The 72,089-nt window shown below is 45.4% G+C and overlaps 2 protein-coding genes across 3 annotated transcripts; both read right to left on the bottom strand.

Annotated features, from left to right (window-relative positions):
• Positions 1-18,538: 18,538 nt before the first annotated feature.
• On the bottom strand, positions 18,539-26,267 carry LOC138752435 (homeobox protein koza-like). 2 transcript variants are annotated; one of them, XM_069915286.1, is made up of 2 exons: positions 25,920-26,267; positions 18,539-19,137 (listed from the first exon to the last, which is right to left on the bottom strand). In XM_069915286.1, exons 1-2 carry the CDS (start codon positions 26,263-26,265, stop codon positions 18,746-18,748), a joined length of 738 nt encoding a protein of 245 aa, XP_069771387.1. In that variant the 5' UTR covers positions 26,266-26,267; the 3' UTR covers positions 18,539-18,745. The 2 variants fall into 2 exon arrangements, with proteins under 2 accessions (XP_069771387.1, XP_069771388.1); XM_069915287.1 differs by having other exon boundaries at positions 26,037-26,267.
• A 17,517-nt stretch (positions 26,268-43,784) lies between these two features.
• LOC138754122 (stanniocalcin-1-like) lies at positions 43,785-64,594 on the bottom strand. Its single transcript, XM_069917965.1, has 4 exons — positions 64,330-64,594; positions 58,217-58,359; positions 53,828-54,039; positions 43,785-48,804 (listed from the first exon to the last, which is right to left on the bottom strand). Exons 1-4 carry the CDS (start codon positions 64,472-64,474, stop codon positions 48,531-48,533), a joined length of 774 nt encoding a protein of 257 aa, XP_069774066.1. The 5' UTR covers positions 64,475-64,594; the 3' UTR covers positions 43,785-48,530.
• Between the last annotated feature and the right edge of the window lie 7,495 nt (positions 64,595-72,089).

The raw sequence follows: 72,089 nt of genomic DNA, 5'->3' as shown, positions 1-72,089 counted from the left end.
GCAATGGCCAGGTCCCAACCTGGTTTAAAGAGGGACAACCTGTACTACTCATTTTTTATTACATAACAATAAAGGAATCTTGAGCACACAGGATACTTTGATGAAGGACTCAAGCCCGAAACGTTGGTTATGTATCTTTATCTTAGCTATATAAAGAGCGCTATTTGACCTGCCGAGTTTCTCCAGCATTGTACTTGAATCTTTTTTTTTAAATTTTTTATTTTTCACACCATAAATCACATTAGCCATGATGTACACTTTTTCTTTTTCACACATATACAGTGACTTTTTCTCCCCCCCACCTCCCTCCTCCCAAGCCACCCCCCCACCCCCCCCCCTCATCCATTTTAGGTATACAATCTAGGTTGCATTAAACCCGTCAGACAATGTTGTCATTCAACAAAAATACACCAGAAATTCTACTGAGTCCATTCTTTTCTTTCCCTCTCCTTCCATCAACTTAGGTAATGTTTGTCCCCGGTAGGTTTTCGCTATTGTATTTAATGTAAGGCTCCCATACTTGTTCGAATATTTCAATATTATTTCTTAAACTATATGTTATTTTTTCTAATGGAATACATTTATTCATTTCTATATACCATTGTTGTATTTTCAAATTATCTTCCAATTTCCAGGTTGACATAATACATTTTTTTGCTACGGCTAGGGCTATCTTAACAAATCTTGAGAAATTAAATTTACTTGGCTTCTTCTGTATGCCTCTCCTACTGACTACAAAACAAACAGAGTAAAATGTTTTTGTTACATGAGATAACATAAATATAAATGTATTGTGACCCTCAGGGCTGCACTAGAAGCTGTCTACAGGGTTTGTACTTGCAACCCGATTGGGAGACCAAAGGCTGCAACACCTGAACCAGGTGGTTACTGAACCACCTGACTAAAATCCTATTCGCTCCCTTATCCTAAATATTCCTCCACTCTCATCCGTCTCCCTCGACTCGCTTGATCCCTGCTATTGTTCCTGGTTTAATCCCTACCTGACCTCGGTCCCCATATCTTTCTCTATTCCAGCCCATCTAATCTTCTGCTCCCTGCATCTGTTTTGTGACTTGCAATCTGCAGTCGATGGCTGTGAGTTCCACGTGTCCGAACTTGCTGTTGTCTGAGCTGAACCTTTCTTGAACTCGAGCAACCTGTTCAAAATGGATGTTGTCTTTGCCTGTCTGGTGCTGATGCAGTTGGCTGTGATCCCTCAATTCCAATCCCCTACTACGGACTAAAACCTGTCTGGAAGCAAGCATGAAGATCTGTGCTTAATTTTACCTGCAACTAAATTTAGACATACAGCACGGTAACACGCCCTATTGGCCAATTGTCCTACGACCCCTGGTACATTTTGGAGGGCGAGAGGAAACTGGAGCACCTGGAGGAAGCCCATGCAGACATGGGGAGAATGTGCAAACTCCTTACATACTGCACTGGGTTCAAATCCCAGTCGCTGGTGCTGTAACAGTGTTGCGCAAAATTAATTATTAAACTTTGCCTTTGGATTACAGAGGTCACAAACGGAGCTCTCAGTTGCTCTGAGAAGGTGATGGTGGGTCACCACCTTGAATCGCTGGCGTCCACATGGAGAAAGGGCTTGCCATTTCCTAGAGCTTCCCACATGCCACTAAATGTCCAGAATATCATGGCTACCCAAGATGTTGGTGGAATTTTGGGTTGTTTGCTCAGTGGCAATTGAGAAAGAGCAACCCCTTTCCAAGCCAAAGTGGTGTGAATCTTGGGCTCTGGCTTCCCTACCTTTGCAGAGTTAAGGGAGCAGGGTGATGGGAGAGCACACTAGGAGCTCAGGGCAAATTGAACGAGATGCTTCTTGTCCTGAATTGTCCCAGCTCCAGTTCAAACATTCTAAACGTTTAACAGATTGATCTTTCTTTTAAACCAGTTTTCAAACTTTTATTTCCACCTTAAGTATTCCCTATGCCATAGGTACTCTGTGATTAGTAAGGGATTACTTAAGGTGGTATGTGAGTGGAAAGAAAAAGATTGAAAACCACTGTTTGAATCGTACGTAATTGACTGGTTATGTGCACTGTTTCAAAGTGGATGGACCAATGACAATTTTTCTCAAACAAAATATTTCAGTCACAATTGGGTCTAGAGCAGTGGTTCTCAACCACTGTTTTAAACTTTTAAAAAGGTGTCCTCCCTTGATGCAGCCTTGTTGACATGGACACTGCAGGAGTTCACCAAAGAATAGATTCTGGAATACACAGGGATCCAATGACTTCCCTCCTGTGGTGGGGGGGGGGGGGTGGGAAAAATCCCAGACCCCTTCTTAACCCTTCAACTTATTCCCCCCCAACTTTAAACAGAAGGGGGACTGTTTCTTGCTATCTATCTATTCTTCTTAAGTTTCTTCAGTCTCTTCCATACCTAGTCTGACAAAATTTCTCTTCATAGTGGAAACTCAATATCCCAATAACTCTCTCTACCCTAGTGGTTCTCAACCTTTTTCTTTCCACTCACATACTATCTTAAGTAATCCCTATGCTATCAGTGCTCTGTGATTAGTAAGGGATTGCTTAAGGTGGTATGTGAGTGGGAAAGGAAGGTTGAGAACCACTGGTCTAGACCCAATTGTTACTGAAATATTTTGCTTTGTCATTGGTCCATTTCCTTTGGAGTTATTAAGTACAATTAAGTACAATTAAAACAGTGGGTTTCAAACATTTTTTCCCACCCACATACCACCTTAAGCAATCCCTTACTAATCACAGAGTACCGATGGCATAGGGATTACCTAAAGTGGTATGTGAGTGGAAAGAAAAAGGTTGAGAACTGCTGCTCTACCCTCTCCAGTACAATCATGTGCTTCCTTTAGTATGCTGGTTTGAACCACACTCTCATTGTGGGCTAACTAATGTTTTAGAAAGATGTGCGATTACCTCAACCTTCTCTCTGCTTCTATGCCTTCATAGCCCTGTGGGGTGGTCAACCCGGAACATTCTTCACTTTTGAACAATTCCCACTTGTCTTATGCAGACTTGCAAATCTTTTCCTGAATTCAAGAATTAATTTCCAGACACATTTAAGTTTAAATTTATAATTATTTGATTGAACACACACAACCAGATGGAACCGTGTTTCTCCTGATCTCCATGCACACCTCTACAAAGCACATAAAATACAGTAAAATCCCTGTTATCCAGAACTCAGGCAACCAGCAACCTCAAGCAATGGGCAAAAAAAAATGCGGAAGATAAGTGGGTAAAAAAAATGGAGGTTTAAAATTGGCTCTTCGTTCTCCATTCTCACAACATGCAATCTCAAGCAACTGGAAAACTCACTTAACTGGCATCTACCAATCCCTGTAGGGGCCGGATACAAGAGGTTTTACTGTATACATCAAGATATAATATAAAACTAAATATTTTGAAATAATTTACTTGGTTACAGGATGCTATTCATTTAGCCTGCAACCTATAAAAAAGCTATTTCCCAGCCTGGCAGTCCTGATTTTAATGTTCCAGTACTTCCTTATTGATGGTGGAAGGTCAAAGATGCTGTTTGATGGGCAGAAAGGACGCTCAATACTTTTTTGAGCCCTATTTAAGCAACGCTCCAGGTGAACGTTGTCAGTAGAGGAAAGAGAGACCCCAATATTTTTTTTTGAATATTAAGATTTTCATAGACTCTCAAAACTCAACAGACCGTTCAATCTTTCCAATGTTCCTGAATATATGCAGTCTGTAATTATCCCCACCCCTATACAATTTAACATACAGTCAAGTAACTTATGTTAATACAGACATCAATGGGCACATCGATCTCTACAAAAAACAACATAGAAAAAAAACCTAGGAATGATAATGACTAAGGAACAAAGATTAAAACATGGGGGGGAAAAAAATACTAAAAAATAAAACCCAGAAGAACTGAAAAGAAAAAAAGGCATGTTATCTGCGCTGTTTCACTACCTACTGGGGAGAGACCCCAGTAATCTTCTCAGCCGTTTTGATGATCCTCTGCATAGACTTCCAATCCGGCTCTCCCTTTCCATTGACTACCTCGAATCTTGCGGATTTCGAACTTGAATCTACCCTGCTGTCCGTTCCCCAGCCAAATTAGTCTTGTCCTCGTGAAACCAGAAAGTCCGCTGTCGCTTCCAATTGCAGTAAATGGACAAAGTTGCCAGAGGAGCCCAGCAGGTCCCACGGCATCCACAACATTTTGGGCCTGAGCCCTTCAACGAAGAAATGCAATCCTTTCCTGACAACAATGGTTAACGTCCCTGAAAGGGCATTGGACCTGTACAGGTTTCTCCATTATTAGAGACAATCCCAGGAATTCAGAAATCTGAAGACTTCCCTCCTGCAGAACCACTCAAGCCACAGATTCATCTGATCTATTCTCCTCCTCCTATACTTGATAGTGTGGGCCTCAAGAAAGGAACTGGCTCTTCTCTAACCCGTTGACCTGTGTCACACCTGCACATCCACAAAGACAAGGTCATCATTTTTAAAAGGCAATTCGTTCTAAATGAGGCAAGTTCTGGACTTGCCCTGGGCAGGGCAGAAAGGAGTGAACTGATGCCTTCATGTTGCATCTTAATCTGATTCAGGTTTTCCCGCCGGGAAGGATTTATCTTTCATTATTCTATACAACACCCTCTGCAGAAAAGCTACAGTAACAACTTAGCTGAGATAAGGTTTAAAGAAACAATGCGTTGCTCTGTGTTTCTGGAAAATCCGTGCCTGTTAAATGTTAAAAGAGATCTGAGATTATCCGATAGTGATGTGTAAACAAGTGATTCTGAGGGTCCCCGAGCTTCTGTGACAAATGCACTGACGACCAGGTTTTGGGGCTGCAACTCCCTCCCTTTTGTTCATCTTTTGGCGAGAGTTTCTGCTTTTATTTTGAAGAGGCGGAGGTTTATCAGTAAACTCTAGGCTTCCCGCATGCAATCAAGCTGAATTGGCCTCGGATGTTTCCCTCTGTTTATGCAGTGCATGGATGCTAGTAATTGAGTTTGTTTCAGCTTCATGCTGTTACACAACAACCACTGGGGGGGATGAGTTTACACCTGTCTTGGCTTCAATTGCAAATTGTCCCATCACAAGGCTGATTGAATAGGCTTTCCTCAGAGAGATTTCACAGGGTGAAACAGTGTCCTTTATATGGCAAAGGTAAAAATACATAACTGTGGTTTCGGGCTTGAGCCCTTCATCAAGATAAGGGAAAAATGTCGGCAGGCGTCCGAACGAAAGAGTCGGAGGGTGGGGGGGGGGGTAAGGGTGGTCGCAAAGGCAGGAAGTGATGCGTGAAGGAGGGAGGGAGGGGACAGCAGTGAGCAAGGGGAGGAGGGAGGGCTGGGTGAAGGGAGGGAGGATAACAGCAAGGGGGGGGAGGGGGAAGAGGAGAGCAGGTTAGCAGAAACTGGAAAAAGGGTGTCCAGACAGAAATTAAGGTGTTGTTTCTCCATTTTGCTGGTGGTCTTGGTGGGACAGACATGTTGAGTGTGGGAGTGTGACACAGAACTGAAATGGTTGGCTACTGGGAGGTCCCTGTCACTGGTACGGACAGACCGAAGGCGCTCAGTGAAGCAATCTCCAAATCTGCGTCAAGTCTTTCCGATGTAGCGAAGGTCACAAAGGGAGCAGCGGATACACAAGTGAAGTGTTGCTTCACTTGAAAGGCCTGTTAGAGGCCCCGGACTGTGCTGAGGGAGGAGCAGTAGTCAATGAAGAGCAGCCTGATGTATGTGTTGTTGTTGTCTAGGTGACCCAGGGCTTGTGACATTGCATCTGCTGTGGAGCGATTGTGGCAGTAGGTGAATTGAAGTGAGGCCAGATCTTTACTTAGGTTCGTTAATTCTGGCCATGACCTTTCTGTCAAAGCATTTCATCACAAGTTCTACTAGGCAATAGTCATTGAGGCAGATCACTCCGCTCTCTCTGTCTGCCTTATGATAATTTTGCATGTTCCTTACTAATACATTTTGAAGGTGCAATGATAAAGTTTGATTTGCAAACAGCTGGCTGCACATCTCATGCATGTAATAGATTGTGCAGGGTTACACAGAGAGGCCAATTGGTACAGACTAAGGCAACATAATGGTATGATTGTTTCTTCCATCCACCATCAGATTCCTCATCAACCCAAGTCAATCAGGGGCTCATTTAAGGGCTCTTACTTTTGCACTTAATTGATTTTTTTTCTCTTTCTGTATTGCACAGTTTGTTTACAGTGCTGTATTTGTTCACATGTGTACATTGTGCTCAGTTTTTATTTGCACGACCAATAAGTGGTAATTCTGCCTGGCCCACAGGAAAAAGAATCTCAGGGTGGTATGTGATGTCACGTATGTATTCTGACAATAAATTTGAATCTAAAATCTTCTGACTTCTGGTATATTTGGGTATTAGGGACAGGTAAATTGCCCCTTGGGTAGATGGATCAAATATCAAATTTGTTGTCAGAGTACATACATGACATCACATACACCCCTGAGTTTTTTTTTAGCACGAACGAGCATTTACATTTAACTGTAGACATACAGCATGGTAACAGGCCCTTTTGGCCCACAAGCCTGTGCTGCTCAATTGACCTACACCCCCTGAACATTTTTGAAACCAGAGCACGCGGAGGAAACCCACGCAGACACTGGGAGAATGTACAAAATCCTTACAGACAGCGGCGGATTCAAAACCTCCATCCCGACCGCTGGTGCTGCAACAGCAATGCGCTTACCGCTAAGCTAACCCATCTGCCTCAGTATGGGCTCAGAGGGCTGAAGGTCCTGGTTTCCGAGCTGTAGGATTCTGATTCTATTAGTTCTCATTGTAATTGGAAGAGGGTTAATATACTGCTGGTCATTTATTTGAACTTCTGGCTTATGGAATGGCTTAGCAGGCATTTCAGTGCCCTATGTCAGATTATAAATCGAAGTCCCATGCTTCGGGATAGAACATAAAGCTCTGGTGTACGACAGCACTGTACTGTCAGCAGAAGCTGGTGAACTCTCTTCCCATGGCACAGTTTCAAAAAGCGTGGGAGTTATCTTTGGGCAATATTTATCCTTCAATCAACTTATCTGAGAATATGATATATTACATCTTTGAGAGATTGCTGTGCGCACATAGGCTTTTGTGCTTCCTGCATTACTATCCTGCATAAGTACCTATTGGTTGTGATTCTCCCCGGCCAGATGGTAAAGGTCCTTTAGAACATAGAACAATGCAGCACAGTCCAGGCCCTTCAGCCCACAATGTTGTATTGACCTATATAAATCTACTCAATGATCTAAACCTTCCCTCCCTCACACCCATAACCCTCTGTTTTTCTTGCATCCACGTGTCTGTCTAAGAGTCTTTTAAATGCCCCTATGTTCCAGCCTCCACCACCATCCCTGGGAATACATTCCAGACACCCACCATTCTCTGTGTAAAACAAAACCTGACGTCTCCTCTAAACTTTCCTCTCCTCGCCTTACATCGATGTCCTATGGTATTTCTGGTGGTTATGCAAGGTTTCCTTCCTGTTCTAATGACTGCACCATGACCACGATGGACTCATTTTCAAAATAGTGCCTTTGAAATACTGAAACTGGTGGGCCACACGTAACCTGACAGGAATCTTCCCTTTTACCACAGATCAGATTCAGATTTATTGTTAATTTACATACATGGCATCATATAGAACCCTGATATTCTTTTTCCTGCAGGTGAGGTAGAATTACCACTTATTGGCAGTGCAAAAAAAAATCAGACTCATCCGTAAACAAATAAAGAAATGAAAACAAACTGAATAAAGAGAAAAGAAAAATCAATAAAGTGAGAGTCCTTAAATGAGTCCCTGATTGAGTTTGTCGTTGAGGAGTCTGATGGTGAGGGGAGGGGGAGCAGCTGCTCTTGAACCTGGTGGTGCGAGTCTTTGGCACCGATACCTCTTTCCTGATGGCAGCAGCGATAACAGAGCGAGTTCTGGGTGGTGCAGATCCTTGATGATTGCTGCTGCTCTCCGAGAGCAGCATTCCCTGTAGATGCTCTTGGTGGTGGGGAGGGTTTTTCCCTCCATCCTTTTTCAGACCATGCTTGTGGAGAGTAATGGGAGAATCCTTGAGGATTTTCAAATTGTTTCATAACTTCCTATTATAGCACCCAGGTGAGGAAGGTGTGAAGGGTTCCAGTTGGAGAATGAGGTTTGCAAGACTTATTTAAGAAATGCTGTGTTGAAATTCCCATCACTCATTCATCCTCTTCTCCCCTATAAAGTAAGTTTTCCTGCTCAGATCATCGATGCCATTTGTTGAGGGTAGAAATTGATCCATGCTATTGGAGACCAAAATTTTGTCTCTAAACACTGCTTATCATGGAGTGTCCATAGATTGGATTCGAGGGAAGGTTTGTGCATCTGCACCAGGTGGCTCCCTCCAAAGATCATACTACTGATATAGAAAACAATGACTAGCAGGGTTCAGAGCAAGTGGCTTGTCAGCTCTTGAAGGACCTTGGATGCATTAGGTATGGGGAGGGCCCTTTAGCTCTTAAACTTTATTCTCAGGCTACTTGGGAGATAGAACCCCTGGTAGACCCATTGGGTGGCCACACTGGCTTCAGTCCCAAGAGTTACGTGGGTGAAGACTGGGCCCTGAATCTGGTCCTGAGCTCGTCTTAAATTTTTTAACATTTAAATTTAGACATACAGCACAGTGACAGGCTCTTCCATCCAAATGACTCCAATGAACCCACAACACCACGTGCGTTTTGAAGGGTGGAAGAAAACTGGAGGAAACCCATGCAGACTCAAGGAGAACAGACAGCAAAGTCCTTACAGACAGCACCGGATTCAAACCCGAGCCGCTGGCGCTGGAATAGCGTTGCACTAACTGCTACGGTAACCGTGCCACCCTAAACGTAATCGATGAGCGGTGCAGGCATCCCGATCTCGCCTGCGTCGATGTGAGCCCCCCCTTTCATGTGCTAACTGAACTGATCTCTGTGGTGGCACATCAAAGGATGCAGGACAGGAATGAGCTCTCAGTGGTATCCTGTGGGAACCTCTGACCGGATTTGCCATTCCTCCACTTAATCGGGGAGGTGGAGGAGAATTACTTTACACAACAGAGTACATTGTGATCTAAGATAAACAGTTCAGGAGAGCTATCTGTTGATGCAAGCTGTGACTTTATAAGGGTAATCTGCCCAACATTTCACATTTGGAAAAGAAATAGAAGATAATGAGCCATCCTAAAGAAAGAGATTGTATCAAAAGCAGATACTGAGTTGAACATGCAAGGAACTGTCCAATCTAACTTCACCTGTGGAGAGTATGATAAACTCCTTTTAATTAAAGAAAGGTTTACATACACAAGAGATGCTTAAAGAGCAGATGGTGTTAGAAAACATAAACAAATTGGTAAGTTTACAGATTTTCCACACGTATGTATGCGAGGAACACTGAGCAGAAGCCAAAGTGACCCATTTGCAAAACCACTGAGCTGCCAGAGGAACTCCACAGGTCTTGCAGCATCCATATATCACCAGCATTTCGGGCCTGAGCCCTTCCTCAAGGTGTGAAAAGGGGGCTGAAAAGAGAAGGATGGGAGGGGGAGAAGTGTGACTTGTGACTTGCATGGGTTTGCCCTCGGATGTTCCTGTTTCCTCGCACCCTCCAAAAACCTTCATGGTTGTAGGTTAATTGGGCAGCACAGGTTTTAGTGGCTGGAAACGGCTTCAATTGTGTTGTGAATAAAACTTTGCAAATTTAAAAAAAAAGAAGACCTGTAGTGGGCAGAATAAGGCAGTCTGCATCGTTTGGAAATGTTTAGCTTGTTCTGTTACTTAAGACACCAGAGATAGACGCTGTTATAACAAACTTTTGGCCCGGAAGCCAGCGAGTACATCACCGGAAGTGGGCGGGCGAGTTCAAACCAGCAAAGTCATTCTTCGGTGCATCCTCGCGCTGTGTGGGCATCTCTTTACTCGGTAGCGCTGCCACAGCAGTCGCTACAGGCCCATGCATGCTTTCTGCTGGATAAGTAAGGACAATGATGCAGCGAGTAGAATTGCTGGCTCACAGTTCCAGGGACTCGGGTTCGAACCTGACGTTGTGGAGTTTGCATGCTCGCCCCATTACCATCTGCATGCTCAGATCTCCTCCGATGTCACAAAGGCACGCAGCGATGATGTGATTGTACCTTGTACAAGGCACCCATTGACTAGAACTGCAAAATAAAATAGACCCAGTCGCAAGAGGTAACCATGATCCTAAAAGTTATTAAATTTAAATGTTAAATTTTAATTTAGACATACGGCACCGAAACAAGCCCTTTCAGCCCGCGAGCCTGTGTCACCCAATTACACTCAATTGACCGTCAAACCCCCGGTACGTTTTTGAATGGTAGAAGGAAACTGGAGAAATCCACCCAGACACGGGGAGAATGTACAAACTCCTTACAGACAGCATGGGATTCTAACCCTGGTCCCGATTACTGGTGCTGTACCAGCGTTTCGCTAGTTGCTACACTAAATGTGTAGGCCATCTTGCAAGGGAATCCATGGCCAAGACCCATCCCAATGAGCAGTTTAATTGTCTATGCCCTGCTAACAATGGTGAAAACAACAAGTCAGGTGAGAGCTGCAGGGAGCGAGGTGGTGCCAGGTATAACTCTGCACAGGGAGATAGTGTCATTGCAAATGTATTCACGCTCTGAGGGGAAAGGTAAGGTTGGATTCTTCCAGTCCTGTTGCATAGCATACAAAGTAATGATAAAGGATATTTACATTGCATATGTAAAGAGACTAGCACACATGCCTGAGACCAAACAAGATCTTTTCATGAGCTGGTCATTGGCAGCGAGTAGACCATGTCAAATATTGGCATTGGTCTTGAAGTTCTTGCTCACAGGATGCCCATCCTCATCCACGCCATTGTTACCTTCCAGCAGAATTATCTTAACGTTCATCCAACTGGAACGTCACTATCTCTCCTGTTGCCGACGGGAAGGCAATGAAGTCAATGTTGTTCCATTGAGGGGAGAGCTATTCAATAGCACTCCTAAGTTTTCACTGGATGCACAATAAGGCTTGTCTGCACTACTGTAACACCACTTTGTTTTTTCTCTGCACTTTGCAAACTGTGAATATTTATGATCTATCTTTTGTATTTATTATTTCTTTTTCATTTAATGGATACTAATGTGGTTGTTCTTTTTTGCAAAGTAGCTGTTCAGCTGCATTGAGGAAGAATTTCGATGCGTGTGCACATTGTACAATCCGTATGACAATAAACTTTATTATCAGATTCTTTTTGGAATATGTTTTTTTTATTCTGTGTATTTCCTTTCTTATCACATATCTTTATTGCATCAATCTGCATTACAAAATACTCCAAGTATAAAACTACACACACACAACACACACACACACACACACACACACACACACACACACACACACACACACACACACACACACACACACACACACACACACACACACACACACACAGAAGAAAAGGGTATCTTTGTCCCAAAGTGGAGAATTGACTGGGGGTGGGGGGGGGGGGTGCTCCGAATACAGAACTAGAAGAATCAAGATAGAGGGACAGAAGGATAGGGAAAGAGAGAAAAGGGGTGGGAAGCTCAAAGAAAGGAGATATAAGAATGAGACAGGGGGAAGTAGGGTCTCACAGAAACTGGAGAAGTCTATGTTAATGCCATCTGGTTGGAGGGTGCACACAGACAGAAGATGAGATGTTGTTCCACTAACTTGTGGATGGTCTCAGTCTGGCAGTGCATGAGACCATGGACAGACACCAGCAGGGGAATGGGGCGGGGAATTGAAACTTCACCTCAGCGCCGCTGATGCAGACAGTGAGCTCCACCTCAAATCCAGAAGAGGACCAGGAATGATCACATCCCGATTTCCATGCGAGAGGTTCGGATCGGGATGCAACATGAAGATGCTGAACCAACCCCTGACTCCCAGTGCCCATGCCCATGCCCCATTACCCTGGTTAACATTTCTTGATGTATTTTCCCAATCGATTCCTGATAAAAGACTTAAGCACTAATGGCCCAATGTGGCAACTGCCTGTGCTCAAATTTGCCACAACCTGTGTTTGCTCTGGGATGCCATTTAACATAATTGGCCTTTAATGAGCAGAGCACAATGGTGTTTGTTTGGACAGACTTGGGAGATAACTTTCTGGCTCATTAAACAAGATTGAGAGCATGCTCTTAATAACGGGAAGGCAAGATGTGTGTATCCTGTACGAAGAGGCAGTCAATCATTTGCTGGATGTGCCTCCTGACATTTTCTTATCAGCATACCTGTGACAAGTGCACCCTGAATTGCTTCCAATGTCAATCCCTGCTCTTTCCACCCACCGAGCTATTCAACCTTTAGCTATTGGAGGTGAAGGTAGGATGTGACTCCACCAGGTACGGTGCAATTAGATAAATTACTCCCTGGAGCCCTGATAGCGCTGGATAAACATTGTGTCCAATCTACCTCGTAACATGCTGATCAAGTGAAAGTAGGCAGCCCACTTTAGCCGCAGCCAATTGCTTGGATAAGTGGTTCTCTGCCCCTTTGTTTATGCACCATCACCTTCATTATTCCTCTACTTAGTGCGGACCAGCTAAAGAGAGTCGTGGAGTTTTACAGCACGGAAACAGGCCATTTGGCCCAACTTGTCCTAAGTTGTATTCCCAAGCCAGTTTCAATTGCTGACGTTCATCCCATATCTCACTAAACCAGTGGTTCTCAACCTTTCTCGGTCTAAGGCCCACCTGGCTTCCGGCCTAGTATGCCAAGGGCCACTCATGGCAGTGACTGAGCAATATTTTCAAGTCAAAGGCAGCTCTGTAGAAACACATCTTTATCTCATTTAAAGAATTTTATTTGGCATTTTTTAAGACCCACATGAAAAAACACTGTGGCCCACCAGTTGAAAACCACTACTCCAAACCATTCCTATCCATGTACCTGTCCACATGGTACAATTGGAGATGCTCATCATCCGATAGCCTACAGGTCACCCTTGGGCAAGGTCTAGCCTCCCATTCAGGGTCCCGTGAAGCCATGGATTGCAGATGGTGGATGGTTTTTACAAGCAGATTCTACAGATTGGAATTTATGGTGGTAAAACTAAAAACCCTGGGCAGATGAATCTGCTGATCAATGGCCAGGGTTACCCATCCAGTACGGACACTGAAAATGAAGAAGGCAACGGGAAACAACTTCAGTATTTTCCCCTTGTATAATCATGAACTTAACATCGACTACGGTCTCAGCTCAAAGATGGATCCTCCACCGAAGGAGGACAGGGGAGGCAACAACAACAATTTGGAGGATCAGAGATCATGACGGATGGAGAGACACGATTGCCCACTCCGAATGGTAAGGCACCCAAATGATGATCGAAACACAAAGAAATCCAGGAAATAAACTGGCCCGTCAGCCATTTGACCCCTAACCATTCATTTACACTAATTCAGCACAAATTAATTTTTCTTTATATTCCTCGCTTAGTGGTTACAGCACCAGTGACCCAGGTTTGAATTCGCCGCTGTCTGTAAGGAGTTTGCACATTCTCCCCATATCTGCGTGGGTTTCCTCCAACCCTTCAAAACGCACGGGGGTTGTTGATTCATTGGTGTATTTGGTGAGCAGGGGCTCATGGGCTGGTAGGGCCTGTTACTGTGCTGTATGTTCAAATTAAAACAAAATCTGCCCTTCACCTGCTCACTAGAAGTAGTTTACAGTAACCAATTAACTTACTGACCCCCATGTCTGGGACGTGGGAGGAAATGGAGAACCTGGCAAAAACCTACATGGTCTCAGGGAGTTTAGCACAAAGAAGGCTTGCCTGTGCCTATACTTCATGAGGAATTTGAAGAGATTTACCAGGATCCTGTTCCCATTCTCCCTGACCCTCTCTTTGGGACCCCTTTTCCCATTCTTCCCGACCCACTCACCCGATCCCCTATTCCCATCATCCCTGATTCTCTCACCAGGACCCCTGTTCCCAAGGTCTCTGACCCTTTCACCATGACCCCTGTTCCCATACCCCCGATCCTCTTACCAGGATCCCTTTTCCCATGCTCCCCAACCCTCTCTTTGGGACCCCTTTTCCCATTCTTCCCGACCCACTCACCCGATCCCCTATTCCCATCATCCCTGATTCTCTCACCAGGACCCCTGTTCCCAAGGTCTCTGACCCTTTCACCATGACCCCTGTTCCCATACCCCCGATCCTCTTACCAGGATCCCTTTTCCCATGCTCCCCAACCCTCTCTTTGGGACCCCTTTTCCCATTCTTCCCGATTCCCTATTCCCATCATCCCTGATCCTCTCACCAGGACCCCAGATCCTATGGTCCCAAACCCTCTCACCAGGACTCCTGTTCCTATGGTCCACAACCCTCTCTCCAGGACCCCTGTTCCCATTCTTCCTGACCCACTCACCTGATCCCCTGTTCCCATGGTCCTCGACCCTCTCACTGGGACCCCTGTCATTCATTCCCTTTAAACTCACCTGGTTCTGCTGGCCAGTGTTTCCCTAAAATGTATCAGGTTCACAAAAATATTGCAGTGTAACATCTTTATAAAAAGTTAATTACAATTATGTTGGGGTTTTAACAAAATAATATCCTGATAGTCTGGAACATCTGAACTGACAATACATGCATGTTGGATGAATGGAGTTTCACTGCAGCTGGAATGGACACAATGAAGGAACATTAAATGAGAGAAGTATTGTTTGCTGAATAATTAGCCTCAGGATTAATAACTGTAAATTGTTGGATGCTGTTGCTAATGTCAGCCATTCAGTTGCCAACAAGGTTGTGGCAACTGAATGCTCATACAAATCCTCCGAGACTTTACTATTCATTAAATGAAATGTATTTATTTTCTATATATGTATGCACATTTGTATTGTTTGTCTGTATGTGTGCTATGTCTGGATGTGTGTCTGGGTTTTTTTGCACTGAGGACTGTAGAACCCTGTTTCGTCAGGTTGAACTTGTACATTTGGATGATAAAGTTTGAACTTGAACTTGGCACCACAGTGGTGTTTCTGGACAAGCCACTGCCTCACTGGGGCAGAGAACTCAGCTCAGTCTTCCTGCACGGAGTTTACACATTCTGACTAGGGTTTTTTTTTAGACAGACCATGAGTCCATGCCGCCCAATTTACACCCGATTGACCTACATTCCGCTCCCCCCACCCCCGGTATGTTTCAAACGGTGGGAGGAAACCGGATTCCCTGGGGAAAACCCACGCAGACTCGGGGAGAATGTACAAACTCCTTAAAGGCAGCCCGGGATTCGAACCCCCGGTCACGGTCGCTGTAATGGTGTTATGCTAACGGTGACACCAACCGTGATGCCCAGTGTGCAGGCTGCTGGGTTTAATTGGCTGCTGTGCTTTGTGTTTAGGTGAGCAGATAAGAAAATAAGAAATAGGAGCAGGAGTCGACCATCCAGCCCATCGAGCTTCCTCTGCCATTCAATGAGATCATGGCTGATCCAATGATAGACTCATCTCCTCCTACTTCCCTTTTCCCCATATCCCCTTCTTCGTAAAAATCTATCCTACCTTGTCTTAAATATTTTTGCAAATGTAACCTCCTCTATTTCAATAGGCAGCAAATTCCACACGTTCTCCACCCTCTGGAAAAGCAGTTCCTCCTCATCTCTGTCCTAAATCTACTACCCTGAATCTTGAGGCTATGTCCCCTAGTTCTGGTCTCCCCCACCAATGAAAACAACTTTCATACCTCTATCTTATCTGAGCCTTTCATAATTTAATACTTAGTAGGACATGAATTTCAGGATGGTCATTGTGGGCACACTGGAAGTGCCTTCTCTACATGGATAATGTAGAGAAACCTCCATCACGAGCGCAGTAGGCTGGGTTTGAAGTTGGGGCAGGTGAACATCTTCCTCAGCTGGAAGGGTTCTGCATGGATCACTCTGACACCCTCCCCACTACCCTTCCCCATCCCTTGTTCCTTTTCCTGCCACTACAGGAGGGCCAAGACTAATTGCTTTGGAATGCCCGAATCCTGTTGGTCTTCCAGCACATGGTGTCGGTGGGGGGGGGGGGGTGGGGGGGGGGGGGGCTGCTGCCGACTGGCACATTCCAGGCTGCAGGAGTAGGTGCTGAGGGACACACTGAGGCTTGGTGCAGCCAACACTAGGGCGCTGTGAGGAAGGACCACTGTCTAGAGCCCTCCCATTACCAAGCACTGAGGGGCTGGGTGGGGTAGTCCCTTAACCAGTAGAGGGGTAGAAGTGACAAGGTGCCACACCAGTGATAACGGTGAATGGAGAGAACAAATGTAACATGTATATTGACAAGAATATATAGATATGACTGAGATTATGGGTGTGAAAAGATATTGGTTTTCTTTTTTGTAAATAATTTATTGTGAATAAAGTCAATTTTTGATTAAACCCCATAATCTTCCTCACTAAAATCTAAACCACCCTCCATCCTTGATCAGTTTGTATACGAACTGATCCTAATTAGATTTCAGCCTGGAACTTACATCACACAATAGTTGGGATCTTGGAATCACTAGTGAAGCCAATATTTATTGAAGACCTTCTGGTGAAGGGAAGTAGGTTGCTGGTTTTAGACCCAGCAACAATGAAGGGCTAGCAATGCATTCCTAAGTCAGGATTATTTGCAGCCTATTGTTGGTGGTGTTTTCCATGCACCAGCTCCCTTTGACCTCCTTAGTACGAGTGGTCAGACATTTGGGAGATACCCATGGGATTATCTATGTGAGTAACTGCAGCGTGAGTAGTAGATGGTACATAATGCTTCAGGTGATGAATGATTAGGGGGTTCATTGAGTGCCATCACTCCAATTGAGAGAGATAGGGAGGGAGAGAGAGAGAGAGAGAGAGAGAGAGAGAGAGAGAGAGAGAATGAGCGATGGAAATGGAGGGAGAGATGGATGGGGAGATGAAAAGAGAGATGAATGGGGAGATGTTTGGAGAGATGGATGGGGAGATGGATGGAGAGATGGATGAAGAGGTGGATGGGAAGATGGAAGGAGAGGTGGATGGAGAGATGGATTTGGAGATAGATGGGGAGATGGATGGGGAAGTGGATGGGAAGATGGATGGGGAGATGGAGGAAGAGATGGATGGGGAGATGGAAGGAGAGGTGGATGGAGAGATGGATTTGGAGATAGATGGGGAGATGGATGGGGAAGTGGATGGGAAGATGGATGGGGAGATGGAGGAAGAGATGGATGGGAAGATGGAAGGAGAGGTGGATGGAGAGATGGATTTGGAGATAGATGGGGAGATGGATGGGGAAGTGGATGGGAAGATGGATGGGGAGATGGAGGAAGAGATGGATGGGGAGATGGAAGGAGAGGTGGATGGAGAGATGGATTTGGAGATAGATGGGGAGATGGATGGGGAAGTGGATGGGAAGATGGATGGGGAGATGGAGGAAGAGATGGATGGGAAGATGGAAGGAGAGGTGGATGGAGAGATGGATTTGGAGATAGATGGGGAGATGGATGGGGAAGTGGATGGGAAGATGGATGGGGAGATGGAGGAAGAGATGGATGGGGAGATGGAAGGAGAGGTGGATGGAGAGATGGATTTGGAGATAGATGGGGAGATGGATGGGGAAGTGGATGGGAAGATGGATGGGGAGATGGAGGAAGAGATGGATGGGGAGATGGAAGGAGAGGTGGATGGAGAGATGGATTTGGAGATAGATGGGGAGATGGATGGGGAAGTGGATGGGAAGATGGATGGGGAGATGGAGGAAGAGATGGATGGGGAGATGGAAGGAGAGGTGGATGGAGAGATGGATTTGGAGATAGATGGGGAGATGGATGAGGAAGTGGATGGGAAGATGGATGGGGAGATGGAGGAAGAGATGGATGGGGAGATGGATGGAGAAGAGAGAAAAATAAACACATTTTCTGTAGGTGCTCGAATACTGAGTTGGTGAAAGGGTTCAGCAAACCAGTCAGCATCCGTGAAGGGAAGGCGACAGGTGGACAGACAATGTTTTGGTTCAGAATCCTTTATCAAGACAGTATTGAACAAAGGTCCTAATTTGAAATATTGATGGTCTATTAAGAGAGTCAGAGATATACAGCCCAGAAAAAGGGCCTTCAGCCCAATTCTATGCCTATCTGGCCTAGTCCCATTTGTTCGTGGTTTGCTCATATGTCCCTGAACACTTTGTACCCATGTTTATATCCAAATTTCTTTAAAATGCTGTATGGCAAGTTATACACCTGCACACCAAGATTAGATTCTCAAATTAATTATACATCTAACCCTCCTTTATCCTTCTGACAGTGGTTTGCCTTTGCCATTGATAAAGTTACTAACTCTTGTGCCAATTTGAATCCGGAGCAAATCTTTTATTGGAAGAGGCAGATTTCTTCCCCTCTCCGGACCCCATGCATGCCATTAACACAGGGTACATCTCCAGTGTATTGGGGATCTACCATCTGAGTGTGTTGTCAGCATCTCTCTCCGAGAGGTCAATAAAAGACACTGGTGCCACCAATCTTACAAAAAAATAGCTATTGCTTTATTACAAACATTGCAGAGATAATTTTGACTTACAGATTCATTCTGGCCCCAATAGAGAGGGGAAAAGGAGGAGGGGGGGGGGGAGTTCAGATCAGTCTAGTTTTGGGTAGAGAGATCCCACACATTCAAGACATTTTGAATAAATAAAGTGCGTTGTCACTGGAGGCAAAGCCAATTCTGACCTCACCAGATGGTGGGTGTGAAAGATCCCAGGCAGTACAAGAAGGGATAGTGCCGATAACTCTGGTAAGACGAGATGAATGGTAGCCGTGGGCTCTCCACCGTGCCCACCTGGTCTTGAGGCATGGCATAGTTTTGGCTGGCTGACAGCATCTTCCTTTTGGTCTTGTACCTGCGATTCTGGAACCAGATCTTGACCTGTGTCTCTGTGAGTTTCAGGGCCCCAGCCAGATCCGCCCTCTCGGGTGCTGAGAGGTATCGCTGACCATCAAACCTGCGCTCCAACTCCAGCACCTGGGCGTGTGAGAAGGCTGCTCGTGAACGCTTCTTCTTCAGGCCTTTCACCCCTGCGGGGGGCTCCTCATCCCTCCTGCAAGCTTCAACGCCTGGTGGGGCTGAGTCAACAGAAACCCACACAAAAAAAAACACTGCGTGAGTTATGTGGTTGACCGGTCCAAGACCGTCACTTCACTGTGAGCTACACTGTGTGTACTCCGGACTACTGAACCCAACCTCTGATCTGAGAAAGGTCCTCCTACTTCCTCTCTTCATCACTCCCCACCACAGGGAGCTCCTCCAGACCAGAACGGGGGTGGTGGGGAGAAAACAAACTGATGTTTGAAAACTCACTCAGTGGGGGAGGGGTGGAGGGGAGAGGGTCTCATACCTGCCATGAACCTCTTCCGTGCATTGCCATCGCCTCCCCTCATGTGGATGCTAGTGCTGTGGGTCGGTGGGGGCAGGGCAAAATAACTAATTTGGGTGGCATGGCCTGTGAACCCCCCCCCACTTGGCACTGGCTGTGCTCCAGGCACTCCCTCATATACAGAGCACTCACCTTTCCAACCTCTACAAAACGACAACCTACACCCCACACCCTCTCCTCCCAAACTTACTCCAGATTATGGAAACATCACAGAAAGACCCTCTCCAAACTCCTGATTACATAGACCACATTCCCCTTCCTCATCTCTCCTGACCAGAGCTATCCTATCCCCTCCCCCTCACTCCTCACCACAGATACACTAACCTCCCCCTCCTCAATAAAGGATTCTGAATCAAAACATTGACTGTTTATCTGTCCATTTCTCACCATGGATGCTGACTGGATTGCCGAATCCTTTCACCAACTCAATGTTCCATCACCTACAGTTGCTTGAGTTTGAATTTTGTTTCTCTCTCTCTCTCTCTCACTCTCTCTCTCTATACACCTCTGTCTATGACTCTGTCTGTCTGTCTCCCTTTACCTCTGTCTGTCTGTCTGTCTCCCTTTACCTTTATCTGTCTGTCTGTCTCCCTTTACCTTTGTCTGTCTGTCTTCCTTTACCTTTGTCTGTCTGCCTGTCTCCCTTTACCTTTGTCTGTCTGTCTGTCTCCCTTTACCTTTGTCTGTCTGTCTGTCTGCCTTTACCTCTGTCTGTCTGTATCCCTTTACCTTTGTCTGTCTGTCTGCCTTTACTTCTGTCTGACTGTCTCCCTTTACTTTTGTCTGTCTGTCTGTCTCCCTTTACCTCTGTCTGTCTGTATCCCTTTACCTTTGTATGTCTGCCTTTACCTCTGTCTGACTGTCTCCCTTTACCTTTGTCTGTCTGTCTGTCTCCCTTTACCTGTGTCCGTCTGTCTGACTCTCTCCCTTTACCCTTGTCTGTCTGTCTCCCTTTACCTTTGTCTGTCTGTCTGACTCTCTCCCTTTACCCTTGTCTGTCTGTCTCCCTTTACCTCTGTCTGTCTGACTGTCTCCCTTTACCCTTGTCTGTCTGTCTGTCTCCCTTTACCCTTGTCTGTCTGTCTTTGTCTGTCTGTCTCCCTTTACCTCTGTCCATCTGTCTGTCTCCCTTTACCTCTGTCCAACTGTCTGACTCTCTCCCTTTACCCTTGTCTGTCTGTCTCCCTTTACCTTTGCCTGTCTGACTGTCTCCCTTTACCCTTTTCTGTCTGTCTCCCTTTACCTCTGTCTGTCTGTCTCTCCCTTTACCTATGTCTGTCTGTCTGACTGTTGCTCTTTCTCTGTCTGACTGTCTTTCTCTGTCTCTTGTCTCTCTCTCTCTTCCCTCACTCTCTCCGTCTCTCCCTTTTCCTTTCCCTCTACCCCTCTCCCTCTACTCCTCTCCCCCTCCTTCTCCCTCTGTTTGTGTCAGCACAACAGAGCTAGTTACCCATCTTCTAGGCCTGTAAGGAGTTTGTATGTTCTCCCTGTGACCTGAATGGTTTGCTCCCACCCTACAAAAGGTCTGGGTTTAATTGGGCTGCACAAGTTCCATGGGCTGGTTGGGCCTTCAACCGTGTTGTTTTGTTAAAATTAAAATAGTTAAAAGACCCTTCCCAAGTTGCACTGCATAGAATCTCCCCCTTCCATGTACCTCCGTCCTAAAACTCACCCTTTGAGTAATCGGAAACTTGGAGCTGATTCTGCCACCAATTCCCCTCTCATCTTCTATCTACCTTGCTACTAATACTCAGGTCAAGATGAACCATTCTCAGACTTCCCATTGGCTTTTATTTATGTCGAACATTTTGTAAAACAGGATCCCCCCCCCCCCCAAATCTTGAACCCGTCTCTGAGCCCTGGTCTCACCTGGCCATACATTTATTCAGTTTGTCACTGGACCTGTCAGCCCAGGTGAAGGGTTCCAATAGTCAAAGCAGCACCTTTAATACTTCTGATTATCAGTTGTACTCTGCACCCTCTCACACAAAAATCACAGCCAAATGTTTCCCCAGTCAGTGATCACAGAATTGCAATGGAATCAAAATGGCCATTCAGACGAATGGGAGCTTGCCAAGTGGCTGGGTCATTCCTTAAGCATTGGGGACCACAAAGCTGTAAAACAGGTGGTTCTCTTTTAACCCATTGAGTTTGCAGCAGCTTTTACAAAGAACAATTCCGCAGTGTCTCTTCACCGACTTCCTTCTCATACCCCTCCAGGTTTCATTTTTTTTTAAACCTTTACCATCACCTGCATTGTAAATCCTCCAACCGGATGTCATTAACATCTCCAGTTTCCATTAACCACTCCTGACATTTTCGCCCTCTTCTTGACTTCCCTTTTCCCTCTGTCTCCTTTCACAGAGCCAAAATCAATTCTCACCTTATCATATCCAATTAACACCTTTTTGTTTATTGGGCTGGGTTTCTCTCCCTCCTATTCTTCCCACTTTCTCTCCGTAATCTTTATTCAAACACCTGCCAGTTTTTGCTTACACCTTGATGAAGGGCTCAGGCCCGAAACATCGGTAATGTATCTTTACCTCCTTTGGACGCTGCGAGTCCGGCTGACTTCCTCCAGCATTTACTGTGTGTTTTTACTACAAGTGCCATGTCTGCAGGCTTCCATGTTTAATTCTGTAGGGGATGTTGAGCAGGCTAGGAGCTTTATAACATGGAGTGGAGGAGGTGGTCTCGTAGAGGTGGACACAATCATGAGAAGAATAGATTGGGTGAGAGATTTAATAGGAATGTGAGGGCAGTGGGTGTATGGAATAAGCTGCTGGAGGAAATGGTGGAGGCAGGTAATATTGGGACATTTAAGAAACATTTGGACATATACATGGATAGGATGGGTTTAGAGCAGTCGTTTACAAAATACCCCCACCAAACTCACATTTCACTTTAAGTATTCCCTAAGCTCTAGGACCATAACAATCTCCAATCAATCCGTTTTTGTTTCCTCATTTCATTCTGTGAAGGGCAATGGGTTGCCAACTGGCACTGTACGTTTAGTTAAATCAGCGGGCACGTGTGAGCATGCACAATTTGGAGGCCATATCTGTCTAAGTGGATCCTTCCTTCCTGAACTGGGTCCATATGGGTTAATAGGGGTGAGCTCACATCCCACTTTAAGTAATCCCTATGCAAAAGGTGCTCTGTGATTAGAAAGGGATTGCTTAAGGTGAGATGTGAGTGGAAAGAAAAAGTTTGAAAACCATTGTTTTAATCATCCTTAATTGACTCGTTATGTGCACCGTTTCATCACTCCAAAGGAAATGGGCCAGTGACAATTTTTTTTCAAGCAAATTATTTCAGTAACAATTGGGTCTAGAGTAATGGTTCTCTACCTTCCCTTCCCACTCACATCCCACCTTGAGCCATCCTTTACTCATCACAGAGCACCAATGGCATAGGGATTACTTAAGGTGGAATGTGAGTTTCAGGGGGGCAGTTTGAAACCACTGGTTTAGAGGGATATGGGCCAGATGCAGACAGGTGGGATGTGTGGGTGGGGCATTTTGGTTGGTATGGGCAGGTTGGGCTAAAGGGCCTGTTTTCATGTTTTATGACACTCCCCACAGTCCGTACCAGCCACCTACAACTCTGAGCAAACAAACTTGCTCTGCACATCTCCTTTACACTTTAGTTCTCTCATCTTAAATGCATGCCCCCTTGTCATTGACATTTTTACTGAGGGATAAAGAGTCTCAATGTCTATCTCTGCATCTCATAAATTTATAAATTTCACTCAGGTCAGTGGGACCAGGCAGGTCAGCACAGACCAGATGGCACCTGTTTTCTGTGCTGTAATGCTTTATGGTCTCCCTTAGCCTCGGACACTTCAAAGCAGTGGTTCTCAACCTTTTTCTTTCTACTCACCTACCACTTTAAGTATTCCCTCTGCCATAGGTGCTCCGTGATTAGTAAGGAATTGCTTAAGGTGGGATGTGGGTGGAAAGAAAAAGTTTGAAAACCACTGTTTTAATTGCCCCTCATTGACTCGTTATGTGCACGGTTTCAGAGCTCCAAAGGAAATGGGCTAATGACAATTTTTTTCAAGCAAAATATTTCAATAACAATTGGGTCTAGAGCAGTGATTCTCAACCTTCCCACCCACATCCCACTTTAAGCAATCCCTTACCAATCACAGAGCAGCGATAGCATAGGGATTACTTAAAGTAGCATGTGAGTGGAAAGAGAAAGGTTGAGAACCACTGCTCCATAGCAAACAACCCATGCTGGTGCAGCTCTCCTCTAAACTTATACCCATGGATCCTGACAGCATCCTGTTAAATTGTTTCCAAAGCTTTCGCATCCTTCCTGAAATGCACACAATAATCCAAGTGCAGCCGAACCAGTTTTATATAACTGCAACATGAGTTCTCAGCTTTTGGCCTCAATGCCCCACCCATTGAAGACAACCATGCTGTATGCCTTCTTTGTGCCATTATCATTGAAAATGATGACAAAGAAGGGGGACAACCCCCCCCCACCCCACCAGCACATCAGTTCCATCCCCTTCTAATTCTCTTTGCAGCTCTGCTACTTCTTGTCCCTCATTTGCTCATTCCCTCCCTCTTTGATATATGTTTACCTTCTCAAATAGGAAGGCACATTTATTTCCAGCCCCCACCTCCATCACATCCTCATGATGAACCAGCATCACTCGGGCTTTAACATTCCTTCCAGTGAGCCTGCAGATTCTGGGGTGTCGAGTGCAATCCCACAAGCATGCAGAAGAATCTCAGCAGGTCACGTAGCATCCATGGGAAGTAAGAGAAAACCTGACCATGGTTACATTCCCATTGGTGCTGTGTGACCTGCTGAGTTTCTTCTATGTTATTACAAGATTGGAAGGGAGTGCAGAGGGGGGTTAATTCCAGAGATGAGGGGGTTAGCTTATGATAAGAAATTGAGTTGCTCAGGCCTTTAAGATTCTTTTATTGTCATGCAATAAAAACTGATGTAATATTACAGAAAATTGCCATTGTTTCTTTACAAGTTTACGCTGTATTTTTGCACAACCAATTAGTGGGCCACACCCACGGAGAAAGAATCTCAGGTGATGTCATGTATCTACTCTTTGACAATAAATCTGAAATCATAAGGCAGAAAAAGATTTGCCATCAGCAGAAATTGCCTGGCACCCCAAACAGACAGAGAAAGAGAAGCTGAAATGATAGGGAATTTTCTAAAAACATCTAAAATTATGAAAGGGATAGACCCAGGCAGGAAGGTTGTTTCCCCTGGTAGGTGAGATGAGACCTGGGGGTGGGGGAAATAATATTTGGGGGAGTAGATTTAGGGCAGAGATGTGGAGGAACTGCTTTTCCCAGAGAGTAGTGAGTCTGTGGAATTCTCTGCCTCAGTTGGCAGAGGCTGCCTCATTCAATATATTCAAGACCCAGATAGATAGATATTTTTTTCATTCTTGGGAAATGAAGGGCAATGGGGAGAAGGTGGGATCCATGTCCAGATACGCCACTGAATGGCGGAGCAGGATGAACGGGTCTCTTTACGCCCTTATTCCACGACATCCCATGGAAACCCACAGGACGCTGGGCTGCAACTGTCCGAGGCAGCTGCTTTTGAAGGACGACGAGGCGCTCACTTTTTAAAAGCACTGGACCATCCTCATGCATTCCCAGAGCCCCGTCCGCCTTAGAGTTGACAGCGCTCACACCAAATCCCCCGTTCATTCCGTCCGCTGGAGGGAAGCGCAGTCTGCTGGAACTCAGCAAGTTGAGTAGTATCAGGGCTGGTGGGCGGTGGGAGGGGATTGCATTCTTTTTCAGCCCCCTTTACTAACCCGTCGAGTTCCTCCAGTAAAAACACAACGCTGGAGAAACTCAGTATACTTTATACAGCCAAGATCCATCACCAACTTCGGGCTTGAGCCCTTCGCCAGGGGATGAAGCCCAATATTTTGGCTATGTATCTTTTGACCTCTGCTACTGTTTGACCAGGATTGTGTTTTTACTCCAACCCACGGTGTCTGCAGACTTTCCTGCTTGACTCCTGAGTTCCTCCAGAAGATTGTGGTATGTCTGGTTTGTGGATTTGCTCCCAGATCACCTCTCAGGTGGTTTTCTAGTTGAATGAAAGCACTAACTCGTTTCAGTCAGCCTGGAAGAGACGGTGGAGACGACACCCCCTTCCGACGACCACCCCCCCCCCCCCTTCCTTCCCCTACACTCCTACCTGTCAGGTCCAGGTGCAACGACCCCCCCCTCCCTTCCTTCCCCTGCATTCCTACCTGTCAGGTCCAGGTCCGACGACCCCCCTCCCTTCCTTCTCCTACACTCCTACCTGTCAGTTCCAGCTCCGACGACCCCCCACCCCTCCTTCCCCTACACTCCTACCTGTCAGGTCCAGGTCCGACGACCCCCCTCCCTTCCCCTACATTCCTACCTGTCAGGTCCAGCTCCGAAGACCTCCCCCCCCCCTTCCTTCCCCTAACACTCCTACCTGCCAGGTCCAACTCCGACCCTCTGCCAACCTCTGCTCCCGTCCACGGCTCCCGAGCGCACCACCTCGCCGTCTGGTCGGCCGGCCGTTTGCCCTCCGCCCAGGTCTGGGGCTCACCTGCCCCTGCAAGAGCCGGCCTCTGCCGGGGATCTCCCTGCTGGGCTAGGATGTCTTGGACGAGGAAGGAGGTGAAGGGCTTGGTGGAGACGGACATTCCTCTCTCGCCCTTGGGGGTCAGGTCGCTCTGCTGGATCTGTACGGATGGGAAATGTCCGGACGGTTCGGGGCACATCACCTTTATACCCGCAGAAGACAGGTAACAGGGGAGGAGAGGGCGGGCGGACATCGGCTCCTCCCCACGGGTTTGGGCTCTGATGCACCGGCCACTTATACAGGAGACCGCACCCCCCCCCCCCCCCCCCCCACCTTCCAAATCGCTTCATTCGGACAAATCACCCAAATGTTCACCCTGACGAAGGTCCCAGGTCCCCCTCCTTCCAGCACTTTGGTGTGTTGTGAAATGTTAAACTCGGGAAGTAGGTGAACCCTCTTCGCGTGGCCGCAGCCTGTGCTTTTACTTTTGAACTTCAAGAATTTGAAACAGCAGGAACGTTTTTATCATTTGGCGAGTCGCAGCTGTAGTTTTAAATGAAAGAAAAGACAAAACTCCCCTGTCCGGGAAAAAGATTGTGACAACCACCATGTGTCATGATGTTGTATACCTCTAGAATATAGAACAGGCAGCCCAGTTCGGGTTCCTTGGCCCACAATGTGGTACCAACCTATGTACAGGTAGTCCTCAACTTATGATGGGGTTATCTTCTGGCATGGGGTGGGGACTGATACAGGGTTGTTGGGAGAGAGCAGGACAGTGGGATCAGTGTGGGGACTGACACGGGGCTGTGGGGAGAGAGCGGGGCAGTGGGATCAGTGTGGGGACTAAATATCATAGCCTAGGCAAAATATGAAGGACAGTACGGATTTGAACCATTGTAACTTCGAAAAATCACAAGCCTGACAATCGAAACCTCCTCCATATCAATCTAACCCCTCCCTCACAAGCTTCCATTTTTCTACACCCACATGCTTATCTGAGAGTTTTTTAAATGTCCCTATTGTGCCAGCCTCTACCACCAACTTGAGCAATGCATTCACCCACTGCTCACTGTGTAAAAGTCTGACTTCTGACATCTCCTCTGAACATTCTGCCACTCATATTAAACGGGTATGGAGAAGGATGCAAGGTTCATCCCTAGCAACAGCGCGTCAGAGGACTCTCTGACCTACAGGCTGTTCCCGGGTCGCACACAGACATCCAGATGCACTTTGGTCTGATGGAAACCTTTTGGTCTTTTAGCACACGGAGATGTCGGTGAGGGAGTGATGCCGACTGGCATGTTCCAGGGTGCAGGAGGACGCACTGAACATAGGAACATAGGAAGTAGGAACAGGAGTAGGCCAAAAATGGCCCATCGAGCCTGCTCCGCCATTCAATAAGATCATGGCTGATCTAATTTATGACCTAACTCCACCTATCTGCCTTCTCCCCATATCCCCTAATTCCTCTATCATATAAACATTTATCTAATGTGTTTACTGAAGCAGCCTCAACCACTTCCCTGGATAGAGAATTCCAAACATTCACTATTCTCTGGGAAAAACTATTTTTCCTCATCTCTGTCCTAAATCTACTCCCCCGAATCTTGAGACGGTGTCCTGTCATTTTAGTTTCCCCGGCCAGCTAGCTCAAAAACCTTCCTACATCTATCCTATCCATACCCTTCATAATCCTATTGGTTTCTTTAAGATCTCCTCTCATTCTTCTGAACTCAAGTGAATACAATCCTAAACGATTTAATCTTTCATCATAAGTCAGCCCCTTCATCCCAGGGATCAACCTAGTAAACCTCCTCTGGACCGTCTCCAAAGCCAGTATATCCTTCCTCAAATATGGAGACCAGAACTGAACTGAGGCTTGGCGCAACCAATATGAGGGCTCTGTGGAGAAGGATCACAGTCTAGAGTTCTCCCATCACTGGGAACTTAGGAGCTGTGACTGAGGGGAAGTCTCCCAAACAACAGAGTGGGGAGAAACGACAAGGTGCCATAGAGGTAGTAGTGGTGTATCCTGAGAACAAATGTAACAATGTACATTGATGTAAATTTTTAATTTAATATAATTTAGACATGCAGCACAGTAACCGGCCATTTCAGCCCACGAGTCCATGCCGCACAATTTACACGCAATTAACTTACACCTTGGGTATGTTTCAAAGAGTGGTAGGAAACTGGAGGTCTCGGAGAAAACTTCCAAGACATGGGGAAGAACGTATGAACTCATGACAGACAGCGCAGGATTCAAATCCAGGTCCCAGTCGCTGGTGCTGTAAAGATATGCTAATGGCTAAGCCATTCGTGCTACCCAACTGTGGTTGATTCTATGGATGTGAAAAGACTTCGAATGGCTTTCTATTTGGTAAATAATTTATTGTTAATAAAGTCTATTTTTATAAAAATATCTTAAACAGGTTTCCTCTGTATTGCTGTCCTGGGACAAAGGTACTGGCTGTGCACTCTATCTATGCCCCTATAAGATTCCCTCCGCTACCCCCACCTCAAGCCTCCTACAATCCAGGGAAAAAAATCCCTAGCCTATCCAGTTTCTCCTTCTAACTCAAGCTGTCCAGTCCCAGTAAGGTCCTTGTCCAACATCAGTTTGTCACTGGTTGTCAGGACGGAAGAATCAGCCTTCCCTGAATTTCAAACTCACTGTCCCAAATGATATGATTTTCTCATATTCACCTGTACCGCTGGCCAATCAGCAATCTCCTTTTATAACCCCTCCCCCCCAACTATCCAGCAAGCAGCCAATCAAATGCATGCCCACCCACGCCCACAAGCCAGAGCACTCACTGTCATTGGCTGGCCCAGGTAATTGGTCCCGGAGCGGGAAATTCAAACTCTATCATTGGTCCCTGTTCAGCAGAGTGGGACATAGTTAAGCCTGAACAGGCTCTTTCTCTCGCTCTCTTTTTCCTCCATGTGGCGAACCTCCTGTTCCCTGTCCAGATTGTGATCGCTGGCCAGGATGTCTCGGTGCACGACGATACCAGAGGAGAGCCACAGTCCTCCGTATTCCCTGGGGTGGGAGGCTGTGAAATCCCCATGGGTAGCCCTGATGCAAGGGCACTTTTTCCCTTGGGAGCTAACACTCAGGGAGTCCTCCCCTCTTGCCTCCCACTACACTGAGCCTCTTCCTTCCCCGACAAGTCCCATGGTTGGGTGCAAGTCAGTGCGAATGTGTGAGTGCTTGTGTGAGTGTGTGAACGAAAAGTCATTGCTCTGTTTTATTGTTCATTTAGTTATCTAATAAAGATCATTGGTGATTGTGATTTGAGTCTTGGAGCTTGCTTTCTGCTGCACCCCACAAATCTTTCCATACAAAATAGTTTCACCAAAGTTTCCCTGCTGGTTGGCCAGTTTGAGAGAAGTAAAAACACAGAAATGTTGAAGTAACTCAACCAGTCTTGCAGCATCCATAGGAAGTAAAGATATATTATTAAAGATTCGGGCCTGAGCCCTTCAAGGTATAAGCAAAAAATAGGCGGGTGTCTGAATTAAAGATTGGGGAGAGAAAGTGGGGAAAGATGGGAGGGGGAGGAGTCCAGACCAACAGACAGAAGGTGCTAATTGGATATGATAAGAGGAAAGGTGAGAGTTGATTTTGTCTCTGGGAAAGGAGACAGGGGGAATAAGATGGGGGTGGGGAGCATGGAATAGGTGATGTCAAAGCCATTCGGTTGGAAAGTGCCCAGACAGAATATGAGGTGTTGCGGGTAGTCTCAGTCTGACAGTGCATCAGACCACGGACAGAGTAGGGAATGGGATGGGGAATTGAAATGGATGGCCACTTGAGAGAAGATAATGAGCTGTTAGTTTATTGTCATAAATAAAAATGGGCAGATCTACTGAAATTCTTGCTTGCTGCAACTACGCAGGTATGTAAAATACATTAACAAACAATAAATATTCAATTACACATGACAGAAAAATAAGATAACTTTATTAAAGGAGAGATAAATATTCACAGTTGCAGATTCATGAAACATTTATTTTATTTATTCACACAGATGAATTAACATACCTGTGTGCTATGTCTGGTTGTGTGTCTGCATATTTTGCACTGAAGACCAGAGAACTTACAATGTGCTTCTTAATTTACAATGGGGTTATGTTCTAACAAACCCATCATAAGTCGAAAAAGAATCCTGCATCTACAATTTTTTATAATTAAATTTTGAATAACTTTATTCCACACTGAAAAAAAATCCATAAACATACACAGCTGAAAGTACACTGGACATGAAGAATATTTGAAGCTGCAGGGGGATGGACCCATTAAATCACCAACCCGATGATGCGGTAAGTGACGCGGCACGCACTCAGGGGAACTATCAGGGAGTCTCCCCCAGTTCCCAACCTCTCTCCTCTCCTCCTCACAGCAGCGACCCCTCTCCTCTCTCCCCCCCCCGCGACAGCCGACCCCTCTGCCCCTGCGGCAACCGACCCCTTTCCCTCCACTGATTGTGGCACCCCCTCCCCCAGCAGCAACCTCTCCTCCCATGTCAGCGATCTCACTCCCCCAATTGTGGGCCACCCCCACTGTGGCAGCGACCCCTTTCTCCCCCCCCCCACCCCCTGATCACGGCAGACACTTCAGCTGGGGTTTCCTTGTGATGCCAACACACAACTGCTGACATCAGAGGAGTAACCGGACCGGCCATTTTAATTTTCAAGCCGCTGGTGGACACGACCTGGGCAGGTTTAACTGGGTTCCCTGATGACCTCCTAGGTAGGGCAGGGACCCCGTTGACCCTTTCAAGCTGCCTTGTGAGTGGGGCGCTCACTGGACAAATTGCCCGGTTAACCCCATTTTACAAGGCAGCTTGAAAGCACCCACTGACATGTAGACTCTTGTCTTGAATCCTGGGCTGATATGAAAGAATGAGGTCTTTGTCCAAAGGATCATGGGTGGAAATCACAACATTTTAAACAGATGGCTGAGCCATGGATGCTGGCAGAGGCTTGCAACTTGCCTCTTGCGCCCAGACTCCTCTCTCCAGTGAAAGGCCTCAAGTGGAAGACTATTTCTGACGGACATTTCAGATAGGCCTGATGTGACCCTGAGATGTACCACCCTCCCCCACCCCCTCAAAGCAACAGTGCCCATTACAGCTCCCTTGTTTTACTTGCCTCCATCCTGAGTGGTCCACGCTGCTCCTGGAAGTCTGGACGACAGTTTAGTGAGCCTTGTTTCATCACCAATTGTCTCTGTATGTGTTCATTGCCGCTGTTCCCATTGCAGAAACTGCCCCAAAGCTGTATGTTTTCCCATGTGTGACCCCTGATTGGCCTTCCCTCGAATAAAAAAAAATGTTCACATCTTCACAGAGGTGATCTGGAGACCTATTGCTTCAGACCGCACCATTGTTTGGGCCCTTCGTTCAGCAACCCTTCCTGTGGTACAAACACTTGTTCAATTTCCTCCTGGGTTGTGGGTTCAAGTCCCACGAATGAAAAACAGGGCCAACACTTCAGCACGGGCCTCAGGTTGCTGAGGGCACCATTTGTGGGATGAGCTGAGAGACCACTGTCATACGCATAAGTGCAATGTACATATGCACTGAAATTCCTCTTGCTTGCTGCAGAAGTTATTATAACGAACATGCCTCAAAATCCGGACAGCATCACAGCCAAAACGTTTCTATGAACCACCTCGCAAAATAAATAAAAATAGTCCAAGTGAAAGAAAAAAACAAAGTGATGCCATGTCTAGGGTTCACCGTCTGTTCAGGAATCTGATGGCGGAGGGGAAGGAGCCACCCTTGTGCCGTTGGGTGTTCGCTTCAGGCACCTTCCCAATGGTAGCTGGGGGGTGGGGCAGGTGGGGAGCGGGGGGAGTGACTGCTCCTCCTAATCACATTTTTAAAAAATGACGCCTTCTTGACAATTTTCTTTAACTCTTTAATTCCCTTGAGCGATAAAAGTCGAACCTCATTTAAATTTTTTAAAACCTTTATCGCATGGCCTTGGAAGAACTTTCTCCAATCATTACTTTATTCAACCAACCTCCCAGTGTTTTGAACTGTGAGCCATGTCTCCTGTGATGCGCTGGTGGCCGCTGGCAACTGGGGAACCAAAGCAAACCGTGATGTCCTCACCTCCTCTCTGTCGCCGGGTTATCCCTTGGAACTTCATCTTTTTCATGTCACAAGCAGTGTGAAGAGGGCATGGCCTGGGCGTTGGGGGTCCTTGAGGATAGACGCTGCTTAGGTCTCCTCGATGGAGCAAAGTCTGGTGCCTGGGATGTCGCAGGCTGAGTTAACAACTCTCTGGAGTTCTTTTCTTGTCCTGAGAGTTGGCGCCTTCATACCAGACTGTGAAGCAACCAGCCAGACTGCTCTCCACGGTACACCTTCGGGGATGTACCGAATCTCTTTAAACTCCTCACAAAGTATAGCCACTGGCGAGCCTTCTTCACACTGATATGTAAAATCTCATAATAAATTACAAGTTAAAAAGGATAATGAATATAAAAAATGCAGAGAAATATTCATGTTTGCTGTTAGTGCAAAGAGAAATGATGTTACAACAGTGCAGGCAGATCTTTGGTTCAGGAGTAGAGTTGGAGGATAACCCATATATTTGTGGGATGAGATTAGAGTCTATTGTCATACATGTGAGTGCATTGTAGAAATGGACTCAAATCCCCTTGCTTGCTCCAGCCACACAGGTATGCAAAACCCAATAATCAATTATAACTATATATTAAATTACCACATGGGAGAAAAACAATAAATATTTAAAAACTCAATTCCAATATTTAGGAATTGCAATCACAAAAAGTTATAAAAAGCTTCTGAAAGAAAATTTTGTAGTATTACTTTATTAGATTAACATATTACTATTGGGATGGTCACCATTTTTGATCACAACGATTGGACGTAATAATTCGATTAAAATGAACATTCTACCTATATTTTTGTACTTTTTTCAAGCTGTACCAAATCCTTCTTCAATTCATTAGATTTGGCTATTTCTTCTTGTATATGGCAGGGAAAACAGCCACGTTTAAATAAAGCCCATCTTCAGAAAACTATAAGGGGTGGGGGATTGTCACTTCCAAATTTTCGATTCTATTATTGGGTGATTAATATAAGAAGTTTACTTTTATTAGTAAAATTTGATAAATTAGCAGGTCACCCTTCTTGGGTAGAAATGGGACTGAATTTTTCTACGTTGGCAATTTTAGGGTCTGTTTTACCTTTTCCATTTTCTAAACTGACACATAATCCGATAATGAGAAATAGGTTGAGAATATGGGCTAAATTTAGGACATTTTTTAGTTATAACAGTTTTTCTCTGGCTTGTCCTATGATAGATAACTATCTTTTTTCCACCCTCCCTTTTAGATGCAGACTTTAAGGAATGGTACAGATTGGGCATTAAAAGTTAAAAAGATTTATTTATTTGAGAATAATTTTGCCTCTTTTTAACAATTGCCTTAAATTTACTCTCTCTTATAGACATTTTTTTTAGATATTTGCATTTTGTTTAGTCTAAACTACATGATTTTCTTTGAATTGCATATTGAAATATTCTTGCAATATTTTCTGACTTCCAGTTTGTTCATGGTGGATTGATGTCTCGTATTTATAACAATTTATTGGATTTAAGATCAGCCTCAATGGCTGGGATTAAAAATGATTGGGACCGTGATCTCAATAGAACATTCTCAGATGAGGATTGGTGTTCCACCTTTAATCTGATCAATGATTCTTCATTTTGTTCAAGGCATTGTTTATCACAATTTAAAGTGGTACATATAACCATATAACCACTTACAGCACAGAACAGGCCAGTTCGGCCCTACTAGTCCATGCCATAACAAATTCCCACCCTCCTAGTCCCACTGACCATATATGTCCAAACTTAAATGATTTCATTGTTATGCAAAGGTTGACCCACTAAATTCAAGAGGGAATAAGATAAGGTTCTTGTGGATTGGGTTATGGGGAGAAGGCAGGGATAGTGGAGATCACTTGAAGGGTTGAATGGCCTTCTCCAGCACCTATAGTCTATTAAAAGTGCAAAATTTTTGAAGTGTCATTGATCATATGCTTTGGGAGTGTCTCAAATGAGGAAAATTTTGGGAGAATATCTTTCAATCTTTATTAATGATTTTTAAGATTAAGATAGACCCGTGCCCTTTAATTGCCTCATTTGGTTTTGCTCGTGAACCGGATATACTTTTGTCGGCATCTCAAGAGAAAGTTTTAGCCTTTACCATGCTGATAGCCAGACGATCAGTTTTAATGATAGAAGTGACTCGGGGGGGGGGGGGGGGTCTCTCTTTCGCTTCCCTCTCTCTCTCTCTCTCTCTCTCTCTGACACTAAAGGCCCTTTTATAGTGAAATTTAGGGAATGGTAAAGCCAGGTTTCCTCTGTCTTTAAAATGCTCCACTTAACCTACAAAAAAGATCGATTGGTGGGTCAAACTCAATCCAGGTTCCCTCTGCCAAGGGTGGTAGTGCCAGAGGAGGGGCGAAGTCACTCCACCTCCTGCGTAAAAGGATTGCCACTAAAAGCAGCTCCAAAGGGAGAGGGTGAATTTTAAATCACCCATCTGTGAGAATTCTAAGACTGCTCGAACAGATGTCCACTGGTGCTCATATCTGATCCTAAGTCACCATTGTTGTGTACAGGGAGTTTTCACTCCCCGCCGTGTATGTTCCATGTCACAGTGGTGGGCGGCGCTGCTGCACTATGCGCCCTGCCTCCTTCACCTTTGGAAGCCGATCAGCGAATCCCCTCTGCGTAAAAGGACCGCACAATCTGCCTTTTACGTCCTCTGCATAAAAGGTAAATTCGCCTTTTTATTTTGTAACGTGAGCAGGGAATAACACGGCTTTTTTGTATAAAAACCCCTTAAGGGGGCACCAGGCAATTTCTGCTGGTGGTGAATCTTTGTCCGCCTTGCGGTAGACTAAAGGAATTTTGTGTAATATTACATTTTCTCTTTTATTGCATGACAATAAAAGGATCTAGAATCCTGTTCTTGTACAATTAAAGCACAAGATTACAGACTTGAACAAAGCCTTTGAGGTTCAAGGTTTCCTTTTATTGCCATGTAACAATATATTAAACGTGTAACATGATATACTTTAACTTCATCCTGTCATAACACAAAGAGTTATCATTAGTGTTGCCTGGCGCCCCTTAAATTAAGAGAGAAAGAGAAACAAAAGAAAGAGAAACAAAAGAGATACCAAGTGTCCGTGAATTTGCCTCCAGAGCTCCTGCAGTTGTATGGACTCCTGTTCGATCCCTTGGCCGCCTGAGCTCCAGATCCGAAGCTCCGACATGATCAAGAAGCCTCCAGCGTCCACTGCCCTTCTTGCCCTCAGCCACCCTCTCGAATCCTGGTTTCGAGTGGGTGGAAGATATGGCATTGGAGTTAACAATGAGGAGTTGGGGGCTAAGGGAGACAAGTTCTCCTCTCCCCCCGTAATCGGTTCTGGAAGCAGGATAAGAGGGGAGAGAGCAGAAAATGGGGAAAAGGATGAAATCATAAATCTCAGGTTAATTAATAAAAATTTGTTGATCCCACCCCTCCCCACAGACTCCATCTCTCCTTTGCCCTCCTTCCCCTTGCCTATTACCTTCTCTCACTGATCTATCATTCATAAGGAGACTGCTTGCCAGCAGAAATTGTCAATCAGGATGTCATCTTGACTGAAGTATTTGGTTAAAACAGTGGTCTTCAATCTTTTTCTTTCCACTCAAATCCCACCTTAAGTAATTCCTCTGTGATTGGGAATGGAAGGTTGAGAATCACTGCTCTAAACCCAATCGTTATTGAAATATTTTGCTTGTGAAAAATTGTCATTGGCCCATTTCCTTTGGAGTGATGAAACCATGCACATAACGAGTCAATTAGGTACAATTAAAACGGTGGTTTTCAAACTTTCCCACCTTACTAATCACAGAGCACCAATGGCATGAGAGTGGAAAGAAAATGTTTGAAAACCACTGAGTTAAAAGTTTAGATTGAGTAATTTTCTGAGAGTGGGGGCAGTGCGCCACCTAGAGATATCCTGGAGTATTGCTTTCACCAGAGCAATATGGTGCACAACCACAGTGCTGGAGAAACACAGCAGGTTAAGCAGCATCAATAGGGAACAAAAGGCAGTCACCATTTTGGGCCTGACCCTTTTTGTCAGGAATCTAGGAAGATCCCAAGATTGCGCTGTTGAACAGAGAAAGCTCACAAAACCTGGTATTCCTAGGCAGTCTCCCATCCGAGTACTGGCCAGGCCTGAGACTGGTTAACTTCCAGGACCAAACAGAAGACGGACTTTGGGATACAGGTGCACAGCTCATTGAGAATGGTGAGAAAGAGTGGGGAAGAATGCATTTGACATTCTTGCCTTTATGCCTCATGGCTTTGATGACAGGAGTTGGGATGTCCAGTTACAATATTGTTGCTCTGGTCAACCAGCCATTGGAAAGAGGTCATTAAGGTTTATTACATTATTTAGGCACAGCATTGAGGACCGAAGGGCCTGTATTGTGGGGTCATGTTATTTTTTGAAAAAATATAAAGGAATCTTGAATCTTAAGCTGCCAAGAGTGCAGGAAACATTCTCTTCTCTTTGGCTTGGCTTCGCAGATGAAGATTTATGGAGGGGTAAATGTCCATGTCAGCTGCAGGCTCGTTTGTGGCTGACAAGTCCGATGCGGGACAGGCAGACATGGTTTAGCGGTTGCAGGGGAAAATTGGTTGGTTGGGGTTGGGTGTTGGGTTTTTCCTCCTTTGTCTTTTGTCAGTGAGGTGGGCTTTGCGGTCTTCTTCAAAGGAGGTTGCTGCCCGCCAAACTGTGAGGCGCCAAGATGCACGGTTTGAAGCGATATCAGCCCACTGGCGGTGGTCAATGTCAGCCTGAAGAAAACTGAGGTCCTCCATCAACCAGCTCCCCACCATGACTACCAGCCCCCCCACATCTCCATCGAGCACACAAAACTCAAAACGGTCAACCAGTTTACCTATCTCGGCTGCACCATTTTATTGGATGCAAGGATCGACAACGAGATAGACAACAGACTCGTCAAGGCAAATAGCACCTTTGGAAGACTACACAAAAGAGTCTGGAAAAACAACCAACTGAAAAACCTCACAAAGATTAGCGTATACAAAGCCGTTGTCATACCCACACTCCTGTTCGGCTCCGAATCATGGGTCCTCTACCGACATCACCTATGGCTCCTAGAACGCTTCCACTAGCGTTGTCTCCGCTCCATCCTCAACATTCATTGGAGCGACTTCATCCCTAACATCGAAGTACTCAAGATGGCAGAGGCTGACAGCATCAAATCCACGCTGCTGAAGATCAAACTGTGCTGGGTAGGTCATGTCTCCAGAATGGAGGACCATCGCCTTCCCAACATCGTGTTATATGGTGAGCTCTCCACTGGCCACCATGACAGAGGTGCACCAAAGAAGAGGTACAAGGAAAAATTCACAAGAAAATTAATTCTACAGGTGTAGAGGAGAGAGCATTCTGGCTGCTTGCATCACTGCTTGGTATGGAGATGCCAATGCACAGGGCAGGAAAAAGGCTACAGAGATTTATGAACTCGGCCAGTGCCAGACTTCACTCCATCAAGGACATCGACAAAAGAAACTGGCCTCTAACCTCAAAGACCCTCACCACACAGGTCATACCCCTCTTCACTCTGCTACCATCAGGAAGGAGGTACAGGAGCCTGAAGACAAGCACCCAGTGGCACAAGGACAGTTTCTTACCCTCCGCCATCAGATTCCTGAATGAACCACAGACATGATCTCACTTTATCCTATTTTCTGGCACGATTTGTTTAGTTTTGAAATACAATTTATTTGAATGTTAGCACTGTGACGCTGCCACAAAACAACGAATTTTGTGGCACGTTCGTGACAATAAATCCTGATTTTGATCTCATCTGCCTCTTTCCTGTCCTGGTAATCTCTGATGTGACACACCAACATTCTGATGGAGACTTCAACATCGATGAGGAAATAGAGTTTTGTTCCAGTTGGGATTGCGATCCACCGGAGTTCTGTTGGGTAGGAGCCCCATAGTAGATTGGGTTGGTGGGGGGGGGGGGGGGGTGGGGGTGGGGGGAGGGGGGGTTGGTGGAGAAGAGAAGTTCTGTTGCTAATGTGCGGGATCGGGTAGGAGGGAGGAGGTGGTTGGGCTGGCATGGGACGGGATAGGTCGGAAAGTTTTTCACTGGCGCACGCCTGTCAATGAATGGGACCAATCACAATATATCTAAAAAAAAACAAGCTTCAGGAGGAAGTCAGCAGGTCGAGTAGCATCAGTGGGGAGTGAGAAAAAAAAAGGTTTGTTGAGTTTCTGAGTAACTGTGGAGCTTCTCTAACAGTTTGTTCATTGCTCCAGAGACCAGCATCTGCAGTCTCTCCGGTGTGTGTGTGTGTGTGTGTGTGTGTTTCTTTCTATCCTTCTCTCTCTCTATCTCTTTATATGCTTATCTATGTCTCCCTCCCTCTCTATCTCTTCCTGTCTATCTATCTAATCAATATCTATCTATCTACCTATCTATCGATCTTTCTATCTCTCTGTCTATAGATCTCTATCTATCGATCTATTATCTATCTCTCCGTCTATAGATCTCTCTATCTATCGATCTATTATTTATCTGTCTATAGATCTCTCTATCGATCTATTATCTATCTGTCTATAGATCTCTCTCTCTTTCTATCTATCTATCGATCTATTATCTATCTCTCTGTCTATAGATCTCTCTATCTATCGATCTATTTTCTATCTGTCTATAGATCTCTCTATTATCGATCTATTATCTATCTGTCTATAGATCTCTCTCTATCTATCGATCTATTATCTATCTGTCTATAGATCTCTCTCTTTCTATCTATCTATTCTACCAATCATTAAATATGTATTAGATCAAATATTTCATTTTCTAAATCCAGAAACATACTCCCCATGTCCCAAGAATGGGGAAGTGGGGAGTCCTGCGCGTCCCGACTGGAAACGCCGACAGTCCTGCCTCCACAGATACTGTCTGACTGACCCCCCCCCACCCCCGCTCCTCCTGCATTTTCCTTTCTGCTCCAGAATATTGCAGAATCTGATCACCGATCAGTCACCGATGTCTCCGAGCTGAGACCCATCTCCTGGCCAGGACCAACATCAGACCTTTGCCTTGAATGTCACAACTCAATATGACATTTCTGCCCACATGCCCTACATGTAGGACATTGGACATTTCCGTCAGGTGGGTGGAGATTTCGCTAGAGTTCGTTTCTGTAATGACCACTCTCAATGACGATTTAGAAACAGCATCTTCTTGGCGCTGTCCGGGCAGCGGGAACTTACTTGGTGACCTGAACAAAATCACATCCATCACTTCACTGGGACCCCACTCTCGTTCAAAAGCCACCGCCAAGACTTTCCACCAAGTAACAATAATCCCAACACACCCTGTTTTAAAACACTTGCGAAAAAGTGCCAATTATTGAAACGAATTCTACACATTTTCTTTCATGAACGAGAACAAACACAACTGTGTTGGCGGATGGAAATCCTCGCGAAACGTTCACGGGAAGCCGGGCTCCAAGCCTCACCGAGCGACACAATATATAAAACAGGAAATTTTGTAGACGCTGTTACAGTTAGAAGTTGGAGTTCCATGGTTCTGGATTTAGAAAATGAAATATTTGATTTAATGCATATCTAATAATTTGTAGAATAGATAGACAAAGAAAGAGAGAGAGAAGGAAGGAGATAGACAGAAAGATATATAGATAGGGAGATAAGGCACTTGCTGGTGGCTAATTGCCCTGCTTGTAAAGCCGCATATTTTGGCATTATGTGGCTGTTGGGAGGCCACCTGAATGTGTAGGAGGCGCCTGCAAGGCGAACTTTGTAACCCTCCTCCAAGAGGGATAATTGCCGCAGCACAGTGGCCTCCCCAGCCACCTGAATGCCGAAAAGCGGCTGCATTCGGGATGATAGCCAGCTGGCCAGCTTCCCCCGGTGCAGGACGTCAGGGCAGGGGCAGCTGACTGGGCTGTCAGCGCAGGGAATGCAGGGCGAGAGCGGCCGGCAGGGGAGAAGGGGGATGGAGCGACCGGCGGGGGAGAGGGGGGCTGGAGCGTCCGGCGGGGGAGAAGGGGGCTGGCCGAAACAATGCCGGTACCCGACTCGAGCGCCGTATTCACCCGCCAGCCGCTCCAGCCTCCTTCTCCCCCTCCGGGGGGCAGAGCGATCAGTGTGGGGACATTCCACGGGGGATGTCCTCACGCTGATAGCTCGCGTTGGCTGTCCCAGCTGACAGCCAGCCATCCTATCTTGACAGCCCAAGGGACAGGAGCCGAAATGCGCTCAGATGCGCATCCCGGGGCAGCTGTCCTTTCAGGTGGCCAGCGCCGCGCTTTCCACCTGAACGGCAAATCAAAGGGGCGCTTCCTCTTCTTCAGGGGAGAATCCACCTGAAGAAGCTTATAGAGAGGGATGGAGAGAAAGAGAGAGAGAGAGAGGGAGGAAGAGATAGACAGATAGAATTTTATAGAGAGAAAGCCAGCAGGTCGAACCCGACACGATGGTTATGTGTCTTTATCTTTGCTACATAAAGTGACGCGCTGAGTTTCTCCAGCGTTCTGTTTTGACTTGTGTTGAAAATAATTAACCGATACTTCAATCGGTCTGGGGCCACCTTCTGCGTAGACCATGGAACGAAATATCGCAGCTAAACACCCGCTCTCTCACAGCATGAACCCAGCAGATCCGAGAGTCGTTGCAATTTCTGCACGCCCCGTTCAATTTTGTCTGAGTTTAAAAATCCACGAATATTTCCACCCCAGGGCGCTCGTCTTTTGCTGCGATCGTTTCACAGGATTTAGCATTAATATCCGACCTTTTACGTTTGAACTCCAATATTTGTACAACTAACGCGTGTTCTCCCCACCCCCAGGGAAAAACCCCAGACGTCAGAAATGTGCAGGGATTCATTTGAGACAGAAACGCGAATCTCCGCTCGTTTAATTCCAGAACAAAGCCCTGAGGGCGGAATTTGTTTTGCATAATGAAATTTTCGATTTCGATTAGATTGATTAGATTTCAGATTTCGGGTCTCAATGTCCATAGCATCACATACAACCCTGAGATTTTTTTATCCTCGGGCCAAGCAGAATTACCATTTATTGGTAATGAAAATAAACTGTACAGAACTAACAAAGAAATGTAAAAAAACGGTGCAATACAAAGGGAACTTTTAAAAAATCAATAAAGTGCAAAAGGAAGAGTCCTTCAATGGGTCCCTGATTGAGTTTGTTGTTGAGGAGTCTGATGGTGGAGGGGGAGCAGCTGTTCCTGAACCTGGTGGAGCGAGTCTTGTGGCACCTGTATCTCTTTCCTGACGGCAGCAGCGAGAACAGGGCATATGCTGGGTGGGGTGGATACTTGAGGATTGCTGCTACTCTCTGACAGTTGTCACGGTGGAGAGGGTTTGGCCGGTGACCCCCTGGGCTGCGTCCGCTACCTTTTGGAGAGTTTTACGCTCAGGGGTATTGGTGCCCCCCCCCCACCATACCAGACCGTAATGCAGCTGGTCAGCACATTTAGCGTAGTGGCTACTGTTCAATGCACTCGAGAAATTTTAAATAAAAGTTCAGGCCGTCTACATTGAGACCATATTTAAATAAAATGCATGCTATTCACATTCATCTTGAGAACAAATCGAATTGAATAATGTGATGTGCAAAATGGTCAATCTCAAGTTATCACAGGTAAGTGACCAAGAATGTTAGTCCCAGCCTCAGGAGTTTGGGGAGGTTTGGTTCGACACCAGAAATCCTGTCAAATTTCTACAGAGCTGTGGTGGAAAGTGTGCTGACTGGCTGCATCACGGTCAGGTCACCAATACCCCGAGTATAAAGTCCTGTAAAAAGTCTTGGTTTTAATGTTTGGAAAATATTTATTTAAGAAAAATGGTGGTGCCACTGGTGTGGACCTGCGGAGAGCAGGGAGTGGAGACACAGCGTTCCTCCGCAGGGTCCTACCACCCGGTCCAGGCTTTAACTATCTTGTTAAAGGAACCAATGGTAGTTTGTTTTAAAATCCTGTTACCACGGGATCTGGGCCCAAGATGACGGTGCCTGTGTTCGGCAGCAGTCACGAGGCGTTGCAAACTCTGAGGAAGTGGAGGACTGGCACGTTCGAGGAGACGACGCACGGGACAGTGACCACAGCGGTGGATCAGAGTGGGGCTCTGCAGCTGAAGAACACACGGGAGGTGGAGCTGCTGGTGACCCGAGGATATCGCCCAGGCTGCGGGCCACTGGCCACTGCTGTCAAGGGACTCGTACCAGGACTGCTGAATACTGGCTCGACACTGGTTGAAGGGTACCAGGATATTGGAACCAGGATGAGGGGTGTTGAGGGCTTCCTGAACATGTCAGAGGTTTGGACATGGAGCTGGGATTACCGACGGTTTGGACCGAAGGTTGGGAGGCTGCTCTGTGAATCGGGGGATTCTCTTCTGCTTCTCCTTCTCTGACTAATGGGTGGTGGGCAATTTCTGCTGATGGCGAATCTGGGCATCAACTAAAGCAAATTTCATGGAATATTTCCTGTTTTATTATATGACAACAATCTGGGACCTTGAATAAACATTTTGCGGGGGAAAAAGTACAAGAAAGTGGAGGTAACGAGATGTGGTCTAGCAAAGGAAAATATTTAATTGTAGCCACACTTTGTTCTTCTCTTTTGTTCTCACTTCACCAATACTCATATTTATATACTTTTTGTTTAAAATAATTTTAGTCAAGCATCTACAAAATATAAAAATAATTGTTTTGTGATTAATGTCCAGGGATATCCGATTACGAATGTCAACTCCCTGCACAAGACATGATGCCCCTGGGCAGTCAGAAGCCCTTTCACTGAGAACTGCTTGCTCCACATGCTGGTTGCCATACCCCACCCCTCCCCCCCAAGATTTTATGTGTGGTGCTGCCACCTTGTGACAAGCAGTAGAAGTGCTGAATAACTGGCCAGGAATTCGGTTCAATCTCCCCCACCCATTGAGAAGAGAATCAGGATTTATTGTCATGAACATATCATGAAGTTCGTTGTTTGGCAACATCATCACAGGTGCAAATATTGCTATAAATTACATTCCAAGAAAAAATTGGTACAACAAGAAGAAAAAGTGAGGTGGTGTCTGTGGTTCAGAAATCTGATGGCAGAGGGGAAGAACCTCGAGTCAAGTCACCTTAATATTCTGCTCGCATGTAAAGACGAGATAGCATTTCTCTGGACCTCACGGTAACAGGCCATTTTGGCACATGGGTCCGTGCTGCCCAATTTACACCCAATTAACCTACACCCCCCCCCCCCCCCGTGTGTGTTTCGAGCGGTGGGAGGAAACTGGAGCACCCCCCCCCCGGGGAAAATCCATGCAGACACGGGGAGAACATACCAACTCCTTACGGACCGCGTGGTCCCAATCGCTGGTGCTGTAGCGGTGTTGAGCCGACCGCCACGCCAATCCTGATATCTGGGCTCACAGCAAACAACCTAAGCCTTTAGCAAAGTCTAAATTTCCCCTGAAAATTCAGCCTGTTTGAAGAACAGAATAAACTCCAGCAACTTCTCCCAGGAAAAGCAGGGGCATTTTCCCTGAAAAAAATGAGAATGTAGCGAGTTGAGGGCCAACTTGTTGAATTCGATCCTGGGTTCGTCAATGCAAGAAATCACAGCACTTGGCAAGAGGATGTGATTAAATCATCACAAATTTATTTGCCCATATGAATGAATGTAATTATAACTTTAGTATTTAAGTTACAAACATACAGTTACAAAACTGACAACATTCAGGAAGCTTTGAGTGCAAAACACAGGGGGGAAATAATCGTGCAGCTTCTGGCATTGAGAAACAAAGCACAAGAAAGGAAAGATTTCAATTACAATGTTTGGAATTAAAAATAAATAACATATAATATCATTGTAGAAATGTGTTTGGACTCTACCTGACAAGTTGGTGTCTCAGTTAGTTAGGGGCCATCCATAATTTTCACATTGGTACTGAGGACGGTGGGTAAAAGGTAGGATTTTCCTGTAATAATGCATGTAAATGATAATGTTCTTAGCAAAGGAAACAGCAGATACTTGCGTTTATCAAGCCCCTAATTGCATCTCTTCAAATGAGAAGAAAGCACATTGAAGGATGGGAAAGGTTGTTGGCTGACCTCTTGATCGGTGCTACAAGATCCTGCAACAGCAGTGAGCTGAGTGGGAAAATACACAAAAGTGCTGGAGAGATTCAGCAGGCCCTGCAGCATCCAGACAAGGCCTGAGCCCTTTGCCAAGGTCTGAGCAAAAGGTGGGCAAGTGTCTGAATTAAAAGGAGGGGGAGGAGGGAAGGCAGGGGAGGGGGAGGAGCACAGGTCAATTAGGCAAGAGGCCACAGACGTACACGGATAGGAGGGCAGTAGAGGAAAGGAGAGAACTGATCAGGGTGGGGAGGGGGTGGCGGCTCTGTCACGCAGAGCTGGAGGACAGAGGGGAAAGGAAAGAGAGACAAGCTGTAGGGACCGGGAGGAAAGGAATCAAAGGGATGGGGAATGAGTGAGATGGGTGGGTGGGCTAACGGAAACCGGAGAAGTGCACATTTGGTTCATATTGTCACCTCCTCTGGATGCTGTGAGGCCTCTTGAGCTTTGCCAACACTTTTGTGCATTTACAGCATCTATAGACTTTTTTGTTTCACTCCATGAACGGAAGGGGGCTGTGGATGGGTCTCCGCAGGGGCTAACGCTCTTGTACGTTTGGTGGAGCTGGCCAGTTACCTGTGCATCTTCAATGCTAATAGAACAATAGATCTTCATGGATGGTTCCTCACACTTGTCCCTGGCAGTTGTCATTCCATTGGGCAGCTGACAGGATGGAACTTGAAATAATGGGTGTTTGTTTTTGTTGAAGGATATTCCCACAATCTAGACTGCAGATTGAGAAAGCTTCCATCTACCCCCCCAAAGATGGTGAGCAAAGGGTAATTATTTTAATTTCAACTTTGAGAAATCTAGACCGACTTCACAGCATTGGCGACCACTTTAATGAACTGCTGAAGGCTTGAATTTGCTTGTGGGATTTTTATTTCCTGTATTCTATCTTCTTGCCTCTGGAGCCAGGGGCTATTTCTTCTGGTGGTAAGGAAATTCGGTTCTATTGGAGTCCTATGGACCTGGTATCAGAACACAGGAGTAGGTCATCCAGTCACTCAAACCCATCTTTCAACAGGATCATGGATTTTTTTTTTACCTTAACAACCCTATTGCCTATAAAATTTAGACAGACAGCACGGTAACAGGCCATTTCGCCCCACAAGTCTGTACCGCCCAACTACACCCAATCAACCTTCACCTCTGGTACGTTTTGAAAGGAGGGAGGAAACCAGAGCCCCCTGGGGGAAACCCACACAGACACGGGGAGAACGTACAAACTCCTCACAGGCAGCGTGGGATTCGAACCCAAGACCCGATCGCTGGCGCTGTAAATGCATTGCGCTAAATGCCACGCCAACCTCGCCGCCCCTGTCCAGAAGTGTTTTGTTGCAAATCTAATCAGTTGGCAGAGCCTTCACAGCCTTCTAAGTTTGGAGAATTCAAGGATTCACTACTCTCAGATGGAGGAATGACACCCCATCTCAGTCCCAAGTAACTTATTTTGCAACGGCACTGATTTACCTGAGCGTACGAACAAAAAAAGAACTCAATAGTTTCTTTCAGCTCACCATGAAATCAACGTTCTTTTTAGACTAGACACAACATTGCACTCTTCAACTCCCCGAGCTAAACACCTCTGACCTTCTCACTGGCTCACTGCCAGTGACACTCTCACTCTCCTCCTCCCGATGACCACTTCTTACTTTGAGTCTGCAGCCTTAAGCTCCGGATTCCTCGGCCAGAATAAATTTTCATCCTGAATCTATCCTATGAAGTGAACTCCAAAGGTTCCAGTACTTCAAGAACCCCTCTCCCCACCCCACCATTTCCTAGTTGCTGGAAGTCCCCTCAAATTCTCAGTCATGGTATTACTAATAGATCAGTCTTCTCAGTCCAGGGCATGATAACTTTTGGTTATCTCCTGGGATTCAAATAGACATTATCATAAGCTTTTGCTTTCTGGCTGGGATACAGTGGGCAGCAATGAGTGAAAAGTCTTGGCATAATTGAAGGCTCGTTCTGCAATCCCTTCAACTTCATCCAAATATAATTTCCCTGCTCCTCTGTTTCTGCAAGACAGTCAACACCCGAGTTCAATCTGCCTGATGCCACATGATGATGTAGAATCTTTTCTAAACTAATTAGTGTTATTGTGAATACCTCTGTGAAATTTGTTGCTAAAATATGAGATAATCCATTTAAATATCAAAACTAAGACTTGTTTTGACTCCGTGTACCACAACAAACAGTACCTCGCGCTTCCCAAATCACTTTCGCACCCTGGGCATCTTCATTGAAACAAATTGTCTTCACATGGAGTGAGAGTGTGTGCAACTTGTAATGTTTTTATTTTGGAAGGATGGTTGCAATGTCGTGGTGCCGGTGATGGAGCTTTTATTTTAAAAAATTCTGCGGGGTCTGCGCCTCGCGGGGTTGCAGGGCACCAGAATACGGGGAGGGGGGAGGGAGGACATCTGCTACTTGAGAAGGAAAAGACCCACGGGACGGAGACCTTGGTGGCGGACCAGCGAGGGGTTCTGCGGCTGTAGAACACGCAGGCGATGGAGCTGTTGGCAACGGCGGCTGAGGGATTCACACCAAGGAGAAAACGGCTGGAGAGTGGCTGAGGGGCGTCGGAACCGGGAGGTGCCCCGAGGATGCCAAAGGCTCCCTTGATCACTTTGAGCTCAGATTTGGAGCTTGGGCTGCTGGTGGTTCAGACTGTGTGGCTGTGGGGGGCTGCGGCAGTGCTGGAGGTGAATCCATGGACACTCGGCGGCTCTGGGGGAGGGGGGTGACTCTCTTTTACTTCTCTTTCTCTGCCTTTAAGGGGTGCTTCAGGCAATTTCTGCAAATGGCGAATCTGTCTGCCTCACAGCTGGCAAAAGCAAATCCTGTGTTATATTGCACTGTTTTTATTACATGACAAGAAAGGAATCTTGAAACATGCAGCCACAGAGAAATATGATTGAAGAACTTGACTAATTAATAATCAGATATTTCTGGGTGCTCTTCACTAACTGTCGCACATTATCAGTCAACCTGATAGAGTTTGTGGCAAGATCTTAAACCCAGCGATAGCTTCTGCGTCTCTAGGCTTGTAATGTATCTTCATGTTAAGGCTCGGTGTAACGCTCCACTTCCCACACGTTCCCTTGCCTAAGCAAAACATTTAGGCTTCCAAGTCTGTCCTCAGCGATGGAGACTATTATCTTAGGGCAGTGGTTCTCAGCTTTTTTTTCCCCTCACATGCCCACCTTAAGTAATCCCTTACTAACCAAAGAGCACCTATGGCATAAGATGTCATTACTTAAGGGGTTACTTAAGGTGTATGTGAGTGGAAAGAGAAAGGTTGAGAACCATTACCTTTGGGTCTGCAGAGAAACCTTTTCTTCTAAAAATTGGTTTGGATTAGATTGTGTTACCTCGTCTCTGACAAATGTTTCTAACTTTGGAGATCTAATGGGGTGAATGGTGATGTATATAACGTACAGTGGCACCGCAGAGTTAAACCAACAATCCCCTTGTGGAAGAAGCCTCCAGAGAGATTTTCTGAGATTAGGAATGACACCTCATATGTGTTCTGTCATCTAGGGAGTGTCTCAAAGCCTAAACGAGCATCATGCTTACAGTGTCAACAACTAGGGTTCGAGTCTGGCGCTGTCTGTAAAGGTGGTGTACGTTCTCCCCGTGTCTACGGGTGCTCCGATTCCTCCTGCCATTCAAAAAAATACGCACCCAGGGTCGTAGATCAATTGGGTGTAATTGGGGCTCATGGGTTGAAAGGACCTGTTACTGTGCTGTTTGAGTAAATGTAACAAAGAGATTGTACGTGCTGTGGCTTAATGTGAAGTTCTTCTGTCTGAGGAGAAAGCTGTTGACAACCACGTCGTGACTGGGGAATAGTTTGCGATTATTTGCAAAGGTTGCCAACATATAACTTGATTTGTGTCAAGAATGGATGTCAATTCATGAAACCTGTGATGTTTGATCCTTGATTGGGAGATTTCTGCGGCTCAATATTGCCAGAAAAGTTTGACATATTTAGACTTGGACCAGGCCCAAGGCAAACTTGAATTAATCTGGGTTCTCTAGCAATGTTTTACAAACCCATCAAAGCTTCTGCTTCAATGCTCAGTGCTTGCTAATTAGCTCTGCGCTGAATTTTTTGGGGGAGGGTAGGTGGGGTGGGTGGGTGTTTTCTGTCAGCTGCTACAGAATGATCACTACAGTTTTCAAGAGTTACACTGAGGACACCTGGGTTCTGCCGACAGGTACAGGCCTCCTTCTTCCGGATATCACTCATTCTCATCCGAAGCGAGCTTCAGGCCCAGTCGAGAGGGAGCCTCGTTGCCGCCGGGATTTCGCAGGAAGACGCGGAGCTTTTGGTGCTCGACGGAAGGACGGCTGTTGAAGCTTCCCCGGTGGGGTGAGGTCAGACAGCGGTCGCTCTGCAGCAGGTGGATGAAGCCTGAGAGGTGAGATCCTAAACCTGCCACCATATTCTCCCTTATGCTGTTCACTGTCTCCTCATCGCACTCCAGAAGGCTCCTCAGTAGCTTGTTGTAATACCTGGAGACCGTTGAGCAAATGGAGCCATCATTAGTTGAGGACGTTTGAAAGGAAAATGCAAAAGGAAATGTAAACCTGCTTTACCCCTGACAAAACCCTCCCCACCATCGAGAACATCCACAGGGGATGCTGCTGTCGGAGAACAACAGCGATCACCAAGGATCCGCACCACCCAGCACCTGCCATCAGGACAAAGGTATCGGTGCCACAAGACTCGCACCCGCCAGATTCAGGAACAGCTGCTCCCCCTCCACCATCAGACTCCTCACGACAAACTCAATCAGGGACTCGTTTAAGGGCTCTGACTATTGATTTTTATTTTCTATCTCTGTATTGCACAGTCAGTATATTTACATTTATTTGTTTGTTTACATGTGTACAGCTGAGTCAGTTTTGGTTGTTTTGCACTGCTGCAGCCACAGGGAAAAGAATCTCAGGATTGTATGTGATGTCATGTGAGTTCTCCAACAATAAATCTGAAATCTGAAATTTGAGAAGGTCATCTCACAACATCCAGTATCCCTAAGGTCTCAATGTACATTTGTTTAAGTTGTTGAATGGATAGAAAAAATAAAATCCATTCATGTGGAACCCTGCTCAAGTGCAGAGATTAAGAATCCTGGGAGATACGTGGCACACAGCATAATCCCACAAACAATCGAGCAAAGATGGTTTATTTTTCTCGATGGTTTATTTTTCACTTGAACACTTTAAGACCTGGTGCTCTTCCAGATCCCACTTTGGAGTTTGTACGTTCTCCCTGTGACTGCATCGGTTTCCTCCAGGGGCTCTGGCTTCCTCCCATCCTTCAAAACCTACTGGAGGTTGTAGATCAATTGAGTGCAATTGAGCAGCACGGGCTTGTGGGCCTGTTTCATTAATAATTGAATTTTAAAAATTAACCCTTTCTGTGCTGCACTGATTCTTTACTTGACCTCAAGACCAGGACGTGACCATAGGGCTCAGCACCTCCTGCACTTGGTTCCCGAGGCCATCCCAATAACCTTGCAATCGATGAATAGTAGAGACAGGCACCACATAAAAGAGCAATGGCAGGTCAATTCACTTCACTTCAATTCAGTTCACAACAGCCCATTCTCACTGAGTGTGATCAGGGAACTGCACATACACACTTTAACCTGGGTGGGCAGACTCATGGGACACAATGTTACTGTGTCATTGCTGAATACTGATTAAATAATCACCCTGGGGATTGTAAATGGCTTGATGCAGATGGAAGAGGAAGGAGATGCCACTGGGTTACAGAGATATGCTGCACGGAAATAATCCCTTTGGCCCATCTCTCTATGGTGACCACACAAACCCTACGGTAATCCCATTTCATTCTCCACCCTCTCCCAGATTCACCATCGCCCCGGGGAGAACGTACAGTGGCCCATTAACCTACCAACCCGCTCGCCTTGGGGATGAGGGTCCGAAGGCAGCCCGTAGGGTCACAGGGCAAACGTGAAAACTCCATGCAGACAGAGCCCAAGGCTGGGATTGAATGCGGGCCCCCTGTTGCTGTAAAGCGCCAGCTTTGCTAGCTGTGCCAGCGTGCCAACCGAGAGCACGTCACCGGCATCTGAGAGATACGATCATCTGAGAGCCTCGACGCTGACCCAATAGCAGGGAAAGTCTGGACATAAACACATCTTCTCGCATCAGAGTGTCTGAAGGAGCCTGTGTAGTCACTGTTGTAAAGCAGAACATGCAACAGTCTATTGGTCCGTGGCAAGATCCCTCTAGCAGCAATGCGACAAAAGACCAGATCATATAATATTAAACAAAAGATAGATTTTAGCCACATTAGGGTTAGCGATACCAAACCCTTTTAAAAGTAGTGTTGTGGGAACTTTTCCATCCACCTTAATCACAGCCATGGGATCATCCCGAGCTCAACCAGAAAATGGGACCTCCGATCACCAGCAGTGCCCCTACTCGTGAAGGAGTGCCTGGTTTTAGCAGTGAAAGAAAGACCATGGAGGAAATCTGGAGCTTAAAATCCACAGCAGAGTTCAAGGCCTTTGTATTGTAAAAAAAAGGTTGATCAGCCCCAATCACTGAAGCTACAAATGTAATAGTGATCTTTTCATAAAATGAAACAATATGCTGACACTTTATTCAGCTTTATATTTATGGTTATTTATGGGGCTGCTTCATTAAATTGGGATGGATATTTAGAGTTGCAATGCCTGACAGAAAGGATCTGACTCAGAAAAGATTCAGGTCACGGTATGATTAATTAACTTACATATTTTATGCTCAGACATGGAAAGGTGGTGGAGTGGGGTGTGGATGTGTAAATATCTACCCAATTGGGCACCATCACCCTTGACGTCTCACAGGAATGGAATTAAGCAGTATCAACCAACCTACAATGGGCGAGACCTCACATGGAGCATTGTGAGCAATATTTGGGCTCCTGACATAAGAAAAGATGGGCTGACGCTGGAGAGGGTTCAGCTGATGTTCGTTAGGACGATTCCGGGAAGGGTTATCATGTGAGGAACATTTGGCAGCTCTTGTCCTGTATTCGTTGGAATTTAGGAGCATGATCCGGGGTGGGGGCGGTGGGTGGAATCTAATTGAAACATTTTGAATGTTGAAAAGTGAGGATAGAGTAGATGTAGAAAGGTTGTTTCCCATGGTGGGAGAGTCTAGGACAAGGGGCACAACTTCAGGACTGAAGGGCGTCTGCTTTGAACAGAAATGGGGAGGATTATTTTTCAGCCAGAGGAATCTGTGAAACTTGTTGCCACAGGTGTTTGTGGAGGCCAGGCCACTGGGTGCATTTAAGACAGAGATTGACAGGTTCTTGATGAGTCCGTGCATCAAAGGTTATGGGGAGAAGGTCGGGCAGTGGGGCTGAGAGGAGAAATGGCTCAGCTCATCGTTAAATGGTGTGGCAGACTCGATGGGCTGAATAGTTTATTTCTGCTCCTATTGTCTTATGATCTTATAGGCTTAGGTACAAGGAAATTGAGAGCCCTGGGGCTTCAAAGATCTAATGTTTTGTTCCTCTGAGAATCTAAGTTTTTAAATGCTAACTGGAAGAGAAGTTGGCTATATTCCATTCTTGTTATCAACTGGAGCTGATATGGAGCCTCCTTTTTTTCAACCTTTTTTTACAATTTGGTAAGATAGAAAAAGTCTATTAGCCCTGATTAATGAATCTCAAGAGAATTCTAAGAAAAATGCACTTATGAAGCAGTCTGTTCGAATGTTCTGGAAACCTAGGGATCTGAAGGAATAAAATACATAAGGCACGAGGCAGGTTCTCTTGGGGTGAGACTAGCTGCCCATGGCAATGCTTCTTGCTGTAACAGAGTTAGACAATAGACAATAGACAATAGGAGCTGGAGTAGGCCATTTGGCCCGTCGGGCCAGTACCGCCATTTTAGATCATGGCTGATCATTACCATCAGTACCTCTTTCCAGCCTTATCCCCGTAACCCTTAACTCCGTTACCCACAAGAGTCTTATCTAACTCTCTTTTGAACATAGTCAGCGAATCCGCCTCTACCACCCTCTGTGGCAGAGCATTCCACAGATTCACACTTCTCTGGGTAAAAAAATGCTTTTTCATCTCCGTCCTAAAGGGCCTACCCTGTATTCTTAAACTATGCCCTCTAGTCCTCGTCTCCCCCATCATTGGGAACAAGTAATCCGACTTCACCTTGTCTATCCCCCTGATGATTTTGTATACCTCAATCATGTCCCCCCTCATCCTTCTAAACTCCAATGGATACAAGTCCAGTTTTTCTAGCCTTGCTGCATATGACAACCCTGCCATCCCTGGAACTAACCTTGTAAATCTGCGCTGCACACCCTCTATAGCTAGTATGTCCTTCCTCAAGTTTGGAGACCAGAACTGGACGCAATACTCCAGGTGGGGTCTCACTAGGGCCCTGTATAACTGCAGAAGGGCGTCTCTGTTCCTATACTCCAATCACCTCTTTATGAAAGCCAACATTCCATTTGCCTTCTTCACAGCTTTCTGAACCTGCATGCTAGCCTTCAGTGACCGGTGAACAAGTACACCCACATCCATTTGCACTTCCCCACTCCCTAGCTTGTCTCCATTTAAATAATACTCAGCTTTCCTATTACTTCCCCCAAAATGAATAACCTCACATTTGTTCACATTGAAATTCATCTTCCATTTAGCCGCCCACTCCTCCAGCCTGTCCAAGTCCCTCTGCATTTTCCTTACATCCTCCTCACACCCCACACCGCCACCCAGTTTAGTGTCATCTGCAAATTTGCTCATGTTATTTATAATCCCCTCATCCAAATCATTAACATAAATTACAAACAACTGAGGACCCAACACTGATCCCTGAGGCACTCCACTCGTCACATCCTGCCATTCTGAAAAAGACCCATTTATTCCAACCCTTTGTTTCCTATCTCTTAACCAATTTCCTAACCATGTCAGCACCTTACCTCCAATACCATGCTCCCTGATCTTGCCCACTAGACTCCCGTGCGGTACCTTATCAAAGGCCTTCTGGAAGTCCAAATACACCACATCCACTGGCTCTCCCGAGTCCACCCTCTTTGTCACATCCTCAAAAAATTCCAGAAGGTTAGTCAAGCATGACTTACCCTTAAGGAATCCATGCTGACTAGCCCTTATACTATTATTACTGACTAAGTGTTCTGCTATTTCTCCTTTTATGATGGACTCCAATATCTTCCCCACCACTGATGTCAGGCTAACCGGTCTATAATTTCCCGTTTTCTCCCTCCCTCCTTTGCTGTCTCACGCTTTGCAAAGTGATTACAAGTCTGTTTGTGCAGCTGCGTTCATGTTTGTTTTCAAACAACTAAAGGTCCATTTTAACATCTCAGGCCACACGATTTGTCATCAACCATGCCCCAACTCTCCCAAAGTATTGCAAAATCATATAGAATCTGTATTAAAATCAATCAATGCAATTTTCTTCCACTGGGAGCCACCCTCCACTCCCAGAGTGTCTAGGACACCCCCTAGCACTGCCAGGCACCCCCAACCTACCGGTTCTTTAAGCGTGCGGGGAGCTGAATCACTTCCGTTATCGCTGCAGCATTGTGCTTTGCCATTGCGCAGATGTCCAGCTTTCTGTAGCAATCCTCCTGAATATCAGCGATCATCTTTTGAAAAGCAGAGCATCTGCGAATGGTGAAGAAGGCCTTGGAGGTTACCCCGTTGACAATGCACTTTAAACTGTCCTTGACAAAGGCTTTTCCCTGAAGTGTGAAATAAAACATGAAGACTGCAAATCAGTGCAAGAAAAGGAATAATTTTCTCATACACCTGTGAATTTTATCCTGTTGTCCGAGGACTCTTCAATAGCGACCACCAAGATTTATATTTGCTGTCTGCAGAAATAGGCCCAATGACTTGCATCTTAAGATGCAATTCAGTCTGTGTGGTCCACATTAAAACTCATCCATTTTGTTTTAACTGTCACTCTCTCCTTGTCCTTCCAGCAGTTATTATATTACCAGCCTGAGAAAGTAGAAAAAGAAGAATTATGTTATAAAAGAAGAAAGTTCTCATTCACATTTTCCAATCCTTCTGTTTTCTCTCTTGTAAATGTCTACAGGTGTACTATGGAGAGCATTCTGACTGGTTGCATCACTGCCTGGTGTCAATGCACAGGACAGGGAAAAAAAACTACAGAGAGTTGTGAACTCGGCTAGCGATATCAAAGGCATCAGCCTTCACTCCAGCAAAGACTTGCCCTCTTCGCACTGCTACCATCGGGAAAGAGGTACAAGACTCTGAGCACAAACACCCAGCAGCACAAGGACAGCTTCTTCCCCTCCGCCATCAGACTCCTGAAGGGACAATGAACCACCAACACTGCCTCACTTTCTCTTATTTTTGCATGAATTTATTCATTTTTAAATGTAATTTATAGCAATATTTGCACTTAATTCTGCCACAAAACAACAAATTTCATGACAGTAAATTCTGATTCTCCTTCTGATTCTTTATTAAAGGTTCAAGGTTTCTTTTATTGTCAAGTAATAGTACATAAAAATATAATATACATGATACACTTCAGCGTTTGGGTGTCATAAGGCATTGAGCATTGCCCGGCACCCCTAAAAATAGGAGAAAGAAAAGCAAAAGAGAGTCCCTTCAGAGACACTGAGTGTCCGTGGATTCGCCTCCAGCGCTCCCCGCAGCCCCACAGACTTCACGCCCTTCGCTTCTTTTGAATTCGACATAGTGAATCAATATTTTTTCAATTATAAACTCAGTGAGCTATCTACAGACTTTGAAACAGATCTTCATAAACTTTACGGTGTGAACACTGTCTACCAAGCATGGCTGCAGCTGTACAAACCGGAACTGGAAGGGTGACGTAAATATGGTATTTGAAAAACTGACTAAGTAGTTAACAGAAATAGTTAGATTATTTTCAACAAGTATCATTATTAATTGCTACATTATTTCAGGTTACTAACCTTTTGTGTACACATTAATTTCCTTTGTGCACTGGTCGTAAAAATGTTTGTGTGCTCACACACGCCCACTCCTGCCTCCCACTCTGGGAAACACAGTGTCCCTATTCACCTTATCAATGCCCATCAGGACTTTATTGACCTTAATAAGATCCCTACTCAACCTCCTACCCAGTTGTTCTCAACCTTTTTCGGTCTTAGGCCCACCTGGCTTCTGGCCTAACGTGTCATAACCCACTAGTGATAATGAATGAGCAATATTTTCAAGTCAAAGGCAGGTCTGTAACACATTTTTATTTAATTTTTTTTAAAGACCCCCATGCAAATATGCAGTGGCCCACTGGTTTAGAACCACTGTCCGACACTAAGAAAAACTGGCTTAGCTTTCCCCGTCTCCCACAATAAGTCAACTTCTCCAATCCTGGCAACAATTTCATAAACCTGTACTCTTTCCAACTTCATGATATCCTTCCTATATCTAGGCAAACAAAACTGCATGTAGTATTCCAAGTGTGGTCACACCAGCATCTTATATAATTTCAATGTGACGTCCCGACATTGAAAGCATGTATTCCAAACACTCTCTTCACTGCTCTGTCTACCTGTGCTGCCCCAGTTAAAGAGCTGGTACCTTCATCCTAATTTAATGGATTGAAAGACCTCTGTGGATTTTAACAGTTGTACAACTCTATTTACTTACTCTAGAAAAGTGGTTCTCAACCTTTTTCTTTCCACTCACAAACCACTTTAAGGAATCCCTATGCCATCTATGATTAGTAAAGAATTCCTTAAGGTGGGATGTGAGTGGAAAGGAAGGTTGAGAATCACTGTTCTAGACCCAATTGTTACTGAAATATTTGCTTGAGAAAAATTGTCATTGGCCCATTTCCTTTGGAGATATGAAGCCGTGCACATAACGAGTCAATTAGGGACAATTAAAACAGGGGTTTTCAAACTTTTTCTTTCTACCCATATACTACCTTAAGCAATCCCTTACAAATTACAGAGCACCAATGGCATAGGGATTACTTAAAGTGGTATGTGAGTGGAAAGAAAAAGATTGAGAACCACTGCGAGTCTCGAACTGTGTTTTTCGAACCATCCCCCTAAATTCACATAAGCAATCCCAGAGCACTGAGGGCATAGGGATTACTTACAGTGGAATGTGAGTTTAGGGGGGCAGTTTGAAAACCACTGCTGCAGACAAATACATGCACAGCAAAAAGTGAATATCCAGGTCGCCACTTTTTAGTCTCAATGACCAAGATGATGGAGGATGACTTCCCTGCTCTTGTTTGGAATTGGTTCACGCCATCTCTAAGGCCCACCCACAAGAACAGGCAGACGGAATATCTGAAAAAGCAAGGAACTTAGGGGAGAGCTGGTAAAGCTGCTGTCTCACAGCTCCAGTGACTTGGGTTCAACCCTGACCTCAGGTGCTGCTTGTGTGGAGTGTGCAGGTTCTCTCCATGATTGGGTGGGCTTTCTCCAGATGCTCTGGTTGCCTCCAAAGTCCCAAAGGTCATCTATAAGAGGCGGTATCTTAAGAAAGCAGATGCTATCCTCAGTGCCCTCTTCACACTGCTACCATCAGGAAAAAGGTTCAGGAGCCTGAAGATGGCACCCAGTGGCACAAGGACAGCTTCTTTCCATCTGCAATCAGATTTCTGAATGGGAAATTACCACTGCCTAACATTTTCCTATTTTTTTGCACCATTTATTTATTTTTGAAATGTAATTTATAGCAATATTTGCACTTCCTGAGAAGACTGAAGTGGGCAAGGCTACCAGCTACCATTATGTTACCCTTCTACAGGAGCTCTATCGAGAGGGATCTGGTTGGCTGCTTCACAGTGTGGTACAGTTGCTGCAGATAAATGGATTGAAGGTCCATCCACAGGACCATAAAAGTGGCAGAGAGGATCACTGGATCTCCCTCCCCCACACATTGACGAGATCTACCAGAATCGTTGTCTGAAGTGGGCGTGCAAAATCATTGAGGAGCCCCTTCCACCCTCCACACAGCATCTTTCAGCTGCTCCCGTTGGAGAAGAGATCCAGGAGGATCAGAGCCAGCACCACCAGGTTGAGGAACAGCTTCTTCCCACGGGCAGTGAGAACGCTGAATGACCAAAGGAACCGCTTACACTAACCATCTGAGACTCTCATGTACATGATACAATAATTATTTAATTGCCTATATGAACATTGTCCTGCATATGTGTTGTTTGTCTATGTGTGTTATGACTGGTTGTAAGTCTGTATGTTTTGCACTGAGGAGTGGAGAATGCTGTTTTGTCGGGTTGTACAGATATACAATCCTTTATCTAAAGTTCGGAAAGCTCCAAAAACCGACAGTTTTTTTCCTGGTGCTGGTACAGCGGAGGGAGAGAGGGGGAGAAAGAGAGAGAGAGAGAGAGACACAGCAGCATGACTCGGGTGGGCGGGGGGGGGGGGGAAGAGAGACGGCAGCACAACTCAGACGGGCGACGGGGAGAGAGATGGCAGCACGACTGGAAGGGGGTGGATACGGCAGCAGAATTCAGGTGGGTTTAAATCTGGGGCAGCCGGCTTTTGTTCTGAAATCCGGAAAAATCCGAAATTCGGAACACACCATCCCCCAAAGGTTTCGGATAATGGATTGTGTAATCAGGTGACAATAAAGTTGACAACTTGTGATACCGCCGCAAAACAACAAATTCTTTGACATGTTCATGGCAATAAATTCTGATTTTGAATGAGGTGGCAATAAAATGGGCATAGTGACAATGGGTGTTTGGTGGAGGACGTGCTGTATAACTTCATGGCTCCGACAATACGGTCCTTCCACTGCATTGATAAACTAGGAGCAGTGGAGCTTGGAATTCCAATGTCCTTGGCTGAGAGATTGGTCAATTTAGACGTAGCTTACTAAGGGTTCCGCATAGAGATGTGGCAATTAGTTACATACCTGAGTGTCGAATTTAGCAGCATTGTACAGAAAGGACCTGCAGATATCGTACATGCCATCGGTGTCACAGGTCGAATTCTCCAGGCACACAAATGCCCCACAGCCCACATGGAGTGCATTGTTCAGGCACCGAATGATTTCAGCTGCAGAGAAAGGAAATGGTGTTAACCCCTAAAGACTTGATAGAGTTTCCACCCTTATATATCCCATCTAAAAAACTTTTATTTGCTGCTTATTCCCGGCACTTTCTGTCATTCACTGTCAATGTAATGATGCTGGAAACAAAGGAAACTTTGACCCACGGTCAAGCGTTGTCCCTATGGCTATGAGGTTTGCACAGGAAGGAGGTTCATGACAAGGATTGGCATGTTGGTTGACCAATTGTAGGAGAGAAGCAAGAAGATAAAGGGTCAGAGGTCCCATCCAGCCTTGGGCCTTGGCAACACCAAACCCCTAATTGTTGAAGGCACTTTGAAATAAGGACTATGTACAGATGACAGCAGATACAGATTTCATCATATAACCTCCAGCAACACCACCTCCATCGGTTACGTCTAGCTACTTTTGTTGTGAATGAGATGCAGGAGTATTAGGGCCAGGACCACCAGGCTGAGAATCAGCTTCTTCTTACAGGTGGTTGGACTGTTGAATGACTGGTGAACTGCTCAGTCAAACCCTCCAAGACTATTATTATTGAACAATATTTATTTATTTTAAAATATGTACTACATATAAATCACTTGTAAATATGTATTAGGTTTATATATGTGTTTGCATGTTTTTTCACTGAGGACAAAAGAACACTGTTACATTAGTTTGATAATGAAAAACTTGAACTTGAAACTCCCCAGCAAAAGAGGAAGCAAACAGACATTGATACTGGAGTGGGCGACTTTTCTCTCGGTCAACTTGTCTTTTCCTCCTTCCATAAAACATAATAAGTACGTCAGTAAAAGGCAGCACATCCTAATTAAGTGTCCCTGTAACTTCCCTTCATGAGAGACTCCAGGATCAATGCTGGAATGTTGGTGACTAAGACCATGAATGGAGAAAAGCGGTTTGGAATCAGATGCCTCGAGGTCATAGGGATTAATAATTATCTTAATGATCTCCTGATTTCTTCTCTTCAATGAAGTTTAAACCTATTGGGGCAGCACGGTTAGGGTAACACTGTTACAGCACCAGTGATTGGGGTTTGAATCTGGCACTGTCTGTAAGGAGTTTGTACATTCTCCCCGTGTCAGCATTGGTTTCCTCTGGGCACTCTGGTTTCTTCCCACCTTACTGGGGTTGTGGGTCAATTGGGTGGCAAGGGCTCGTGGGCCGAAAGGGCCTGTGTCCGTTCTGTGTGTCTAAGTTAGGAATCTTAGCGATGGACTCATTCAAGTCTTCTCACTACACTTAATGGGGACAAAGGACATTAAGGTATCTACATCTGTGGTCATTAACACACCATGTGTTTCTGTGGCATTGAATGTAGGTAAGCTTAGAACTAGAGCAAGGTTACAATATTTCATTGTTATTCTGGCTGGCATTTCAGAGAACAGAGCTACATCAGGAGTCTGTAATTTATTTGTGATGCTGAAGTCAGCCAGAGATCAACTGTGACCTGAAATCAAACTGCAGATGCTGAAAATCTGAACTAAAAGTAAACTGCTTGGAAATACCCAGCTTGTCAGGCAGCATCTGTGGAGAGAGAAAAACAGGGTAAACATTTCAGGTCAATGATCTTTTATTAAAACTCCAATTTTCTCTCTCCTCAGATGTTCTCTGACCTGTGAATATTTTTAGTATTGCCAGCTTTTATCAAATGAAAATTTTACATTTAATGCTTTGGTTCTTTGTTTTTGTTGCAAGGTTGATGTAAATCCATATGACATTTGGAGTTTCTGGGAGAAGGCACAAGCCTTCTTTTTTTTGATTTGGCAGAGGAAGGTCGTTCAGCTCCTGAAATTTGTTCCGCAAACACAAGCAGAGAATACAAGGTGCAATTACTGGAAAATGTTGCTTGAAAGAATCAAGGTCACAGTGCAAAGTCAAATAAAGCGGGAATGATTCCATGCAGACTCACACTATTCAGACTGCAGATATTCTGGCTCTAATACTTCGAGATAATGCAAAATTATTTTGTTTCATATTCTGAGCGATTCATGAATTAGACATGTCCAATGACGTGTGCAGAATAGAATTGCACAGGAGGCATAAGTTAACATTTTTATTCCTGCATTAAGAGTCACGCAGTTCTTGATGGCTTTTGCTTTCCTTGATTGCTAGGAACTGCTTCCCTGGATGGTAATGATATCCCCCTTCCAATGGAGGCACTGCAGGCCAAAAGGATGTAATACATTCAGAGTGAAGTTTAGAGGCAGGTTTGATTGCAGCCCTGAAAAGAATGTTATGTGTGTGCATGCACACACACACACATACACACACACACACACACACACATCTCAATAAAGACAGAACATAATTCTGTTTAAAAGGGACAGTGTTGTCCCTGATTAATTGACAGTGACAAATACCTGAGGATTACGCTTGGAATTGACTTCCCTTGGAAGATGAATGTGTAGGCACAACTGTAAACTGGGCATGTAGGTTTAGCAAAGAGTATCGCTTACTTCTCTCTTGCAGCCTCTTGCTGCTTGAAATTTTAACCCCTGTGCCAAATAAATTCACTTAGCCGATTTGCATTTCAATAGCATTTTTCATAATTGATATGTTTTTGTGCTGTAGTGTTCTATGGTTCGATGGTTCTAATATGAGAGTCTTGGATGCTGAGTGACCTGCTGAGTATCTCCAGCACTTTTGTGTACTGCCCTTGAACCTAGCTTCTGGAGATTTTCTTGTTTATACTTACTTTGCAGTTTAGTCACTACTATATACTATCAAATCAGGTAGTGCACTATGAGCTCCCACAGGCAGCAATAGTGATACATTTACATACAAGGTTAGAGCCCAGCCTCCATGATAACCCAGTGAGCAGCCCCATTGATTTTCCAAAGACTCCCATCAGTAATACCACTCACATTATATTTGGAGGCATCTTACAGTGGCCAATTAACTCACCAACCACAACCTTTCAAAGAAACTGGGGTTGCAGAAGAGGAGCATTAAAACTCCACATAGACAGTACCAGAGGTCAAGATCAAACCTAAGCTGATGGTACTGAAAAGCAATAGTTCTACCAATGGTGTCTCTATGTCGCCCTAGTATATCGTATTAAAGACAAAATGCTGGAGAAACTCAGCAGGTCAAGCAAAGTTAAAGCCTCAACCAACATTTCGGACTTTGGCCCTTCATCAAGGTATGAGTGAAATGCAGGCAGATGTTAAACAAAATGGTGGGTGGGAGGGGCAGAGGGACGTGCATAGTCCTACAGACAGGAGGTAATAGGTAGTTAAGGGAGGGAGGGCTCAGCAGCAAACAGGGGGAGGGTGATGGCTCTGTGAACAGAGAGGGAATGGGGTGGAGAGCTGGTGGAAAGAAGAAAGAGGGATGGGAAGAACAGGGAGTGGTCTAGCAGAAACCGGAGAAGTCAAGATTAATGCCATCCGGTTGGAGAGTGCACAAATGGAAAATTAGGTGTTACTCCTCCAATTTATCAGTGGCCTTGGGTTGACAGTGCACGGACAGACATGTCAGCATGGGAGTGGGGTGCAGAATTGAAATGATTGGCCACACATTTACTCACCTAAACTGCATTATCTTGTGTTTGTTAGCCTGTTTAGAATGGGATGAACATTGGCTTGGACACCAACAAAGCTTCTCCAAGCATGAAGATCGGAGAAGGGCTACATCATGGAAAAAAATCTATTTTCCAAATGGGATTACAGTCCAAAATCCACATTACTTTCAAATAAGTATAGATCACAAATGTCATTCTGAGATTTTTTAAAAAACCATTGATATTGGAAAGCAAAAAAGGGGTCACTTTAATATCTCATCCAAAAGATGACATTAAAGCCCTCTGAGCTACCCCGATAGGTCAGTCTATATATTTTTCTGCACAGCAGGGCATGAAACCATCACCTTCTGACCCACAAAACCAGTGTGCAACCTCCTGGGCCTTGGCTTATCTTGTGGTGAAAAACGCACCAACCAGTTTATGTGCAGGAATCTCCCACAGACAGAGAGGAGAGAGAAATGACCCAATCAACTCTGTTTAATGGGAGTTCTCATGGGACCCACAGGGTCATAGGAAAGGAAGAGAGGATCACTGGAGTCTCCCTTCCCACCCCATCAAAGCGATCTACACCAGGATCGTTGTTCAAAAAGGACATGCAAAATCATTGAAGACCCTTTCCACCCTGCACACAGCATCTTTCAACTCTCCCATTGGAGAAGAGATACATAAGGATCAGAACCAGCACCACCAGGCTTGGGAACAGCTCATCCCATGGGCAGTGAGAATGCTGAACGACCAAAGGAAGGGCTCACACTGAGACTCTCATATTCACTAGGCTATTTATTTATCTGTGAATACCTGCCCTGCCTATGAATTGCGTGTCTGTTATGTCCAGTTGCGTGTCTGCATGCTTTGCACCGAGGACCAGAGAACGCTGTTTCTTCGGGTTGTTCTTGTACAATCAGATGAGAGTAAATCTGAAAAGGACCTGCGGGCCGAATTCCGCACCCGATCTTGCAGATAGGAGTCCCGTTTGGCATTACTAAGCTAAAGTTTCTGCCGAGTTTTTTTTAAATTTCGCTGAAGGCTCGGCAAGAATGCCAGTGACCCAACAACAGCGACTCTGCGTCGAAATGAACTCGTTGGATGTCAAACTCAAAGATTGCACGGATATATTAGAAATGCACACACCTTTTAGGCCGCCCACGGAAGAAAAGAAACATAAAGGACAACGCTGCTTCATGAAGTTATGAGCACTTTGCTAAAAATGTCACATCGAAGGGAAAATGTACAGTAAAGATTGCAGCGAGAAAATCACTTTCACATTGAGTCCAGCAGCTGAGGTCCGGGCACTGTCTCCCAAGACAACCAGTCGTGACACCGGAAACATCTCTTCTTTCCCATGCAGGATGCGGAGAGGGGAATCACCGTCTCCTCTGGCAGGGTTGGGATAATGGAACCTAGTTTCAAACAGCGCGACTCTACATTGAACGTGATATCAAGCTCCCGCAGGCTGTATGCTCATGGTGACCCCGGTGGGGCTGTCATTGAACGGGGCTGTTCACGGGGCTCTGCCCTATCAGGGGATCGGGACTCAATGGGACGAAGTTCACTCGTTCAAATGAGCATTCTGTCGCAAACAGAACGGAGGGGTGGGGAGTGGAGGAAGAGAAATTATTCCTTATATTTTTTCCAAATTGCACCATTTTGATTTATTCTGTCAGGTGGGTTGTACCGTGATACATGGCATGTTCTTGACAAGAAATTCTGATTCTGTCCTGGCTTCTCTTCATAACTAAATACCTTTAGGAGAGAGAACACACGCACTCTTACACACACACAAACACTCTCTCTCACACACACACACACACACACTTACACACACTCTCACACAAACACTCTTACACACACCCACATTCACACCCTCTCATACACACACTCTCTCTCACACACACAAACACTCTTACACACACACACACATCTTACTGTAGACGAATGGAGCCGGTTCCGCAGTCAGGGCTGTGAATGCTAACTGCCTCTAATTCGAGGGCGGCCCCCAGCCCCTGTCGGTACCACACACATGGTGACACTTTGAGCAGAAGCTTTTTCTTTGAACAGGCATGAAACACCCCACGAGAGAAGTTTGCAGCGGAAGAAATTATCTTTAATTTTAATGTACTTTAAATGCCCCAGGTTTCAATTCCAGATCAAGATGGTCAGATTTTGCACCAACTCCAAGTAACTAGTTCCTTGGCCATTCTGAAAAATCTGGGCAGTGATCTCAGCAGAATTCTATCAACGGAAATCAAACAAAGTTGGTTATTTCTTGCACAACGACAGGTAACAGCACATAGTTACAAAACTACACTGAAATGCCTTCCCTTTGATCGCTTGCGCGCAGAGAGCGAAGCGAGAGAAAGGGGGTGGGGGGAAACTCTCGTTTGCCCGTTCCAACCCCGGGACAAGACCAGCTCGTGGATGCCTTTACCTGAGCTCTGCGCCGACAGTCTGGTCCTTCGAGAGGCCGTGGGATCGCCCTGCTCCTCGACTTGCGGGGGGATTTCATCTGCAGCCGACCAGCGCCCGAGCTGGACGAACACGAGGAAGGCGAGCGCAACGGATCTGTGCCACATCTCGGCGCCGATGTATCTTCCCTCGTCCTTGACTTTCCAGCGGCGGGTTCAGAGAGAGTGTGTGGCTCTGTTGAGTGTGTCTGTGTGTGTCTCTGTGGATGAGACTTGCTGGGCTGCATGGTCACATTTATCTAGGAAAGGGGGTGGGGTGGGGGAAGATGCAGGAAGGTCGTAAACAGTAACATACCTACCAATGAAAGGCAGCTCCGGGAAGCCGTCCATTCACAAGGCAACACCAATGCTTGGCGCACTGAACAATGGTCCAAAAAAGTTACAGGCGTCTGCGCGCACCCGCCACTCCACGCCGCAGCGCGCACAACCCGAGTTTACATTCGGCACAGCGACTATCCCACTTCACAAGGGCAGCCGGCGGAGTTCAACCCCCCCCCCCCCATCCCACCTCAGCGCCAGCCCCGGAGATGGGTGCATTTTTTAAAACCACAGAACAGGTTCCCCGGGGTGGGCATCACCGAGACCTTTTTTTTGCAAATGACTCCGACCATCATCGGGTCTCGGGACACTTTTTTCTTTTCTTGTTGCTTTTACTAACCCTCAGGGTTAGTATAGCAGCGATGGGCCAAGCGTTTCGATGCGAGGAGGTCCTCTGTGATAGCTGAAACTAATCGGAGATCAATTGCAATCCAAAAGCAAACACGCAGATGCTGAAAAAACAAATTAAAACAGAAAATGTTGGAACACTCAGCAGTTAAAACAGCAAGGTCCAGACAGACACCTGAATGATGGTTCCCATGATCATAATACATTGCCACAGTTTAAAGATAAGGGATCACCCATTTCTGATTAAGATGAGGAAGGTGCTGAACCCCTCTCCAAGCAAAAGTAGTTGAAACCATTAAATATGTGCTTGCACCGCGGTCTGGTATGGGGGACACCAATACCCCTGAATGTAAAGCCCTCCAAAAGCTTGTGGACATCACAGGCAAAACCCTCCCCACCATCGAGAACATCCACAGGGAAACGCTACCATCACAGCTACCACCTAGAAGTGGTCTGCAAGTTCATGTAGTTGGGGTCAACCATTAGCGGCACTCTCTCCCTCGATGCTGAAATCAATAGGTGTATCAATCCTTGCTCGACTCTCCTCATGGGTCTCCAACCTTCTGCCCATTCCCTGAACCAAGATGGGGTTCCATTTGTCACCTCACCAGCTTTCACTTCCAATTGAACCTTCTTTGCAGCTTTCATAAGGACAGAGGAGCAGAAATAGGGTATTCAGCCCATCTAATCAGGAGCTGACCCATTTCCCCCACTCAGCCCCGCTGCCTGGCCTTCACACCATAATCTCTGATGCCCTGGCTAATCAAGAACTTATCAATCTCTGTGTTAAACACGTCCAATGACCTGCCCCCCACAATCGCCTGTGGCAACAAATTCCATAGATTGACCACCTTCTGCCTGAAGAAATTCCTCGGCATCTCGGTTCAAAATGGATGCCCTGAGCATTATTGTCCTAGACTACCACCATTCTACATCTCCTCTGCCCATGCCTTCCCAAACCTACAATGGAATGGTACCTCCATCGACAGGTCCTGAAGGGCCATTTTCTCTCGGAGTCTTCCACCTCCAACTATATCCCCACCTGTTCCCATGAGAGGTTTCATACAACTGAAGAAGATCTCCTGCCTTCCCTGTTACCTCATCCCTTTTCACTGTAAAGGGGTAATCATATGTTTTTCTCAAATATGGACAATGAAAATTTTGATTCTTGAACACTTTTGGGTTTGTTTTATGGATTTTGAGCTGCTGATCACGAAAATCACCTTAAATCTTTCCTATCATGTATTGCATTTTAGATATAACCTTTTTTTATGATTTTCTGGCATATTTTATGTCCAAACATACAAAACCATGAAGTGCAACATGTCATTGAAAATTAATTTTCTGTCTTTGTACTTGAACGTCTTCCCCACTGGTCTTGGTGCAGTCAGTGATGGACACAGTGAAAGGTTTCATCAGGACACTGCGACCGTGGAAAAGCGGGATCAGGGCAACTGGAATCTATCAACGCTGGCCAACTATTGTCGGACACTGACACTAGAGGCATCAGATGCTGAGGACAAAGGAAAATCAACAGCAAAATATTTTTAGGTCAGTTGAACTAACACAATGGGTCAGCATTAACATGCTAAATTGAATAAAAGTTAATGCGATGTTTCCCCAAATTCCTACGTGATACAGCAAATCGGAAATTATCTTTGTGTTCAGCTCGAAGTTGTCTATCATAAACCCCAATTTTTTTTTTTAGGAATCAAATTGTTTGAAAAAATATTCTCCTGTGCATGGTGTATGGCTTGAGCATCTTCCAATTTAGAATTCTGCATTCATTGCTCCTGATGTGGTCTTTTCTACACTGGAGAGGTCAAATACAGAAGGGGAAAACTTCTGATAAGTTGATAACTATAACCCTGAGTTCATCATCAGCTGTAACTTTCATTCTCCATTGACCTCTCCTATATTCTCTGAATCTACTCTAAGGACACCTCAGCACCTCAACCTCAGACCAGGCACATTGCAGACTTCCAGACTCACCATAGATTCCGACAAATCCAGTGAGCACCGGCAGCCCTGCACCCTTGGTGAGGGAGTTGATGAGAATGTGAGAAGAACCGTAATTGATTGGAAATTAGTGTAAATAGTTGGGAGTCATGACAGATTCAGTGGGCTGAAGGGTCTGTTTCCATGCTGTATCTCTCCATGAATCTAAAATTCCAGCATTCTTTCCAAGTGAGTAATTTGGGATAATCATGTTATTTTTTTAAATCTAGTCTGGACTTCTGATGCTTTACCCTCACTCCCTTTGTCCTTTGATCTTTGCAGCCCTCTGCCAGTTTTAAAAGTTTTACTATTTCCTCCCCTTCTCTGCATCTTAAAATCATTTCTTTCTCCAACTTTTCCTCCTTCTGACGAAGGAACTTTGACCCGAAACACTAACACACTTTCTCCCTGACTGCTACGCTGGACTTCGTGAGTATTCCTGCATTTCCTGTTTTGAATGCCTGTGAAAATATTAATATTTCCAGATGGCCGTTGGGGCAATCCTTATTAACGTCATTTTATTGACCGTTGCAATTCATGGGGGACCTTTGCAGAACACCTTGCCAGTATTTAACCCTTGCCTGCGAAATATAAATATCAGAGGTGTGAGGTGGTGGTTATGAGATGGGCCCATCTTCCAGAAAGTTTATATAAGATCATGATTGAGGAGTGAATCCAGTTTTGCAAAAGCTAGTGAACTGAAAAAATGACTGTTGGGAATGCTCTTTAGCATTCCTCTTCCCGATTAGGAAAGGTAATTTGTTTTTATCCAGTCTGATTTTTTTAAAATTTCAGAAATAATCTTTATTCACAATAAATGTGTACAAAAGGAAAATATAATGCAAATGTCCTCCACATTCTTATTGTCATTTAGTCTGTACATTCAGGTTCCATGCATAGTAAGTGTTCACACTTTAATATATAACAACATTTGCCATTCAAACGGTTCCCTGTTTTATACACACTTCAGATGTTTAAGGCCCCAGTTGGTTACATTTACCTTCCTATAGACACTACATGACCTGCTTCGTCCCTCCAGCACATTTGTGTATTGGGGTGGGGACGTTGTATTTCATTATAATGAAACTGTGGAATACCCTTCCATAATTGATCTGAAATTTGCCTCTCTCTTACACTTGGCCTACGTTTCTGACGTAGGGCTTAGACATGAAGCACATGCTGCCTTATAAGCTGCGGGCCCTGCCAGGTTTCTCTAGTATCTGCTGATTTTCTAGTTTACCTCCGCAGGCCTGCCAGTAATGATGTGAGCCACTGGCTCTTACAACTGAACCATTTTCTCACTGAGGACTGGTGTCGAAGATGTGTCTTCTCTCAGTCCTTTCTTGTTGCAATGTTGTTGATGCGGTAAGTCAAATATGTTAATCTAGTGGAGCTTTTGGCACTACCCATACATACCCTGCACTCTCCACCAATCCAGGGAGACCCATTTACCATGAGATTTGTTAAACATGGATGCAAAAGGAAGCAATGTATAAAAGTGGCGAACTCCACTCTCCGGTTGGCTTCATGGTGCAGTTCAGTGGGAAATCACGCTTCAACGCAATGCTGAGGATCGGCGACAAACATGGATCAGTTTGTGCAGTGTGATATATACATGAAGGGCTCACCTCCAAGCGCTTTTCTGAAAATGTGCGACTTTATTTTTTTAGTCCAAGCCTCTGACACTTAGTGGGAACGTGCGATTCCTGAGGATGTGCCTTAATTAGTCAGCGCTGTGCGAAAAACAAACAGCACCCTCCCCCTCCCCCTTTCCTGCAGATCTAAACAAGATCCCTGAATAATTGTCACACAACTGAGAAACTTCTCCAAACATGTATTCACATCAACCAGCCCAGCCGCAGGGACAAGCTTTAGGACCGTAACAATCTCCAATCAATCCATTTTTGTTTCCTCATTTCATTCTGTGAAGGGCAATGGGTTGCCAACTGGCAATCAGCGGGCACGTGTGAGCATGCACAATTTGGAGGCCATATCTGTCCAAGTGGATCCTTCCTTCCTGAACTGGGTCCATTTGGGTTAATAGGGGTGAGCTCACATCCCACTTTAAGTAATCCCTATGCAAAAGGTGCTCTGTGTTTAGAAAGGGATTGCTTAAGGTGAGATGTGAGTGGAAAGAAAAAGTTTGAAAACCATTGTTTTAATCATCCTTAATTGACTCGTTATGTGCACCATTTCATCACTCCAAAGGAAATGGGCCAATGACAATTTTTCTCCAGCAAAATATTTCAGTAACAATTAGGTCTAGAGCAGTGATTCTCAATCTTCCCTTCCCACTCACATCCCACCTTAAGCAATCCCTTACTAATAATAAGAGCCCGATGGCATAGAGAACCACTGCTCTGGTGTATGTCATGCGGAGATGCCTTTGAGCCACGTTGACTCATGCAATGAAACCTCAGGGCTGGGCTGACTGGTAACGTAGCTCTCTTTCCCTGGCTCAGCCTTATCCATAAGTGTGCCTAGCCAGGAAAAAGCCCGAAGCCATGAGCTGGAGACATCTTTTTCTGGCTCACTTCAAAATGTCACTTTTGTTCCTTTGGAACCTTGGGTTTCTCTTGATGAGTGGGCAGGCATCTTCTGGTTGCTATGTCTTCAAATCAAGTCAAGATTATTGTTATCTGATTGCATAAGTACAATCCGACAAAAGATCATTGGTGCAAAACACGCAGACACACAACCAGACATAATACACATACAGAGAAACAATACACATGCAGGAGAAGTATTCATCTATACAAATAAATATTGTTTTATGAATATGAGACTCTCGGATGGTCAGTGTGAGCAGTTCCTTTGGTCGTTCATCATTCTCACTGCCTGTGGGAAGAAGCTGTTCCTCAACCTGATGTCGCTGGCTCTGATCCTCCTGGATCTTTTCTCCAGCGGGAGCAACTGAAAGATGCTGTGTGCAGGGTGGAAGGGGTCTTTGATGACCTCAGGACAAGAATAAACTCCAGAGGGTTGTTAATTCAGCCTGCTACATCGCAGGTATCAGACTTCACTCCATTGAGGACATCTACGTGAGGCGGTGTCTTAAAAAAGCAGCTTCTATCCTCAAAGACCCCCCAGCACCCAGGCCATGCCCTCTTCACTCTGCTACCATCGTGAAAAAAATAGAGAAGCCTAAAGATGAGCGCTCAGCGGCACAAGGACAGCCATCAGATTCCTGAATAATCAATGAACCAAAGACACTGCCTTACCTTCCGTGCACTATTTTAAAAATATGTATTATTGTTATGAGATGGCTATAATATGTTTGCTCTATCTTCTTTCTTTGGCTTGGCTTCGCGGACGAAGATTTATGGAGGGGGTAAAAGTCCACGTCAGCTGCAGGCTTGTTTGTGGCTGACAAGTCCGATGCGGGACAGGCAGACACGGTTGCAGCGGCTGCAGGGGAAAATTGGTTGTTTGGGGTTGGGTGTTGGGTTTTTCCTCCTTTGCCTTTTGTCAGTGAGGTGGGCTCTGCGGTCTACTTCAAAGGAAGTGTCTGCCCGCCAAACTGTGAGGCGCCAAGATGCGGTTTGAGGCGATATCAGCCCACTGGCGGTGGTCAATGTGGCAGGCACCAAGAGATTTCTTTAGGCAGTCCTTGTACCTTTTCTTTGGTGCACCTCTGTCACGGTGGCCAGTGGAGAGCTCGCCCTATAACAGGATGTTGGGAAGGCGATGGTCCTCCATTCTGGAGACGTGACCCATCCAATGCAGCTGGATCTTCAGCAGCATGGACTCGATGCTGTCGACCTCTGCCATCTCGAGTACTTTGACGTTAGGGATGAAAGCGCTCCAATGGATGTTGAGGATGGAGCAGAGACAACGCTGGTGGAAGCGTTCTAGGAGCCATAGGTGATGCCGGTAGAGGGCCCATGATTCGGAGCCGAACAGGAGTGTGGGTATGACAACGGCTCTGTATACGCTTATCTTTGTGAGGTTTTTCAGTTGGTTGTTTTTCCAGACTCTTTTGTGTAGTCTTCCAAAGGCGCTATTTGCCTTGGCGAGTCTGTTGTCTATCTCATTGTCGATCCTTGCATCTGATGAAATGGTGCAGCCGAGATAGGTAAACTGGTTGACCGTTTTGAGTTTTGTGTGCCCGATGGAGATGTGGGGGGGCTGGTAGTCATGGTGGGGAGCTGGCTGATGGAGGACCTCAGTTTTCTTCAGGCTGACTTCCAGGCCAAACATTTTGGCAGTTTCCTCAAAGCAGGACGTCAAGCGCTGAAGAGCTGGCTCTGAATGGGCATCTATGATATTGCTGCAAAACATCGAATTTCATGACTTGTTCATGACAATAAATTCTGATTCTGATGGGGTCCGATGGTCAAATTCCTTAATCAGAGCCATAGACCCCTGCAGACAGTGACACCATATGTCTGAAAAATAAACAAATAAAAGGGAAACTTATTCCACAGGGTTAGTAATGAAACAACCCATTCTGTTAGTTTGAGACATCTCTTTATTACTTAAATTCTTCCTCATGAGATCTGATAATTTTGTCCAATTCTCCACTTCTTTCATTTTGCAGTCCACTTATGTCTTTGATGCACTCTGTATTTTATTCTTGCAAGACCATCCTGCAGTCTCCGTTTCTGAGACGGTAACTGGATTTGACTTGAAGCAATCATCGCTTACTGGCTTGCCTGCACGACATGCACATTTTCTGAATCCACAGGGTGGTAATGTACACTCATCGTTCTGTTTTGACTTTAGACAATGTGCACGTTAGTAATAGTTTTTGAAGTTACAGGGTGTGTAATCTCTCAGTAAGCTGGGGTCAGAAGATTATGACAAATGCCTTGGGGAGGACACGTCAAAGGGTTGGATTGTGCACCCTGCAAAATGTTTACATTTTGGAGAAGCCTCTGGGTTTAAGTCATGTTGTCGCAGGAGTAAGTTGTTTGTTTTGGTATATATCTTGAAATTATTTATTTGCTGCAATTTCTACACATTCATTTAAAGCAGTGGTTCTCAACCTTTTTCCACTCACGTCACTTAAAGTCGTCCCTAGGCCATCGGTGCTCTGTGATTAGTAAGGGATTGCTTA

This window comes from Narcine bancroftii, chromosome 2, assembly GCF_036971445.1.
Source record: "Narcine bancroftii isolate sNarBan1 chromosome 2, sNarBan1.hap1, whole genome shotgun sequence".
In the NCBI taxonomy this organism is placed as follows: domain Eukaryota; kingdom Metazoa; phylum Chordata; class Chondrichthyes; order Torpediniformes; family Narcinidae; genus Narcine; species Narcine bancroftii.
The sequence above is the reverse complement of the archived record's forward strand: the minus strand, read 5'-3'. Positions and strand labels throughout refer to the sequence as shown.

Coding starts and splice junctions, on each gene's coding strand:
- LOC138754122 (XM_069917965.1), bottom strand. CDS start 64,474: ATGTGGCACAGATCCGTTGCGCTCGCCTTCCTCGTGTTCGTCCAGCTC. Junction 58,360..64,329: donor ACTGTCGGCGCAGAGCTCAG/GTAAAGGCATCC, acceptor CTTTCTCTGCAG/CTGAAATCATTCGGTGCCTG. Junction 48,805..53,827: donor CCCGCACGCTTAAAGAACCG/GTAGGTTGGGGG, acceptor AACGGTCTCCAG/GTATTACAACAAGCTACTGA.
- LOC138752435 (XM_069915286.1), bottom strand. CDS start 26,265: ATGTCCGCCCGCCCTCTCCTCCCCTGTTACCTGTCTTCTGCGGGTATA. Junction 19,138..25,919: donor GTCGGAGTTGGACCTGGCAG/GTAGGAGTGTTA, acceptor CTGTTGACTCAG/CCCCACCAGGCGTTGAAGCT.